The 52,269-nt window shown below is 33.8% G+C and overlaps 11 protein-coding genes and 1 long non-coding RNA gene across 22 annotated transcripts; 7 read left to right on the top strand and 5 right to left on the bottom strand.

Moving 5' to 3' along the window:
• Positions 1-1,773: 1,773 nt before the first annotated feature.
• Positions 1,774-3,083, top strand: LOC110613092 (pyridoxal 5'-phosphate synthase-like subunit PDX1.2). The gene has a single exon (XM_021754030.2). The coding sequence runs from the start codon at positions 1,993-1,995 to the stop codon at positions 2,902-2,904; it is 912 nt and encodes a 303-aa protein (XP_021609722.1). The 5' UTR covers positions 1,774-1,992; the 3' UTR covers positions 2,905-3,083.
• A 1,777-nt stretch (positions 3,084-4,860) lies between these two features.
• Positions 4,861-7,951, bottom strand: LOC110612722 (mitochondrial arginine transporter BAC2). Its single transcript, XM_021753493.2, has 2 exons — positions 6,674-7,951; positions 4,861-5,905 (listed from the first exon to the last, which is right to left on the bottom strand). Exons 1-2 carry the CDS (start codon positions 6,908-6,910, stop codon positions 5,213-5,215), a joined length of 930 nt encoding a protein of 309 aa, XP_021609185.1. The 5' UTR covers positions 6,911-7,951; the 3' UTR covers positions 4,861-5,212.
• Positions 7,952-11,877: 3,926 nt separating this feature from the next.
• Positions 11,878-12,521, bottom strand: LOC110614129 (SKP1-like protein 1A). The gene has a single exon (XM_021755614.2). It carries the CDS (start codon positions 12,463-12,465, stop codon positions 11,962-11,964), a length of 504 nt encoding a protein of 167 aa, XP_021611306.1. The 5' UTR covers positions 12,466-12,521; the 3' UTR covers positions 11,878-11,961.
• An 8,053-nt stretch (positions 12,522-20,574) lies between these two features.
• Positions 20,575-23,603, top strand: LOC110613241. Its single transcript, XM_021754278.2, has 6 exons — positions 20,575-21,103; positions 21,217-21,349; positions 21,762-21,865; positions 21,965-22,109; positions 22,209-22,343; positions 22,428-23,603. The coding sequence occupies exons 1-6, from the start codon at positions 21,063-21,065 to the stop codon at positions 23,448-23,450; spliced, it is 1,581 nt and encodes a 526-aa protein (XP_021609970.1). The 5' UTR covers positions 20,575-21,062; the 3' UTR covers positions 23,451-23,603.
• Positions 23,604-23,998: 395 nt separating this feature from the next.
• On the top strand, positions 23,999-24,987 carry LOC122721239 (probable glutathione S-transferase). 2 transcript variants are annotated; one of them, XR_006350559.1, is made up of 3 exons: positions 23,999-24,353; positions 24,430-24,850; positions 24,884-24,987. XR_006350559.1 is itself a non-coding variant. In XM_043956308.1 (2 exons), the coding sequence occupies exons 1-2, from the start codon at positions 24,033-24,035 to the stop codon at positions 24,772-24,774; spliced, it is 666 nt and encodes a 221-aa protein (XP_043812243.1). In that variant the 5' UTR covers positions 23,999-24,032; the 3' UTR covers positions 24,775-24,987. The 2 variants fall into 2 exon arrangements, 1 of the variants encoding a protein (XP_043812243.1); XM_043956308.1 differs by having other exon boundaries at positions 24,430-24,987.
• A 746-nt stretch (positions 24,988-25,733) lies between these two features.
• Positions 25,734-26,782, top strand: LOC110612677 (probable glutathione S-transferase). The gene is made up of 2 exons (XM_043956309.1): positions 25,734-26,121; positions 26,216-26,782. Exons 1-2 carry the CDS (start codon positions 25,807-25,809, stop codon positions 26,555-26,557), a joined length of 657 nt encoding a protein of 218 aa, XP_043812244.1. The 5' UTR covers positions 25,734-25,806; the 3' UTR covers positions 26,558-26,782.
• A 14-nt stretch (positions 26,783-26,796) lies between these two features.
• LOC110613522 (ras-related protein RHN1) lies at positions 26,797-32,299 on the bottom strand. Of its 7 annotated transcripts, XR_006350562.1 has the most exons (9): positions 31,781-32,299; positions 31,604-31,681; positions 31,357-31,524; positions 31,102-31,150; positions 30,246-30,319; positions 29,922-30,015; positions 29,525-29,752; positions 27,330-27,519; positions 26,797-27,253 (listed from the first exon to the last, which is right to left on the bottom strand). XR_006350562.1 is itself a non-coding variant. In XM_043956311.1 (7 exons), exons 2-7 carry the CDS (start codon positions 31,664-31,666, stop codon positions 29,652-29,654), a joined length of 549 nt encoding a protein of 182 aa, XP_043812246.1. In that variant the 5' UTR covers positions 31,667-31,681; positions 31,777-32,299; the 3' UTR covers positions 29,487-29,651. The 7 variants fall into 7 exon arrangements, 2 of the variants coding, with proteins under 2 accessions (XP_043812246.1, XP_021610386.1); XR_006350560.1 differs by having other exon boundaries at positions 26,797-27,519; XR_006350561.1 differs by having other exon boundaries at positions 26,797-27,519; positions 29,539-29,752.
• Positions 27,946-29,331, top strand: LOC110613521 (probable glutathione S-transferase parA). The gene is made up of 2 exons (XM_021754693.2): positions 27,946-28,402; positions 28,841-29,331. Exons 1-2 carry the CDS (start codon positions 28,085-28,087, stop codon positions 29,183-29,185), a joined length of 663 nt encoding a protein of 220 aa, XP_021610385.1. The 5' UTR covers positions 27,946-28,084; the 3' UTR covers positions 29,186-29,331.
• Positions 32,300-32,449: 150 nt separating the features above from the next.
• On the bottom strand, positions 32,450-35,495 carry LOC110613520 (trihelix transcription factor ASIL2). Of its 3 annotated transcripts, XM_021754691.2 has the most exons (4): positions 35,154-35,478; positions 34,387-34,478; positions 34,150-34,285; positions 32,450-34,046 (listed from the first exon to the last, which is right to left on the bottom strand). In XM_021754691.2, exon 4 carries the CDS (start codon positions 33,811-33,813, stop codon positions 32,617-32,619), a length of 1,197 nt encoding a protein of 398 aa, XP_021610383.1. In that variant the 5' UTR covers positions 33,814-34,046; positions 34,150-34,285; positions 34,387-34,478; positions 35,154-35,478; the 3' UTR covers positions 32,450-32,616. The 3 variants fall into 3 exon arrangements, with proteins under 3 accessions (XP_021610383.1, XP_021610384.1, XP_021610381.1); XM_021754692.2 differs by having other exon boundaries at positions 32,450-34,042; positions 34,387-35,495; XM_021754689.2 differs by having other exon boundaries at positions 34,387-35,493.
• A 1,793-nt stretch (positions 35,496-37,288) lies between these two features.
• LOC110614120 lies at positions 37,289-41,347 on the top strand. Of its 2 annotated transcripts, none has more exons than XR_002487737.2 (10): positions 37,289-37,533; positions 37,651-37,870; positions 37,996-38,081; positions 38,172-38,393; positions 38,526-38,717; positions 38,843-38,951; positions 39,070-39,219; positions 39,304-39,434; positions 40,266-40,466; positions 41,045-41,347. It is a non-coding gene; the product is annotated as an uncharacterized LOC110614120 (long non-coding RNA). The 2 variants fall into 2 exon arrangements; XR_002487736.2 differs by having other exon boundaries at positions 40,195-40,466.
• A 1,554-nt stretch (positions 41,348-42,901) lies between these two features.
• Positions 42,902-43,531, top strand: LOC110612676. Its single transcript, XM_021753454.1, has one exon. It carries the CDS (start codon positions 42,902-42,904, stop codon positions 43,529-43,531), a length of 630 nt encoding a protein of 209 aa, XP_021609146.1.
• A 5,148-nt stretch (positions 43,532-48,679) lies between these two features.
• Positions 48,680-50,191, bottom strand: LOC110614119. The gene is made up of 2 exons (XM_021755602.2): positions 49,927-50,191; positions 48,680-49,593 (listed from the first exon to the last, which is right to left on the bottom strand). Exons 1-2 carry the CDS (start codon positions 50,126-50,128, stop codon positions 48,983-48,985), a joined length of 813 nt encoding a protein of 270 aa, XP_021611294.1. The 5' UTR covers positions 50,129-50,191; the 3' UTR covers positions 48,680-48,982.
• Between the last annotated feature and the right edge of the window lie 2,078 nt (positions 50,192-52,269).

Genomic DNA, 52,269 nt, shown 5'->3' with positions numbered 1-52,269 from the left:
TGGGCCGAGAGTTGGGCTGGACGCTGGGCCTGAGAGGGGTCTGCTGGTCAGGGATCAGGCTGGACTGAGCGAGGAAGCTTGGTCGAGCCCGGCCCGAAAGCTGGGATGAGCCAGGCTTGTTGGGGGTATCAAGTACGTGGGCCTCTGTGTCATGGGCCTTTGGCTGTGGTCAAGCCCCTGTTCTGGGGTGAAGAAATCCAGCGGTCATCAAATTATAATATGTGAACTTTCAAATTATAGTATAAAAGTACTTTATCATATTAATTTTTTATATTAAAGACAAATAACTATAAGAAAAGACTCGTATTAATTTATTTAACATATTAATTTATTTATCATATTATCCACTTAAGAGATAATAGGCTTTTATCATATTAATTTATTGCCGTTAAAATAATGGATGATTTCACTTTTAGTCCAACACATATTATCTGCACATGATTACATGATTTAGATGATTTCATATTATTTATTTTTAATGATCTGATATCAAAAAAATAGGATTTTATAAAAGTTTTGTAAACTTAACCAAAAGGCTCCTGAGAAGAGATGATCTGCCCCATGCGTAACGGTTTCTGATTCTCCCGGACACACATACGGATGGACTCACAAGACAGATGGGTTGATCCCCTTTCTGATTCTGAGCTAGGCCTGGAGATTGAATTAAAGTTGAATTCAGATAGGATCTGTTTTATGGGTCCGTAAGGACTGGGTCGGTCTAGTTGAGAAAGCTAACTGGTGTTCGATCTTAAAGTTGAAAGGACCGAATCTGGTTCATTCAGAAGACTTGAAGACCTCCAAATAATGGGCTGGTACTATGGATCTGGCCCCAGATCGGGGTAAAAAAATTCTGCGGTCATCAATTTTCATCGTCAATTATTATTTTTATTTGTATGTAATTAATGAGTTATAAAAAGAAATGAAATTATTAGAATAACAGGAAATCAAGAGAGAAGTAATGAAATATGATAAATAACAAATTTAGTACTTTTACAGAATCATATAAGTGCAGTGATAAATACATTAAAAAATATTAAAATTATATTTATTTAATTGGTATTTTTTATTGATTTATTGGAAGTATTTTTTAGTGAAAATAAATGATTTATTTAATTTTATTTAATTTAATTGTTTGCTGAAAAATAAATTTTCAAGAAAAGTAAGTGACTTAAACGAAACAAGAGTTTAGATTAGGTTGTGGTCATTCCATTTGCAAATCCACCGCTCGGCAGCTACGCATCATAATGAAAGGGATCTTCCTAGTAGTTTGTGCTTTCTATCACTCACAGTCTCTTTTTGCTTTTGCAGATTTGGAAGTTGGATCCACCAATTTATTTCAGGTAATTTAGTGAAAATTACATATCAGTATTCATATTTTTAAAATCTAAATATTTAATTTTTGTGATTTAAAAATTAACAAATTATTATAAAAAAATTAAATATCTACTGTTGTATTATAGCTTAAGAACTAATTTATTGTGTGCAATATTTAAACTAAACAGAATAAATCATTGAAATGTATAAGATGGTGATTAAATTGAAAATGGAATGAATTAATTTTACTGTAGACTAAGTTTGTGCGATCGATCGGTTCGAAATCGAATTGAAACATGTTCTTTAATAGAGTGATTAAATTTTGGTAATTTAAAATTACAATGATTAAAATTGTTTACTTCTAAAATATAGATTATGCAAGATGTAAATAAGTTTTCTAATACCAATTGGAAAAATCTGAAAGAATATGGCCATTCCAAAAAATCTTTTGTAAAGAACGGAACCGAAGCTTTTACATTTTCCAATTTCCACCGACTCCACCTACCTTCCCGTACCTTCTCGAAAGCACCCCCTCCTCTCTGTCTATGGGGTCTCTTTAATCTGCATTATTGTAATAGAGAATACAATAAAGGCAGACCTCCGAAGTCAAGCTGTTCAGCGCCAATTTCATTCCATCTCTAGTCTCTGTTTCCTTGCACCTTTCAGGCATTTTCACAAATGGATGAAGATGGTGCTGTCACTGTCTACAATAGCAACGCCATTACCGATGCCAAGAAGAAGAACCCATTTTCCATCAAGATAGGTTTAGCTCAGATGCTTCGCGGTGGGGCGATTCTCCAAGTCACTAATCTACGAGCAGCCAAGATAGCTGAAGAGGCTGGTGCTTGTGCTGTGATTGTAGCTGAACCAACGCGTCAAGGAATTAGGCGAATGCCTGACCCGTCTCTTATTAAGGAGATAAAACGCGCAGTCTCCATCCCTGTAATGGCTCAATCGCGTGTTGGCCATTTTGTTGAGGCCCAGATATTGGAAACTGTTGGGGTTGATTATATAGATGAGAGTGAGATTCTAGCTACAGCGGATGAAGACAACTTCATTAACAAGCATAATTTCAGGTGCCCATTCATTTGCGGGTGTCAAAATCTAGGGGAAGCGTTGAGAAGAGTGAGGGAAGGTGCAGCTATGATAAGGATTCAAGGGGAAATATTAGGCCATGGAAACATTGCTGAGACAGTGAAGAATGTGAGGAATGTGATGAAAGAGATAAGGGTTTTGAACAACATGGATGAAGATGAGGTGTTTGCATTTGCTAAAAAGATAGCTGCACCTTATGACCTTGTAGCACAGACTAAGCAAATGGGAAGGCTGCCTGTGGTGCAGTTTGCTGCTGGAGGGATTGTGACCCCTGCAGATGCAGCTCTGATGATGCAATTGGGTTGTGATGGAATTTTTGTGGGGCATGAAGTTTTTGATTGTGCTGATCCACATAAGCGAGTGAGGGCCATAGTGCAAGCTGTTAGGCATTATAATGATCCTCATGTGCTGGTTGAGACTAGTTGCGGATTGGAGGATGCAATGAGAGAACTTAATCTCAGTGAAGACAGGATCCAACAGTTTGGTGTTGACTAGGGAAGTAGTTCTAGTTTCCAAATAAAAGATATGCAGTTGTCGATTATAGAGATTAGAGAGTACGTCTTTTTAGTTGGTGTGTTTTTTCACTACTAGTGTCTATGTTGTATGCTGCATTTTCATTGTCTGGAAAGACAGATCAGGAATACAATAAATTGTTTGTTCCTATTAATGTTGAACCTTTTGTTTTAGTAGATATAGAAGATTGCCCACAAAGGATCCTAATTATACATTCACACGATAACCTTTAGCATGCTTAGCAAAAAATTCAATAATTTTTCAGTTTTAAAGAATTATAAAGTTATTTGAAATGTTTTTATGTTGGTTAACTATTTATTGCTTGATTGACATTAGATTTATTTATGTCCCTTAACAGACTCATTCAACATGTAGTACAATTGACTATGAATAAAAGTGCATATGATGTGATTGTTCATCGTTGCATTTCGTGTGGATGTGCCCTGTTATGTTCCCAATAGGGAAATACTGTAGCAATTTTGGGAATTTCTCATTTTAGAGGACAAGATTTCCTGAAAATTTACCCCCCCCAGAGAACTACTTTATTGTGTTTTATGCAGAACACAGGAAGAGTGCCATATATGATTCTTAATTTAAAACAGAAAAAACTTTCTATGCCTGTCTTCCTAAACTTCTGAAACTAACCAAAGCTACATTCCTATCTCCTCCCTTTTCTTCTACCCTTAATTTAACATATAGAGGAGACATTTTTACAATTTTGATTGGTAATAAGCTGGATCCACCTTGGACCTCATCTAATGTCTGCTAAAACCATTTAACGGCTCCTATTTGCTTCCTATATCCATTCTCTTCTCAGAGATTACATGTTCTTGATCTCAGTGGCTTATAAACGACCAAGTTGAACATGCAAACTCATTTTTATGTCTTCCTTGTGCTTGTGGGGTTCACAAAGCATCAGGTTGGGATAGTGATAGCAAAGGGAACCGCCTATCCATCAATTTGAGACTGGCCAAAATGCTTTGAAGTCACCAATACAGAACAAGAAAAAATAGCAGAGAAAGCCAAAGCTTTCTGTATTGTTATTTACCATTGTAAATTTCACATGCTTGATCCATCTCATGCTTGTCAAATCAAGCAGGGAGTCTCAATTCTGGTGACGGCAAGAGTCTGTAGGGGGCATTTTGTTGACGCCCGGATCCTGGAAGCAAATGAAGTGGACCACAGCCAACTCCTTGGCAATGTTGGCAATGAAAATCAGAAACATTATTAAGCATAATTCTCTAGAACCATTTGCTTGTCGGTGCAGGAATTTCAAAGTAATATCGACAAGGATGACAGAAGGTGCAGTCACATTCTGTTGGATGATGAGGTAACCATGTGGAACTTGGCCGGGTTTTGTGACATTGCTGAGATGGCTAGTAATGGCTGGTCAATGATGAAAGAGGTAAGAAACTTAACACCAATGAAGATGATGTTTTCTAATTTACACAGAAGATGGAGGCATCCTATTGGTCTTGCAGCAGAAAACTAAGTGAATGGGTAAAATTTCCAGTTATGCAAATTGCAGCCTGGAGATATTAAGACGTCTGCTGATGAGCCCTCATGATGCAGTCGGGATGTGATGGTGGGCTTGTTAGATTGAAAATTTTTGGATCAGGAGCATATATCACTGTATAGATCAGTTGTTTTCTGTGGTTCAAATCAATATTAAGTGAATTCCTGCTATTTTTGGGCGTTAAGCACGACAATAATCCCCGACTCTTGGCAGATTAAATGACACCATGGTGGACGATGATATCATTTAAGATTGATCTGATAATGTAATGTGTCCCTCTGGTCTTTTTCTTTGCCTTTCAGTTCATTACTTTGCTGGTAAAAGAATTCTCAATATGTCCTATTGATCATCAATTGTAATGGATTCTTCTTTCCAATTGTATATATATATAACAAGTTTATTTCATGTTACTGGTAGCCTGATGATCATATTTTACATAATCTTGTCTAAAGTCTAAACCAACACACAGAAAGAGATGTAAGCCGCACGTAGGAACAAAATCGTTCTTTATGTTTTTGTCCCCATACTTGGATATGAGCTACTATACAAAATTGATGACTGCATTTTCACTTTCTCACGGGTGGATTTAGTCACAAGGTCGAAGAATCCTTACTGCATTAGTGCAGGAGGAGGAGAATTTTCCTTTCCATTTCATTCAGCTGCTCCTATACCTAGAGATAAGTAAGAGCAGTTTGAAAGAAACTTTTATTGTTCTTTCAAATTATAAAAGGCAGATAAATGGTGATTTCCATCCTAATTAGGAGAGATAAACTTCTATATTGCATTCTCTGTTTGAATGCTTCCGTTGTTGAATAAACATCTCAATGTGATCTCATAAGCAGAAAATATTGCTCCATTCACAACATAAGCTCTTGTAACAGCAGTCCCCAATCCGCGCAAGAGCACGCGGTAGCCTTCCTCTTTAACACTTCTGCTAAAACAATCCAGAATGCCATCATACTTCTGTGGGGAAGATGATGTCTGAGCTTGCAGTCTTGTTTTTATAACATCTAATGGATAGCAGCAAACCCAACTCGCAACTCCTGCTAGTCCTCCAGCTACCAGCATCGTTTGTAAGCTTTCTTGGCCTTTTTTTCTGCAGCCAGGATGAAGCTGCTCTCTTATGTACTCGTATGTCCAGAAGTAGAAGCCATGAGAAGGTGCATCTCTAAGAACTGTGATTGAAAATCCTCGATATATTCCTCTTAAACCTTCAGTCCTGATTATGCTCTTGGCAACACTTACAGGACCTCTGTGACAATCTGGCTGATGGAGTTCTGCATGACTTTTGTCCTGCAACTGAATGCGGATCTTTACCAGTTCAACAGGAGAAAGCATAAGACTCTGTAGAGCTCCTGTGCAGAGTCCTCCTAGAGCCACACCTTTGTAGGAAGGAGGGTCAGTAACCGAAATCGACGAGCCAAATGCTCGAGAAAGGATAGCATAGATCTGGAAAACCATCGCATTCTGCAACGAGCAAAACTGTTATCAACTTGAGCTCATATATAGAAAAGAAACTGCTGAGACAATGCTGCCATTGCAAGATGAAAGTGCATTCAGTCAATTTTTGATTACTTGTAACATATTTACTGAAATCAGCTAGTTTATATCAGCTTTTTCCTTGCTGCTTCCATTCACGCACAACATTAACCAAAATGTAATGATTCTTGGAGTGTACAGTAACTTTTCATCTACACCAATCCAATATAATTAAAATAGTAGTGTTAACAATCAGAAGTTAAATAGCAGTACAGTCCAGTGAATAAATCCCTAGTATCAAAACATTGGATACCCACTTACTGGAAAGCAAAAGCACAAAGGATATACAATTGGTGGACTACAGGCTCAAGGTGGCTAAGGCTCCATATTAGCATAGTAACTTAACTGCATTTTATCAGATAAGCAGGTGGTGCATCACCAGCCAAATTTCAGGATAATGACATTCTTAAAAATTTAAAACTAGTCACCATCCATTCACCGAAAAGCAACATAATCAATCATAAACAATACTATATTTTAGTCCCCACAAGTTCAATCCTTTACAGATTTTTCAACTATTGCACCTTTCATCAAATTAGATATCCAGATTCAAAAAAAAAAGGGAACCAAAATCAAAACAAAGCTCTACATGATCATGATAAGGTTTTAATAATTTTCCATGGACATTCCAAGTAATTAATCTTTTTCCATATTAAAAAAAAAAGGTAATCAAAATTGGAAGGGAAGAGCCATTACCTGAAAGGTGACTGATGCCAGGGGTGCAGCCATCCCTCTGTAGAGAGCACCAGGCCCTTCGGCGGCGATAATGCGGCGAAGGATGCTCGAGGCAGAGCCAGAGTTAGAGTTTTGTTGCTGCCGGATACGCAGAGTATCAAGTGGATAACCAGAAACGATACCTGCAATTCCACCAAAACCACCGGCAACAAATTCTCTGCCCCAACTGCTAGCAAGAAACTCCGGCCAGAAATCCATTATGTCCTCAATCTCATTCTCTGAAACAATTAAAAATTTCGAATCTTTTCTTTGTTTGGACAAACCCGATTCTTCTTCTCCTTCTTCTTTACTACATTCACACAACCTATAAGCTATAACAAAACAATCAATAAATACGTATAATCTTCTTAGCTTGCATGTGCTTGCAGCTTTGAAACTCTTCTCTTCTTTGCTCACCGTCCGCTTTGTCTTTTTATGCACTCTTTCTTGAAATCTCGAAAATGCAATCTAGCTATCATAATAAAAATCTTTTCATTTTGAATGCTTTCTCAAATCCATCCACCTTGTTTCTCGCAAATGATTAAAAAAAAAAGGGAGGAAAACGAAATCTTTTAGAAACAGTAGAATTTGAAGAGCTTAATCTTGAACAGAAGAAAGGAAGAAAAATAAAAATAAAAATAAAAATGAAGAGCAACCCATCCAAAGAACCTGGAAAGCACAGAGACCACGTTTTCGGTAGCTCTATTTCTTTCTTGCAGGAATGGACCGAAATAAAAGCCACCCGTCGCTATTTTGTTGGGAGCGAGCTGAAAGAGGAAACGGCCAACGTCCACTTTCCATGTAAACAAGACAAATGGCATTACGTACGATGATGTAAGAATTTTGGGTGCTATGAGCCTAGTGTTTTAATACCTTTTGATTGCCTAATTAAAAGGGTAATCGGTGGTGGGTGGCTCAGGCAAGTGATTTATGACATTAGTAGATGCATGGATGCTTGCATGGTCCTGTAAATTTATACAAGAGAAAGTATATTTATAGAAGCAGCATGTGCCTAAAATCTTTGAATTAAATTTCTTCTTGGACTCGTATATGAGATGAGTGATGAATCCTCAAGTGATCATAATCTTATTATGCAGTATTAAATTATTCAAGTACCCAAATAAACTCCTAATTTTGTTCCTCCATTACTAATTAAAATTTAGATTGGGGGGCTCTATGCAAATATAAATAATATTTTGGATTAGGTATAAAAAATGCAATTTTTTTGAATAAGTAGGTTTGTTTTTATTGGGAAGGTGACATCAGCTACCATTGCCATTTGCCAATGCCTGAGGAGAGTTCATGATTGGGTATGGTGGCATGATTTTTTTTATCTGCCATTCGGAAATCCTTTTAAAGTGGACCTCGTCGGAGTAATCATTTCCAAATGCTCAAATCCAACTATTATAATTCCTTGCTTTAAGAAAGGAGCTCAAAATTTGATGTTGAAGTTCATGAAGACAGCCTATCGAAAATTGATCCGGGTTCAAGCACACCTGTTCTTCTATCGGCTGAAATTATAGAGCGTATAAACTTATATGAGAATATGAGTAAATTTATCACCGTTAAAATGAATATTTATATAGAGATATTTATGCATTTGTTATATATATTTTAAATAATTATATATGAATTTTGATATAAAATCTTTAATTTATAGTGATGAAACTCATTCTCATATATAAGATCGTGCTACTCTCCGTAACCTCAATTTCTATCTTTTGACAGCACATCCGGAAGAATCGAAATGCTATGCAATTTAAAGGGACCCAACAAGAAGCTAGGGAGACCTGTTAATAGAAAGAACGTTAGGGCCTCAGTCCAGGCACAGAGGGGGCAAACCAGTAGAATGGATTTGCAAAAATTTTCAGGCTGAAGTAAATCCACGTGTTGGAATGTCTTGCAACGCTTACAGAAAAAGCATTCTGCTTGCAATTAACAAAGCGTTCAGTGAAGTTATTGTAGAAAGAGATTACTTGATGATGATCTAAGCAATTCATGGTTGCGAACACCCCGAAAATCTAAAGGGGGGTCATGAATATTTAGGGAGTTATAAAAAATTGTACTTCAATATCTATTACTCGTGTACAACGTGTTAGCAACCGTGTCTTATAACTTCAAAGGCTTTTCATGATGCAAATTTTCTTGGTAATTAAAGAAAAAACTTAGTCTCGACTTGTCATGATCCGGATCCACCATGAACTCAGGACATCCACCATAAACACCCAAGACAAATCCAAGTGGATGCCTCCATTTTACATCCTGAACAAATGCAAGGATGTACCAAAACTAGATTCATTTCTAAATAAAATTCCTGGTACCGTTTAGTTTCACACAATCACTGAGATGCCACAGGAGAAGATAACAGGAAAATATACAAGCAAATGCAACCATGGAAAAGGGAAATATCACAAAAGCATAACCTTTTATTTAGTTTCACACGATTACTGACATTTGACTCGAGGTTGAGTGGCATTTAACATAAAAGTACACCATTGCGTTAAGCTAAGGATGTCTTAAACCAACACTAAAGAAAAGATGTCATCACAATATAATCTGCAGTCACACGCCATGAATCGATATATTCTATTCCATGGGTTTGCAAACCCTCATTTCTTCCCGCTCTTCTTGAGCCCAGAACCTCCGAAAGTTCCTTTCTGAGTTGCCTTGGCCCTAAGCTCCTTGAGTGCCTGTTCCAGAGGTGAATCAGATCAAATTAATTATTTTCCATGATTCAAACCTATGAAAAGAATTGGCATGAAGCTAAACAATAATATATTCTTGCCTTTTCCTCTTCCTTTTTCTTCTGAATGTTGGCCATATCAGTCTGCAGAACCAGAATAAACTCATAATACTAATAATAATAACACCAACAAATAGATTATATAACCTTAACACAAAACTTCATAAAAAAAAAGGCAGAGAACAACTGTGCTCTCGAGGTATAACAAGTTATAGAATTGTTAACTCGCTTGACAAAAATGTAACCCACATGACAAAATATAAGTGAGAATCTTTATTATTTACATAAATGTGAAAACAGTGTGATGAACAGTGATAGAAATTATCTTGCAGCAGTCTTGAAACAATAACAGATTAAGCATTATACCACCTGCAAAGCATAAGGAAGTTTCATCTCAAGCAAATAGCACCAGTCCCACAGCCATAGTTCAAACATAAACTGATGAAAATCTAATCAAGGCATCTCAACTTCCATAAGAGAAACCCCTTAATCCACAGGCACAAAAGAAGGTAGAAAAGATAAACACACAAACATAAGGGGGGAAAACTCCTACAGATACAGTTCATATGATTTGTTTCGATAGATTAATTTGGGGAGAGACCAAACCCATTTCTCTTGTTTGAAATTTGAGAGTACGGCATTCAACCCAAAGTAAAATATTCGTAAGAAATTAACCAAATAGCTGGCCTCAGGTAAGAAGCCCATTTGCAATTGCCAGCACCAACTCCAGCATGTCAAGCTGGATTTTTTAAAACAAGGATTAAATGCCATATATCACCTAAAGAATTCTCGGCTTTTAATCTGAGTGTGGTTCTGGCAAAATCTAGATCGACAAAATTCGTACAATTTCTGACGCGATTTCCTAAAACTCTTGGGGAATCGATTGCAACAAAAAAGCAATCTGCATCCCATGATTTTCACTAAAAAAAGCTCACAAATTTCTTAGCGATAGTAAGGAAGCTGGCAAAATAACTTCAACGCACTTCAAAATTTCCATTAATAAAGTATCTAATAATTCCAAATCTTAGATTTGTGAATCAATTCAAATAAGCAACCCAAAAAAAGCCCAAGCCGAGAAATTCTAGGTAGGATATCCTCAGGGGAACGTAATAATTCCAAAGTTTAGATTTGTGAATTAATTCAAATAAGCAAACCGAAAAAACCAAAGCCGAGAAATTCTAGGTAGGATATCCTCAGGAACGTAAACCAATCCAACAGCAAGCTCAACAATGCACAACGTAATCAAAGAAGACAGCAACCTATCAAAACTGAAGAAAAAATTGTTTTAAATTAATACCTCATCATATTCCTTCTTATCAGCCTTGGGTTGTTTCAAAGGCTTTGCTTTTCCACCTGAAAGAAAAAAAAAAAAAAAACCTCAAAACCCCAAATCTAAAATACCAGGGTCTTGCCCTAAAAAAGAGAACAAATCAAGTGTCACAAAATTGAAATGTATACGATAAGTACCTTGCTTGGAAGACATGGCTGGTAGCTAGGGTTAGGATCTGATTTGAAGAAACGAAAGAGAAATTGGGAGAAAGACGAAGAGAGTCCTAACCCTAATTCACTGAATTATTGCAGGTACTTCGTTAAATTGGACACGAGAGATTGGTATCCTCCTAATATAGAGCAAACACGTTACACGTGTACAATTGATGATCAATCCTGGCCGTAGGTTTTGCACACAAATAGGTCTTGTGATATTACTCATACACCCTCCAGCCATTACTTGTTTTCTGAAGAAGGGATGGGTACTTTTGGAATGTAAAAGTACCTACATGCCATTTTTATTATTTTATTATGCTAATCCACTATTAATAGATATTTAAATTTTATTAGGTTAGAAGGAAAAAGAAATATACATAGAAAAATAAATAGTGTTATTAAATAAAATTTTATATGTAATTATTAATTTTATATGTATTTTAGTAATAAAATTATATAATATATGCCATTATTCATATTCTTCAATGCAGGGAAACCCAAAAGATACAAGCTCAGTGGGCTGATGAATGAGTCTACGCCAAGCAATGCCTTGCATCGCTCGAATAGGAAGGAAAACGTAGGGAATTGGCTCTCTTGGATTGGATTGGGATCAAATCAGAAAAGGCAACAAACTGAAAATGCCGATTTATGATCTAAATTTGGATGAGAAGCAAGTCTAAATATAAACACGCTATTAATGGATAACAAATTGTACTATTGCTGTGTTGTGGGAAGAAGGCGGCCTAATTAAGAGGCGTGAAGGATTAGGCTTACTGCTGATTATGCAGAAGCTATCCGTATGCAAAACACAAAAGAATTCCTAATGAATAAAACTTCCTATCTGTTGTTAGATCCTTGCCATGAACAGACATCCGCAGGGCCAATTTTCCTCAGCTTTTAAAGTATCCCAAAGTTGGATCAGTTTATATGAACTAATCCTGCATATACTGTTACCAAAAAGGAAGCCATTGCATATAATACTAATAATAAACCCTAAAATATAAGTTATCTAAATAAAATCTACGATGGGTAAGTCACTACACTACTCAAAAGCCCACTGATTCTCTTTACGAACTTCTTCTTCTTCCTCTGGTGTGAAGTCATTCTTGATGTGAAAAATCTCTCGAATCTCCTCCGGACTTTTTCCCCTCATCATATCAGCCACGCTTTTGCACAATAAATCCATTAGGTTCTTCATGTCCAGATAGTTTGCAGCCATTATCAAGCCAAAGAGAACGGCTTGGTCTTGCTTAACTTCTTTCACAAACTTAATATCCCAGTCCTTGAGTGCTTGATGCCCATCTATGGGGAAAATCTCATCCTTATCTTCAGCCACCTCCAGATGCCTCTTGCAGTACTCTATGACCTTCACCATTATTCTTCCGGTCACATTCGGCAATGGGATGATTGAGTTGGCACAGCCATCATCTATCATGTGCTTGATGGTTTGGCACTCCAATAAGACTTCTTCATCTACTTCAAATATCTCATCATCGGAGGATCTGAGGGTGATCTTCTTCGATGGAGAAGAAGTTGGGAGTGACATGATTGGCGGGGGTTGGCTTGGTGTTGATGATGGAAGAGAAGATGAAGAAAAACTCTGAAACGTAAAGATGCAAAGAAGAAGAGGTATTTATATGGTGGTGTTGTTGGCTATCTGATTCCGTTTGTATCATGGGAAGGATTTTAGATTTCCCAAATCCTATAGGATTAGGAATTGTCTTGATGCCTGTGTAGTGCAGGAGAAATAAAATTCTAAATCAGTCAAATTCAACTAATTTAAATGCATTAATTATATTTCTATTAATGAAACAAATATTTTATTATTAAAATATTCTTAAACCAATTACAAATACTAACTCTTTAAGTTAAAACAACATGTGATTTTAAAAAATTATTATTTAAATATTGTAGATTTTATGTATTAATATGAAATTTAATTTTTAATTAAATTAAATATACAAATCAATTTATATATTCAAATGCGTGCAAGAATTTTACTTTATTAAATATTTAGATACCGTGAGAGTTCCACGTTGATATTATCAAAGACAAAATCTACCAAATACCGAATGTATATATTTATACCATATAATTGAAATACGTAATTTAAAATTAAAAAAATTATTTAAAATATAATAAAATTTATATATTAATATGAAATTTTGATTTTTTATTAATTCAATGTAAAAATTAATTTGTATATTAAATATGGTAAAATTTTCCATATTATCTAAATGGTGTGAATTCGTTGTCTTTGCAACTAGTTTGTCCGATTTGTAATGCAACATATTTCTCTATCAGTGCAGCAAGCTAATAAGCAGGGTGAGCACTGTTCGGTTAGAATTAAAATAACCAATCGAATCGATTTAATTTAATAATTTAATTTAATTTTAAAATAAAATTGATTCGATTCGATTTTAATTTTTAAAAATTTCGGATTGATCGATTCAGTTCGATTTTGAAGATAAAATAATTTTGTCCAACCGAACCGACCACGCTGCGTTTTATGATAGGGTTATATCACTTCATTTCGTCACTTTTCCAAGTTTCCATCCCTCTCCTGCATACAGCCATCTACCTACCTCTCTCTCTCACAGTTGAAGCAGGCTGACGGCCGCAAGAGTCTCCTCACCGTTCTCGTCCCTTCACCGTTCTCATCCCTTCTTCGTTCTCGTCCTTCAGTTCAGTCCTGCAGCCATGGCCACCCACCCACTCAGTCGCCAGTCCCACAACCACCCACCCATGGATCCACCCACTCGCGAAAGCCAGCCAGAGTCTCTTCTCTCCATCCTTCGCGTCTTCAGTCCTGCAGCCACGGCCATCCACCCACCCAGTGGGACATTCCCTTTTGCACGGCAGATTTTCAGAAGATGAACAAGCGCTTTACTTTGTCATTGACTGTCTTTTTATCTTTGATTCTGTTATTTGGAGAGGCGAAAACTATTGATCCTTACAAGGTAAATTCAATTGATTCAATTCTTTTGCTTTTCTAATGGTTTTAAAGAAAATTTTTGCCCCGAATTGCATTTGGGTGTGGATTCTCATTGTTCACCATTATCCTTTTGATGTATGTTTGGATCAATTTCTGCGCCTCCTACAATTCTCTCTATATTTGGGGGAAATTTTGAACTTTATATTTTCTGAGTAAAATTATTGGCTTTTGATGTTCAGTTAAAGCTGATTGAATCTCATCTCGGCTTTTACTCTGAAATTTGAAGCCTGTATATGGATCAGATAATCTGTTAGTTTCAAATTTATGAATAAAAGAATTTGCTTTGAAATTAAGCCTGGGATAATTTAACTATTATATTTGATTAAGTATATTAGGTTAGAAGTTGTTGATTAATTTAGATTTTATGATTAATTGATTGGATTTTATGGTTAATTAAATATATTAGGTTCAAATCAATTCTTATTAGGCATAGATTATAGTATAATTCAATGAAATTAGAGAAAAGATCAAAAATCGATTTTGAATCGAACTGAACCGAATCAAACCGAACTAATTTCGATTTAATTTTCTATCTTATTTGATTTGATTCAATTTACAATTTAAAAAAATTCGATTAAATTGGTTTTGGTCGATTCGATTCGATACCAAACCGAACCGACCGATGCACACCCCTGCCAATAAGCGTAACAATATGATAATATTCCAGGTTGGCAATTAGTCAAAGTTCATTCTTAAATTCAGCTAATCCTTGCCCGAAAATTCTTCAAAGTGTTTTAACCGCTACTTGCTGGAAAATTCTACAACCGAGTATATACACTTAATTAATTAAAATATTATATATATAAAATAAAAGTTGAATTAATTGATATTTTTTAAAAATATATTTTCAGATTTATCTTGTGAATCTCTTTATTATTATTACTATTGTTGTTTCCACGCATATTAACTCTTGTTTGTAAGATGAAAATAAAAATTTTTTATTTGGCATTATGTGAATCTTAAAAAAGAAAAGACCTTATATGACTTCTTAGAATAATTTTATAATTTTTTTATTTTTAAAAATCGGATGATAATATTTCCACTCCAAATCCCTTCACTTATTCATTCTAAAATTCTACAACCGAGTATCACTAACATAATTAGTAACTAATATCATAAAACATTCGATCAAATATTATTTCGAAAACTTTCTACCATGATCTCGTAATTCCAATATATACCAACTTTAAAATTTTCAAAATATTTTTAAATTAATTTAAAGAGAGTTATTTTTTTATTTTAAAAATATAGATAGAGTTTTTATTTTAAAATTTATATATTATATATAATTATTATTAATAAATTTAGGATCGGTGATATGAGAGAATGGGAACACGTGAACGAATGATTGATTTAATATGACTGAAGTTTCTGATTCGTGGTGGTTAGATTTTGTGGAAAAGTCCAGAGTTTTTGGATCGTAGATGGTTAAAAATCTGACAGTAAAAGTGAGTGGTTCATCCTGAAGTATTTTTGACAGATATTTTTTTGAATTGACAATAACATACTGTGTTATGTGTATCTAGGGATATAAACGGATAGGGTAGTCGTAAAAATTGAATTACTCAAATCCGAATTCAATTTATATTAGTAATATTCGAATCCATTTTAAATTCGATTAAAAGTTAATTTAAACTATTCAAATCCGTTCCAACCAAATTGAGGTCTTCTCCTACTCGTATCGAATTATCCGAATAAAATCCGAATCAGTTTAATCTTATATATTTTAATTAATAATTTATATAAAAAATATTTTTCATTAATAATTTTCATTTAAAAAATTTAATATTTCTAAAGAATATTTAAATTTAAATTTTTAAATAAAAATATATAAAAAAATTTATAAATATTATTGTAAAATATATTTTTTATATTAAATTAATTATTTATATAAATGGGTTCGGATAGTGGGTACCCTATATAGAAGACTCGAATTCGATCTGAACCCGCAATGGGTATTATTTTTAAAACCCGAACCAATCCCAAATCCGATTATAACTATTTAAATCCGTTCTATTAGGGTTCGGTCGGATCTGGTACAAAAAATACTCGATCCGTTGCCATCCCTATGTGTGTCGGACAGCTCATTAATTGTGAGCAATCAGCTAATAAATATTGAATCGCTTAGCTTATACTTCGTCTATCACGCGCGTCATTTCTGTCAGTCTTACCACATATACATTTATGTCCTAGCGAAATTTAGAACACTTTAAAAAAGTCGACCTACTTATTTGAAACGTGGGTAAGGTGGACTTACTTATTTCATAAATATGTAAAATTAGAGGTATGAGAGGTTTGATCTGTGCATTATGCCTCCTACTATCTAATCAGATAAGATAATATAATAGGTGAAATTTTTCCTTTTTTTTTATTTATAGATAAGATCTCAACAAAAATTATTATTATTATATTATCAATTATTATTAAAATATTATCGATTATTATTAAATTATTAATTGTCAATGGTGTACTTAGGCAGTAATTTGAACTACGGTTTATCAAATCAATATAAACACTATTTTAAAATAAATTATAGAACAAGACTTCTTCTTCTTTATACATTTTTGTTCATAATTAGATGGAAACATCCAACCAGCTAATAGCTTTCATAACCAAACCACTCTTAGGCTCTGGCAACAATAATTAATATAAAAATCGTACTTATTTTTTTAATAATTAAGTTTAGACTTGACAGACCCTTTTATTTTTATTTTTCAAATCTTTGGCTTAGTTTATCTTCAAAGTGCGACTCACTTTTACATCAATACATTGACTAAGTAGCTAATGAACAGTGTTTGGCAAGAAAGAAATTTCAAACCCTGTCAAACCAAAGAAAATAATATGACCCTTCCTTAAATTTTCTAAATTCTTATTTAGTTTAATGCTTAATTCCATTTCACAACACACGCCAGACTTAGCATCGTTTCCCACGAAAGTTGCTCATATACAACGGTAAAGTTAAAAAAAATTGATTTTATTGATATTTTACTTTAAAATGTTTCATTTAATTTTCATTTTATGGTTTATTATTCACTTTGCGATAAAATAATACATTATGATATTGACTGATAGACAGTGTTATGAATTGTTGACGTGGAAATAAATATTTAATTTTTATTTAATTTTTTAATTAAGAAAAATTTAAAAATAAATTAAAAAATTTTTAAAAGAAAAATTAAGCCCAATTTAATGCTTTACATCCTAAAAAGTTTATTAATCTAGAAAGTTATGGGATTGCATAAAGTTTAAAGACAAGAAACACTAGAAGATTTGCTCTAGATCATTGATATCTTGAAGTCCTCGTACGGATTCTGATAATTGCCGGATCTTATTTATCTTGAGTAAGTTTGGACCCATGAAAATAACATTGACTCAAAATTTATGTAACACTCTTATAGTTGACCGATCCAGCATCTCAGGCCTTAACTCAGACAAAGAATTTCAGCCCGGTAATGTGACATGAGAAATAACAATAGACCCAGTCACTTCGCAGCTCTGTCCGCATGCGCGCCAAAAGAATTAAATAGCCGCCTGGCATGGAGAGAGACTCTGATACGTCTGTACGTACGGGTCTGAGTGACAGAGATAGGTGGCACTGTAGCAGAGAGACCATTAGACATTACTAGCGGACAAAAGGAAAATGAATAAAAAAGGAGGAATGTCTTTCTCTCCATCTAAATTTACACTCATGCTGTAAACCCTATTCTCTGAATCTTAGAATATCAATGATGACTGCCGGATCTCATCTACCCTGGACAAGGCCGGACTCATGAAAATAATGCTGGCCCAAAGCCCATGAAGTCCCTTTTAGGTGATCAATCCAGCATCTCAGGCTTTGATCCAGACACGCAGGGCAGGCCGGGTTGACCGCGAGCTCAGGTCCAGCAAAAAGAAATCCAGTCCGGTGATGTGATGTGAGGAAGAACAGCAGGTGCATTCACTTCGCAGTCCTACCTGCATACGCGCCCGAAAAATTAAATGGCCGCCTGACATGGAGAGGAGCTTTGATACGTCTGTACGTACAAAACTGAATGACATAGATAAGTGGCACTGTAGCTATAGCAGAGAGTTCCATTAGACGTCAATAGCGGACAAAAGGAAAATGAATAAAAGAGAAGAAACTTCTTTCTCTCCATCTAACTTTACACTTATACTGTAAACTCTATTTTCTAGATCTCATAATATCAAATTTCATAATCTTTTCACTATTATGAAACTCTCCCTAACTTTCTCCTTAACCATGCAGGGAGTAAGCCATTAAAACCTCGACAACTTGGCTGGAGATGACTGTAATTCTTCACAGTTCTTTCTCCCATTTGTTTTAACATATTAGTTTGCTTTCTTAACCTTCTTATCGCAAAGAATGATCATGTTAAAGGGCGATTCACATATAGATTCCAAATGGGTACTCAACTACAGCAAAGAATAGTCAATGGATAAACTTCTGGTTGATGAAACTAATGTTTCTGTTTTCCCCTTGTCCAGATCGTCCGCTTCTTCGTCATCATTGTTGTCTAAGCCTTCATTGTTAAGTAGTCCGCTATAAGCCAAAGAAATACTGGTGCAGAATCTTAATGTTCTTCTTTCTAATATGTCGTCTTCTTCTTTTTAATACTTTGAATTCCTAAAAAAAAAATTAAATATTTTTTACCACGTCAATTTATGACGCCGTTTACTAATCGTTATTCCTAATCGATTCGGTTTTTAATTTTAAAAATTTCAATTATTTCGATTTGGTTCGGTTCGGTTTTAATAAAAAAAATAAAAAAATCGAATCGAACTTATTAGTGATAATAATATATTATTTTTAATAATATAAAGATATTAAATTATATTAAAATTAAAATATTTTAATTAAATTTTAAAAATTAAAAATAAAGTGTAAAAAATAAAAAATTTATTAAAAATTGAAACCGATCAAATCGAATCGAATCAAATTGATTTGATTCGATTTTTGACTAAAATCGATTCGGTTTGATTTTTATAAATACTAAAATTTTGATTTTCAGTTTATTCGGTTCGATTTAATTTTAAATCAAACCGATCAAATACGTAGCCCTACTATAAAATATTATTTTATCACAACGTAAAATATAAATTTTAAAATAAAAATACGTAAAATTAGATCATATGTTTGTATATTTTTTTCTAACATTTATCATTTAATTCATATTAAAATAATAAATTGTAATATTAAACCGAAATGCTTATTTTAAAATTATATTACTATATACTATTTTAATATAAATTAAATTATATATGATGAAATAAAAAATTAATAAAATTATATGATATTTTTTATATATATATATTTTAAAAAATATTAAAAAAATATTAATTAATAATTATATTTTATTTATTATGTTAACATGTTTTTGATACGTACAACAAATTATACCATTTCCACACGAAATTTTTCAACTTTTGACTTTTAGTCCACATCGGTGCATTAATTTAATTATTATTATTATTATTATATTGACCCTTGATTACTTGATATATCCCATATAATCAAAATCTAGAAGCGAAAAATTAAAAACAAAAATTTAATAACTTTTTATAAGAGACGGAGAACTAAAGTGTTAAATTTAAAATTTAAATTCAACCAGCGCCGTATTCGGTTCAAATTGAAAAAATTGACTGAATTGAACCAATTTAAAATTTTAGTTTGGTTTTTTATATATTTCAGTTCGATTTTCAATTTAAAAAATTTCAGTTATTTTAGTTCGATTCAATTTTGATCAGAAAAAAATTGAAAAAACCGAACCAAACCGATTAGTAATAATAATATGTTTTTTCAATAATATATAGAAATTAAATCATATTAAGATTAAAATATTTTAATTAAATTTTAAAATATTAAAAATAAAGTGTAAAAAATAAAAAAATTATTAAAAATCGAAAACGATCAAACCGAACCGAATCGAACCGAATCAGACCGGTTCGGTTCGATTCGGTTTCTGACCAAAATCGGTTCTGTTCGGTTTTCATAAACACTCAAATTTCAGTTTTCGGTTTATTCGGTTCGGTTCGGTTCAAAACCGAACCGACCGAATGCTCACCCCTATCAGAACTAAGTGCGTGCTAAACAATTTTCAACCTTTGGCTTTACATTATTTGCATCAAAACAAATAAGTAGGCTTTTTTTTAAAAGAAAAAAAAAAAGAAGAAGGGCATTATTGTCATAATAATAAAGTTTCATGCAGGCCCGTTAAGCAAGGCCAGCCTTAAATTTTACAGACAAAAACTATATTTCTCAAGGACTGGATTATTTTGCATGCTTCAATTTTAGCGGCATATAATTTCATTTCCAAAAATTAATATTTAATTTTATATTTATTCACTAATAATAAATTCCATTTTAAAAATTTTATGCACTGTTTATATTTATTAAATGCTTAAAAAAGTGGATTCTTTATGCTTGGTTTTCAGGAGCGAAGCCAAGAGTTTATCGATCGTTTTCGTTTCCGGCGGTTTTTGCTGAGCAACAGAGATAAAACTCAAATAAGCGTCTACGTCCACGCTGCTTGCATATTTTACCCAAAATGCCCTCATTTATTGGTCAATATCTCTGACAACAATGGGGACCTTATAGTAAATTCGCTAACAAATAAACTGTACGACTGTCACTGCATTGTGATTAATTTAATAACAGCACGGCGCGCAAAAGCTTTACACTTTACAGTAATAAAAAGGCAAAGGATTCTACATGGCGAAATTCTCTGAACCTGAAATGGCTCTCTCTCTCTTGTTCTTTCTAAAACTACAGCTTCTTCAATTTCTCTCTTTTCAGCTTCCTTTTTCTCTGCCAACTGGAGATTCTTGATTCCCAATTCACCTTCTTTCTCTCTCTTTCTCTCTTTATTCTCCTATATATAGAGAGATAAATCTCCTCCTTTTGGAGTTTCTTCGCTTAAGAACTTATTATCTCTACATATCTTCTGTTTCTGTTTCTGTTTCTTTGCTTCGTGGATTTGTTTATGCAGATTCTTGAGGTTCCTTGATCCTTGTTTTTTATAATATTCTTGTTATTCTTTACCTTCCCATGCATTAAAAAGTAACCCCAGAAACAGAGGCCAATAAAATTTAAAATTCTCTCTGTCTTTCTTTAGAGTTTGTGGTTTACTTGAAAGATTGAATAGATCAAAATGTTGGATGGATTATTGAAGTCGAAATTCTATACAAAATGGTATTTTATTATTATTATTATTATTGTTTTATATTTCACGGTTCTCAGTTTTTCTTGTTGATTCTGTTGATTACTATTAATCTGCCTCCATTAATTTTGTTTTTTAAATATAGCAAGTCGCTGTTGAAGATGTCAAAGGCTCGACTCGAGTTGCTAAACAAGAAGAAGAGCTCTGTAGCGAAGTTCTTAAAGAATGATATGGCTGATCTTCTCAAGAATGGCCTTGATTATAATGCTTATTGCAGGGTTAGTTTTTCAATTTTTTGCTTGCTTCATAATTAAAATCGTGAAGATCTTAAGGTTCGACGTGTTCTTTTGGGGTCATCCTTTAGGAAATGAAGTTGGTATTTTTTCAATTCTGTCTTCGTCTTCATGTCCCTTTATATAATTGCATGTTGCACCAGCAAATAACTGGCCCGATTTTTCTCTTTTCCTACATAGCTTCCCATGTGCCTCTCCTTTATGGGCATGTTACTTTGTCTTCCTATGCATGTGTCTTGCCTTCTTAAAGTTCTCTGTTTAAACTTAGAAACCAGATGCTTTGTCTCTGCTTTTTGTTTTCTGATACAATTGTGGTCGTGAAAATGTAAATTTTCTGCCATAGAAAAATGATCAGGCTGATAGGTGACTCCTGTTTAATGAGATGGTGATGATGCAGGCTGATGGGCTTCTGGTTGAGCAAAAGATGATAGCTAGCTACAATTTCATTGAGCAGTTCTGTGGATGTATTTCCACCAATCTTTCTGCCATGAGTAAACACAAGTGTGTGCAGCTCTAACCATTTTTGCACTCAAATTTTATATATATTGAGTTCATTTTCGCTTACACTTCCATTTTCTCCCCATTCTTTTTCTGATTCAGGGAATGCCCGGAGGATTGCAGAGAAGCTGTACAATCTCTCATATATGCTGCAGCAAGAATTGCTGAATTCCCAGAATTGAGAGACTTTCGTACTCTGTTCACCGAAAGATATGGGCATCCCAATGAATCTCTTGTTAATAAAGAGGTAAAATTGACAAATCCAGCCCCAATAAAGATACTCCCATGTTTTTGTGATTCTCTTAGTAGCATGTCTTGATCTTGTAATTAAATTGATGATGTGTAGTTTGTTGAGACATTGAGGCCTAAACATATTCCGAAGGAGACGAAGCTTCAGTTATTGCATGATATTGCAGAAGAATTCAATATAGAATGGAATTCAAAGTCTCTGGAACAGAAGCTCTTCAAGCCGCCGCAAGAGGTGACCTCCTGCCTATTCACAGCTTCCCCGCAATGTTCACTCTGCCACACATAATCATAACGTGTATGATATTTATTTTTGCAGGACCAGAATAGGCATTGTCCCAAAAGCAAGGATGATGTAATCTCCAAAGGAGACTGCAAGGGCGATGATGAAGATGGAAACAAATTGAAGAAACACAAGGATGATCATGTCACAGAAAGAACAAGCCCTGAAGCTGGGAACAAAGTGAATGAGAAGGGGGATGATACTTTGCACAAAAAAGAAAAAACTGAATCAGCATCTTCTGGAAGGAAGAATGCAATTTATGAGGGATATAATCTGCCTTGCAGCAGTGAAGATGAAGTGATTTCTCTCCACAGGAGAAGTAGCAGTGACCTTGACAGGCAGCAAGCTACTTCAAGTTCAGTTGGAAGTGTTTCGGAGGACGAAGCAGATAGGAAGAAGCCCTTTTACTACAGATTCATTCCACCACCTTACTTGAAACCAAAAGTTGTAAAGGAAGAAGTCAAGATTGAAGAACCCCCGAAACCAACTGGCAATGTTCTTGCTGATGATTCTGTTAGTGAGGCTAAACCAAAACCAAGATCGGTCCGTAGGATACCATCGAAGCCACCTCCGGGTGATGCATCTTTTGGCAGTGATGCAAGACCATTGAAGCCGCCTCCAGGTCGTGAAACTATTGGCAGTGTTGAACTCCCGCTGAAACCACCACCAGGCCGTGAAAAAGTTGTACGTTTTGAAAATGGTGGCTCTGATAAGTCTAATTCAGTTGCAGCGAAAGAAGCAGATGATGTTGATGAAGGGGATGAAGAGAAGAAAACGACTGATGGGCATTTGATGCATTACAGCAAAGACAGAGGGAAACCAAATCAAAAACCTTCTCCATCATGGAGAAGTAGTGATGATACTAAACTGAGACACACAAAATCTGGTGAGCTGCCTCCTCCGCCTGGTAGAGAAGCAGGAGAATCAGGTCTAAAGAAGGGAGCTACAAGGCATATTCGAGCAGTTTCGTTGCAGTCAGAAATTGAACATGTGCATCCTAAGCTGCCTGATTACGAAGATTTGGCAGCTCGGTTTGCAGCTCTTAAAGGAGTTAGATGAAATGGAAATGAGCTTTCCATGTTTAGTGTTCTTTATTATTTTTTTAAAAAAGAAAAAGATAACAGCAAAAGAAAAAAAAAACACAGGTTCTGCATAGAGGATAAACTTTATCTGGCATACTCTATTATTCTCTCTACAAAGGAAAATTCCATATTGTAACCTAAATTTCTTATTTAATTAGTTATTTATATAATTAAATTTAAATAGCTAACATTTAATTTATTAATATTTTATTTGATAATATTAACTATTATAAAATAGTTGTTAATCAAATATTATAAAAATTTACTTTTTCAATCATTAATTAATATATTTTATCTAAATTAAAATATTAAATATTACTTTTAACACTTGATACGACAATATCAACCCTCAACTTCTTAATGTGATGAAAAATGAAATAATTCCATATTAAATAACGCAAGGAAAAAAAATTCTACAAGCAAGAGTAATATTCAACGCTGATGCAAGCAGTGACAACATCTGAAAGCAGCCACTAGTGTAAACGACTGCAGGGACTAAAGATATTCACCGCATAAAAGCTTGACTTGAGTGCCTTTGAGGCTTGTATCATCAGCAGCCATGGCCGAATCTGAGCAGCTACTTCTACTGGATTTGCTTGCTAGTCCTTTCTCAGCAAGAGTGAAGATAGCCTTGGCTGAAAAGGGCTTAAACTATGAGTCCAGAATAGAAGACTTGGCGAATAAGAGCCCCCTTCTTCTTGAGATGAACCCTGTCCACAAGCAAATACCTGTCTTCATCCATAATGGCAGACCCATATGCGAATCTACGGTAATAGTTCAGTATATTGATGAGGTCTGGAACCACAACTCTCCATTGTTGCCTTCTGATCCTCACCAACGAGCACACGCCAGGTTCTGGGCTGACTATGTCGACAAGAAGGTCAGTTAATTAGGCCCTCTAGCTAAATTGTTGTTCCGTTTCTATAAATTCTTGAGCTTGGAGTGCGTACCTGCAGATTTATTCTATTGCAAGCGTGCTGTTCACATCAGAAGGGGAAGCCAAAGAAGCGTCAAGAAAGGACCTGATTGAATGCTTTAAAATTTTGGAGTGTGAAATTGGAGAAAAGCCATACTTTGGAGGTGAAAGCTTCGGTTTTGTTGATTTAATACTCATTCCATTTTATAGCTTCTTCTATGCATTTGAGACGTTTGGAAACTTGAGCATGGTAGAGGATTTCCCTAAGATCATGGACTGGGCTCAAAGATGCTTGCAGAAGGAGAGTGTGTCCAAGACTTTAGTTGACCAGCAAAAGCTTTATGAAATTGTTTTGGAGTTAAGGAAGAAGTGGGGGGTTGAATAGAATTTTTCCAAGAGCACAGGGCTTTTACACACTTGTATTTTCTGTTTCAGTCACTTCCTAATTATCCGAGAAAATAAAGTCTTGAATTGCCATTAGTTATAATTCTGTGATTTGCTTGTGTTTGATTAGTCAGTGAGAAAAACAAATTTTACCATTTATTTGTAGCCCATTTGAGATATTAATTCTGTTATTTATAGTGTTGTTTATTGGTCATATTCAAGAGAAAGCATTAGATATTACAGGTATTTTATCTCATTATATTGAAATTATAATTTTTTAATAATAATAATATTAATTTGGTGAATGATTTTCATTTTCTAATAATAATACGAATTTAATAAATAATTTTTATTTTTATTATATATTTTAATATTATTAATTTAATATAATGAATTGGTATACCTAAAATTACCATAACCTCTGTTTCAATTATCTAATAAAAAAAAAGTGTTAACTGGCTTTTTTAGCCCATCCAGACGCAGTTTTTAAGACATTGCTGATATGATCATCGAATCTTTAAACGACACGCATTTTCAGAGAACCCTCATTTCTGTCTCGTTCATTGTTTTTTTCTTTAAAGGAACTTCATAATTTAATTTTATAATATAATAAAACTCATTAATTAATTTTTTATTTTAAAAAGTATATTAAAATATTTTAATATTTTAAAAAATTTATAATTAATTTTATTATTAATTTTAACTATAAATATTATAAAATAATTTAAAATAATTTTAATATAAAGTAATTAACTAATAAAATTTTTAAAATTATAAAAATTAAATAGTAAAATATTTAATAATTAAAATTATAAAATAATTAATTAATTAAATTTTTTAAAATATTAAAATATTTTAATATATTTTTTAAACTATAAAACTAATTAATCACTTTTATCATATCATTTTTCCGTAGAAAAAATTATTGAATAAGATTTATATATGGAATTTCCCTATAAAAACAGACTTGCCTTTACTCAAGCCTTCAAGGTTAAAGAAAAGTAGAAACAATCTCGGTTGGAAATTTCCAGTAATGGCAGACGAAGTGATTCTTCTGGAAACCCAATTCAGTCCTTTTGCTGCCAGGGTTAGAATCGCCTTGGCTGAGAAGGGAATTCAATACGAGGCAAGAGAAGAAGATGTCACCAACAAGAGCTCTCTTCTTTTACAGATGAACCCAGTTAATAAACAAATCCCTGTCTTGATCCATAATGGCAGACCCATTTGCGAGTCAATGATTATCGTCCAATATATTGACGAAGTCTGGAACCACAAATCTCTCTTCTTCCCTTCTGATCCTTACCAACGAGCTCATGCCAGGTTCTGGGCTGATTATGTTGACAAGAAAGTAAGTTACGCTCTAAAGTTTCAATCTTTCTCTTTCTATTTTCGAATTCATGCAAATCAATTTGATCATCTTCATGGAATTATGCGAATTTCAGATTTACCCAATTGGGAGGATGCTTTGGTCCTCTGTAGGCGAAGCCAAAGAAGCATCGAAGAAGGACTTGATCGAGTGCTTTAAAATTTTGGAAGGAGAGCTTGGAGAGAAGCCATATTTTGGAGGTGATGGCTTCGGTTTCATAGATGTGGCATTGATTCCTTTCTATAGCTTGTTTTACACATTTGAGATACTGGGAAACTTTAGCATGGCTGTTGAGTGCCCTAAGCTTCTTGAATGGGCTAAGAGATGCTTGCAGAAAGAAAGTGTGTCCCTGAGTTTGTACGATGAACACAAAAGCTACGAAACGGCTTTGTTCATGAAAAAGAAATTGGGGTTTTGAGTAAATTCAAGAGAAATTAGTCTCTTTGCTGTTATAATTAGCAGGTAATTTTACAGTTCATGATGGATGTCTTCGTTATTATGGTTTTGTGTCAGTAAAATCCAACCACATAATCCTACTCCTCAATCTCTTACTGGATTTGCTTTGTCACCTAACTCTGGAAAAGCCAAGTCTCAATAGATTTGTTATGAGGTTTTTGAGTAATATATTTGTGTCTTAAATTTATACACCTGTTATATCAAGAAAGCCAAGTAATTAGCATAGATGGTTCACTTCCATTATAGCATTTGCTGAAATAGACTTTTACAGTGTCATTCTAATCTGGATACTGCATTTGTGAAATCCCATATGGTGGGTTTTCCATAGCAAGCTCAAACCACTAAATAATTTAACAATTAAAAAATTATTTAGATCAAGCCGAATTATCGCAACATTTACAAGAGAACAACAAAAATCCATCCTAGTTCCTGAAAGTTGAAATTCGCCAGAGCAACTCCCAAACCTGTGTAGGGGAATCTCAACAGGTAATTCACTTTCCCTTCTCACCATTTTGCAGTTTCTTCTCCAGACATTAGTTGTTGATTGGAAATTAGGATTCCTCTGCCTTGTAGCAGACTTACTACGGCCAAAATCTAGTCCAGGTTCCTCGTACGCCAGGTTGCTTCCTGGATCCTCAAGTAAGGACAACTCTGAATTCTGCAAGTAAAGTGATGGAACAGTCATTGCACCTCTACTTCTTAGCTTCTTGGAAGATGAAGATGGTGATCCTTACCGGAAGATAATGAGCAATCAAACAAAGTTGACAGTGTTGATGACGATGATGATGGCGAGTACGACGATGATGTTCTGTTCTTGCATAGTATCCTCAATACATTAAGGAATTGAGTATCGAGAGAGGGATCAGGCTCATCGGTCCCACTGAAGTTGTATAGACGAAGAATTTGCAGTGGATCATTACAATGCTGCGACAAACAAGAAGCAAGACGAGTTAACAGTTGGATTCACTCAGATTCTAAGTTATACATGTTAGGAACGCCAATAACAACACCATGTTGACCAATATACACAGATATACTGAGGTCAATTAAGTTCTCAAATCCTGTAGTTAATGCAAAGAAATAAAACTTAAAAGCCACAAAAATGCAGAGACATTGTTGGACTTGTCGAGGAAGTATGGAAAATAATTTAAATTAATCATTTTATATCATTCTTAAAAAATAAAGTAGAGCCGCATGAGAACTAGCGAATAAGAAGTAAGATTTTCTGTTACCGTTATGATATACAGGTTCAAACAGACAAACAAATTCAACATTGCCCTTCTATCTCTTGTACAAATTAAAATTCCCTTTTTGCCCTACTATATAATTTCATAATAATATTAATAATTTCATATGGATCACATCACTTGTTACCGGGTACAGGAAAGTTTTCTGGTTAAATACGTGGGTGTTGTCCCAATTTCACCAACACTCCACAATTGCTAACCTTATCCATCGGATTTGTGGCTGTTGAAGCTTTAACTGGGTAATGGCTGAAGAGCTGATTCTGCTATCTTCTGAGTATAGCCTTTTTGCAGAAAGGGTGAAGATAGCCTTAGCAGAGAAGGGCATTACAAATTACCAACTCAGAAACGAAGACTTTAGCAATAAGAGCCCTCTTCTTCTCCAAATGAACCCAGTTCATAAGCAAGTTCCTGTACTAATCCACAATGGCAAACCCATTTGCGAGTCTCTGAACATAGTCCATTATATTGACGATTTCTGGAATCACAACTCTCCACTGTTGCCTTCTGATCCATATCAACGAGCTCATGCCAGATTCTGGGTTGATTACATTGATAAAAAGGTGAGCCCTACCCCAATTTCAATATTCATTAATCTTTGATTGATTAAATTGTAACAAATTTATTCAGTAGTTTTTACTAGGTATAATATAAACTCATAATATTCTACTTTTGATGTCGAAGTAACTCGGTAAATTTTCACATTCTCTCTTAATCAATTTTGCAACATCAGAACTAAATTTAGACTTTTAAATATTTAAAATCGCTAATAATTATGATAATAATTATATCAGTTAATTGGCTAGTAGCTATGACAATAATTATAACAATTCGATTCAAATAAACACTTTTAAACTCATTCTTCCCTTTACTCAAAATTGTTAACATGAATTATCTAGTAATTTTTGCTGGCTATTATATAAAGTCATAATATCTTATTTCATTGTTGACGTGGGATCATAAACACACACTCGGTGGATTTCCACATAAATAAAATGCAGATTTACCCAAATGGGAGAATGCTGTGGAGTTCTAAAGGTGAGACAATGGAAGCAGCAAGGAAAGAACTGATTGAAAGCTTGAAGACATTGTACAGAGAGCTTGGTGAGAAGGCGTATTTCAATGGAGAGAGTTTTGGTTATATAGATTTGGCATTGATTCCATTCTCCAACGTATTCTACACATTTGAAAGCTTGGGAAACATGAGCATGGAAGTGGAATGCCCCAAGCTAGTCGAGTGGGCTGAGAGATGCTCACAGAAGGAGACTGTGTCCAAGTCTATGTGGGATAAGCACAAGTTCTATGAAATGGCTTTGCGGTTCAAAAGCAAGTGGGTGGTCGACTAAATTAAACCAAACTACATTGTCAGTGTTATTGGGTTTAAACTAAACGCTTTTTACCTCTTTGAAATGGGCTCTAGGTATTTTGATTGGTAACTTTGTAAAAGTAAAATCCATGAATCAAAATAAGGTTACTTGAGCCAAAAATAAAATTAGAGTATCTCATCAAATGTTCTTCCATTTCTTGTAAGCAATTCATTAACAAAAGTTCATGCTTAACCCGATATGAAAAGGTAAGTTGATGTGGAATTCAAGAGTCGACCAATCTGTGACGAGTATATTCTATCTCACTCCTAATAAACAATGTGAATGGAAATGAGAATTATAATTATTGAAAAATATTACCAATTTGAACGCACCATAAGTAAGCAATGATCACCTGTTTCAAAAACAATTGAACATTTTTTTTTTTTGCATAAATGCAAAAGGGCTTGTGATTATGTTTAAACTGGGATTCCTGATATGGGGCTAATCACTCGGCGCAACAAAGTAGTTTTCTTGTTCTACTTTGTGTCTCATTGTTTAGATTCACACCAGTAGGTTTTGGAGAGTGAGTTCTTGCCAATCTCTTTCCTGCAAATTGCAAAAATGGGTAAACACCATCAAAGGAATGCAACACCAAGTTCTTATACAAACAAACCACCTAATTTGTAGATGGCCTTCACTGATCAAATATCAGATAGGAAATGTGATCGACAGAACTTTGTTGCTGGATTAATTGACAAACTGATATAAAGCTTACCTATTTCATAGAAAAGCTCATTAATGTTGTACGCATTTTTTGCAGATGTTTCTATGAAGAACATTCCATTCTCTTGAGCAGACTGCTCTCCCTCCTGAAACATATTAGAAAATGAAAAAAGAAACAAGCAAGAATTTAAGAATCATCATCAGCAAAAGCCTACATACCATATGACATGTATAAATTTTATGAACACGTATTTGGTGGGTAAAAAATACAAACATATGTTGAATCTCATATTGGTTTGGGACATAGATAGTGTGACATAATTCAGCATATGCACCCAAAAACTAATGATATGCACTTGATGCCAGAAAAAGTTACCTCGTTCTGCACCTCTCTCTTAGAGTCTAGATCGGATTTGTTTGCCACCAATGCTATAACCAAATTAGGATTTCCTAGAACAGTAATATAGGAGATAATATTAAGAGTCACAAATCAACTACGGATAAAAAATTATTATAAACAAAAATCACACTTGAAAGTAGAAAATAAGCATATGACAGAAGGTCCTGCCATCTATTTATGTAGAACAAAAATAAGAAAAAAGTTTCAGATTCATTAGAAAAGACTCATAATTGACAGGATGAATAAGAGTCCACTGTGCTCACTTGATTTAAAGGGACTAGGATAAAAACATTACAGATTTTGGTGACAGCACAATTAGTGCAATTGAAGAGCAGGAAAATACAGCTTTAACTCAAGAGAAGGGAATCTTAATGACAGTATTGTGCAGGCAATCCAGGCTATCTTGGTTGGTCATCCTAAAGGTATAAGAAATGGAGGACTTCTCGAGTTCGAGCCTCACTGTCGACTTATTCGGTTACATTCAAAAAAAGGAGAAGACTACTTCCCATTATATAGTTTATCAATTATACTCGGCCTTTGTACCTCAGGCAGTGTTGTGCATCAGGCATATTCATCTATTTGATGTTGTTGAAGTCATGGACTAAAACAAGCTACATTCTGATTAGATGTTTACATCATCACAGACCTATTAGGATCTGATTGCTATCATGGATCCATAAGAATTGGAAATGTGAATATGAAACAATTAAAGATTGCTGGAAACAAAGATTTATTGCATTTGTAAATGCATTTTACAATCATCAATACAAAAAAAAAAAAAAAAAAGCATGCAGTCATTCTATTCAAGAAGGCGTAGATGACAAGAGCTCACCTTGTCTTTGCAGTTCTTGAACCCATTTTTTGGCTCTAATGAATGTATCCTGCAGCAGAAGCCCAACATACATCATAACAGATATTTTTTACACAAGAAGCAGCAATTCAACAGAGACAGGATCAAGTTGATTTGTCCAGAAGAACTTGCAACAATAATTTATTTATAAAATTGCCCACAATATGACAATGAAATTGCTTAATTCATTGACAGAAAATTGCTGAGCATAGCCACAAGAAGTAAAAAGATGCTTACCATGCTTGAGATATCATACATAACAATTGCTGCTGCTGCGCCGCGATAATACATAGGAGCCAAGCTATGATATCTTTCTTGTCCGGCAGTGTCCCATATATCAAATTTAACCGTTGCTTCGGCTAAAGATAATATTTGTGTGAAAAAGGCTGCACCTATTGTTGGTTCCTACATATATACAAAAATTTCCTTAATTAAGAAAACAAGAAAGGGGATCACATTGAACAGGAAAGAGGTGTATGTGAACCTGTTGATCGAAGAACTGGCCCTTGATGAATCTTAAGACCAAACTGGTTTTCCCAGTTCCCATGTCCCCCAAAAGCACCTGGAAACAAGAAATTAAACATGTGAGAACTCATTTCACTCAATTAAAAGCAAAAAGAACCATTTGGTGGGGTAAAATATAAAGGAAAGACATACCCACCAGCTTGGCTTGTATGATCCTGTTGCCAGGCCTTGTCATATTGCAAATTGACTTGGAATTATCAGTGTAAAGAGAAAGTGTCAGAATGAGAGATTGTGTTGGACATCTACCGCATAAGTTTCACATAGAAAAGTAAAAGCGGAAAAGATTTCTGGTTTCACAAGGAAAGTCAGGGACACGGCAGGAGGAACTCTGAGCAGGAATGGTAGATGAATTCACTCCTTTGCTTTGACTGGTAGTTTTCTGGTTGCTGCTTGCTACTGCAGATAGTCATCTCTGCTATCTGTGGGCCAATTGGATTCTGTGGAACCCACTACACCAAATGCCTTGCATTTCCAATAATGTACTATTTATTTGCAAAAATGGACAATCCAGCTAATTCAATTGGGCCTGCTTCTTTTATTATGAGCCAAACCACTCATCTGCTATGAATTTGATTACAACTGTTGTTTTCCCATTGGATTTCAAGCTTATAGTAGCCAATTATATATATACATCTCTGAAAGGAATTACTCTGAAATTTATAATCATGGCAAAAACACTCGCAGATCTCCCATCAAAAGCTGCAGCCCAGTTGCCAGCAATTGCATTCATTAAGAAAACAAATCACAGCCAAAATCGAGCGGGATACATCCACCTAGGAGCAAAGACATCCACCTAGGAGCAAAGTTGATAGAATAACTAAAGCATTCTGTTATTTCTTATGGCGTAGCTAATACAAATATTGTCAACAATTCAATTTCCTTAAAAAGAGTATAAGCAGGCCCCAACATTATACAACAACAACTAGCAAATATGCTAATTAATGCTATAGACACAAATCAGATATAGAAGCATTATCCACTGGCATTATCAGCAGAGATATCATTATTGTCATCATCACCCAGCCTAATTTTAGCTATTTCAGCATGTGCTCTCTCAATGATTTGCCTTTTCTGCATTTCTAAATCCCTATGGAAATCCATCCTCATCTTCTCTAGTTCCAGCATCTGCTGCCGTTTATTATTCTCAATTTTCTCATATATCTCACTAAATTTCTGAAAAGAATCTGCAAGCACTCTAAATGAGGATCTTTCATTGCGGTCCCTTCCAGACTTTCTCTTCTTGGGTGGAAGTCCATCTGAATCATCCTCAGCCTCGTCAGCTGAATCTGAATTGCCTGGACTATCCCTCATCTCATCCAATCCATTTGCACGGTTTAGATATACTTTAGGGTTCATGAAAACATACTCTCCCGAGTCCACCCCACATGAAAGCCCGCCTTGCTGTGCAGATGTCGACATTAGCATATCCATCTTCTTGAAATAAACCCATTTGCTACTATTGCCGCCCATGTCTACTTGATTAATCTTCTCTTTTTTATACTTCTTTTTTAATGTATCCAAACGATTCCTACATTGCGTGTCTGTCCTCTCAATTTTTGATACTTCTGATACCTTCTCGGCAACTTCTTGCCATTCCTCAGAACGAAGACTCTTCCTCCCACATTGCAAAAATTTATCGCCCCAAGCATCAAGCAAAACAAAAGTTTCATGCTCAGTCCAATCAGTGAGTGGGTTACGCCCAGCAAATGAAGGTTTTGGAGCTGATGAGGCAGTAACAGGAGGTGCTGGGACGCGAGGTGCAAATTCATAGCTTGAAGCAATGCTCTTTAGCTTTCGCTTCTTAGGATGCCTTTCCAAATCATCATTGATCCTCCCACTATAATTGTTTTGATTATCCGCATCATCATCTTCTTCATCAGCATTTGTGTCCTCATCATCCTCATCATAGTCATCATCATCCACTTCTTTTCCCACATACTGAATACCATTATTTTGATTATTCTCCCCATCATCATCTCCCAACTCCTCTTCATCTTCTTCTTCATTATCATATTCCTCGTCATCATCAACATACTGGTTACCAATTGTCCTGGAATATGGAGCATTCTTCACAGAAAGTTTTTGTTGACTTGAAGAACCATAACCTTGCTGGTGATTAACACCATATGGGTTTGGCGGATACCTTGCATCATCCTCAGTGTCATCCATTTTTAAGGACAGTTCAGCTTCAAGAACAAGAAAATCACTCCAAATGCACCAACTTTAACTAACCAATTTCTTCTTCACTTAAAAATCCAACTCCCCGAACACCAACTATAATTCTTTTCACCCCTAAAGTATATCAATTTTCACTCCTAATTTCAACTTGCCTATTCTTCATCTAATCAGTTTTTGGAAGTCAACAGGCCCCAAAAGCTTATGCCGCCATTTCAAGAATCTTGCTAACAAATCCAAGAAAAATAGCACGAAACCAAAAAAATTAAAGATTTAGAAACATAAAGAATAAATTATATGATTCATCATCCACCAAAAATAAAAACTTACTATTTCAAGATCACCAGACTCCCCTATTCCATCAAATTCAATCAAGGAGAAACAAAGCCCTCAAATTTTCTTTTTCAGAAGGCTGAAATTTTGAGCTGAAACTTGCCATTTTGTGTCTTCTCACGTGATCAAAACCCTATAAAACAGAATCCATGATTCAAATTAACAAAAACAACCCCTAAAACCCATTTTTAAGCTAAAATCAAAATAAAAGGAGAAGAAAGTCGAGATTCTTACCTCAAAGAAAAATCACTTTGAATACTCAAAATAAGTCAAAATCGCAGACTTCCTCTGATATTAAACAATAGTTGAAGCTTGTAAAAAACACCCTGAGTTAAAGAATTGAAACAAGTTTTGAATAAAATCAAAGATGAAAGGCACAGGAAATGTGAAAATGGAGAGAGTGTGTGTTAAATTGGGGATTCAAGAAGGGTCACTGCTTTGCATTTTTTACCCAGATAACCCATACCAGAGACCCTTCTATAAAATGTTTTATTGAATGATTAAGAGGATCAAATGCATTACTTGCGCTATTAAACACAAAGATTTAGATTTCCACAAAGAAAACACCAAAATCAAGCATGCACAAAAAGTAAACGGTTCAAAGTATGATAGGTACCGGGTAGGGTACCCACGAAATTTCAGACAACCAAACCCGTTTATAAATATAATAAACAAACCCGTTTAAGAATCAAGTTTCACTACCCGTATCTCTACCCAACCCGTTTATCAATATCCACACACTAACCGAAATCAGCCGAACCCGATTACTTGTTGCTGATCTTTTATTGAAAAATTAATCAATCAATTTCAACAAACCCATTCAGATCCCAAATATCACAAATACATTCATATGTCACTCGTTATATCAACACAACGCAACCCAGATTGCATAAATATCTACAGATTTTGAAAGAAATTTTGCATAAATATCACAAATATCAACTCATGCACAAAAGCTACTAGCAATAAATCTTGAAATGAAAGTGATTATACATAAATACCAATGGATCTTAAAGAGAGATTGTGGACAAATATAACAAACAACAGAAGCAGCGTCATGCGGCAGTTGTTGAGTGCAGCGTGCGGCTGTCTTTTGAGCCGTGGAAGCAGCGTCGTCTCTGGCCTAGAAGCAGCATGGTGTAAATGTGGCTGGTTGCGGCGTGCGGCTTGCGGCGTGCAGCTTCGTTGTGCTGCAATTGGAACTGACTGAGTGCTGAGGCGTGCGACTGTCCATGGGTGCTGCGTGCGGCTATCCTTGGATGCTAATGTTGCTGCAAATTGTCCAGGGAAGGAGAAGTCGAAGAAGTTTGGGTCGGCAGATTCTTCGGAGGAGAAAAAAATATGTTTGGTGAAAGTCTCTTAGGGTTTGCTTTTATATTATTTTAATATTTTTATTAAAAAATACTTTATAATTAATATTAAATTAGGTGTCTGAATTATTTAACTAATTATTTTTCTAAAACATACTTATAATCATTAAGTAATTTGTTTAATCAGCTATTTTTAATTTAGTTAATAAAATTAATAATCAAATAGGTTTTAAATAAAATTAATAATTAGACAGTTTCTTGGTAATCCTTTGTTTTGGATTGAATAAGTTTCAAACGCGTTTTGTGTGAAGTAAAGTCGTTTTGTGTTGACTATTCAAGTTTTTTTAATGGGTTTGTGATTTTGGGTTGAGATTAATTTTGGTAAAAGATTGTTCTAATTATCATATTTGTTCTGTGTGCATTTTCACTTTTTTGTTAATTTATATCTTAATTTATATTGTTTATTTATTTTTACTTATTTTGCATTTGGTGTAGATTGAAATTTGATTATAACTCTTTTCTTTAAAAAACGGGTTTGATATTTATTTATTTTTTAAATAAAGATTGAAATTGAAATATTAGAGTTATTTATTCAAATATATTTATCACTTAGATCGAGTGCATTTCTGATCTCATTATTTTTTATTTTTTTTTATATTTCATGTATAATATCAAATAATAGTATATAGAGGACACATCATTAAACATGATAAATATTGATAAATTAAAATTATTGAGCAAAAATATTAATTTACAAATTAAAGAAAAGAGAGAATAAGAGAAATATAGTATAAAATAATAGAATATTGAGAGACACATCATTTAACATTATAAATATTTATAATTTAAAATTAATTAACAAAAATATTAGTTTACAACCTAAATAAGAAAATAGATATTGATAGAGAGTTCGTTTACAACTTAAATAAGAAAATATATAATTTGCACCTCGCGTCTCAGCACCTCCTACTGCCTCATTAGCTCAAAAACCTTCATTTGTTGGGCATAACCCACCCACTGATTGGACTGAGCATGAAATGTTTGATAAATTTTTGTAACGTGGGAGGAAGAGTCTTCATTCTGAGGAAAGGCAAGAAGTTGCTGAGAAGGTATCAAAAGTATCAAGAATTAAGAGGACAGACACGCAATGTAGGAAGTGTTTGGATACATTGGAAAACAAGTATAAAAAGGAGAAGATTAATCAAGCAAACATAGGTGGCAGTAGTAGCAAATTGGCTCATTTAGAAGAAGATGGATATGCTAATGTTGACATCTGCACAGCAAGGCGGGCTCTCATGTGGGGTGGAATTGGAAGAGTATGTTTTCATGAACCTTAGAGTATATCTAAACCATGCAAATGGATTGGATGAGACTGAGGATGATGCAGATGGACTTCCACCCAAGAAGAGAAAGTCTGGAAGGGCCGATGAACCAGTATGTTAGGTTCCCAAATCTACCTATATTTTATTCAAAATGACAATAGTGAAAAATGAAAATGTGGTGTTTGCTAGCACTTGAGTTGGGAATAAAAGCCCCACCTAGCATCATGCTTCGTCGAGCAATTTTTCAAATTATACATAAAAATAAAAATAATTTTAAAATTATACAGAATTTAAAAATATTTTTGAACAATTACCTAACAGACTTGTTCCACATACAATCTAATTCTACTTTATTAAGTTTGTTCGACACTATAAGTACCGAACAATCTGATTTATGTCACGAAAATAGTTTAATCTATATAGAATCCGAAAATATTTTGAGATCCTAAATGATTTTAAAATTATTTTTTCTTTTATTCATTATTTGAAAAATTGCTCTAGTTTCTCATGATAGATTTCCACACTAATATTAAACCCACAAGGGCCACCATCTCTCTGCCATAGTCCTCCGTTATCCCTCTTCCCCTTCTTATTCTTCTTCCATTGCGAAGCAGTAGCCATCTTTCGATTCCGCGGCCAACAGGTGTAAGAAGGTAGATTTCTAATCCCATGCCCTCTGCTCCGCCATGCATGGACCAACCTCAAAGTCTGTCTCCACGGTGAAATTTGGGATATTGCGAAATTGTTAGGTATTATAGGTCCATATTTGCTCGAAGAACCAAAGTTGGAGCATAGCAATGTTTCTTTCTCTATTTGTGCATTTTTTTAGCATGATTTGTTTTATGAATTTGTGGTTTTATTTATAGGTCCACGAGAGCTTTCCATTTTCTGTTGCTTTATCATGGAAAGGTGATGCTCCAGATTCTCAAAATGGAGCAGCTGATAATCAGCAAAGCACTGTTGTCTTCCCCACGGGCAATCTAGTATGAAGGCTTGGACATTCTACAGGTCGGGGACATTCACCGTTGACATATAGTATGCTGATGTGAGCGAGTTGCAGGTGTCCGCTAAAATTAGTACTATATGGTAAGGAGTTAGTTTACACCAGTCAGTAATTTGTGATCTTTGTTTACATGATCATGGCGGTGATTTTCACCCAAGTTTCAATAACTTATATTGTGGCTGCTTTTTTTCTTTCCATTCTATTCCAGATTGGTTCTTTCCAGTGTTCGACAAGTGAGAGAGCAAAAGTGAAGGTGAAAGTTCGCCTAAATCTGCATCTGTCGAGTCGGCAACAGTGAGTCTTTTCGAGCTTTGGTGGATTCTAGTTACATTCTTTTAATCTTAGATTGAACGCCACCATTCATTTCTTTGGTTCTTGTGTCAGCTTTTGGAGCAAGAAGAGGTTGAAGTCCTTGTCACAAAAGAGCCAGCAGAGGAAGCTACAAACATGGACACTGATGAAGCTCCTAGTGATGCTGCTCCTCCCAGTTCTAGTGAGGCTGATGTCAATATGTGAGATGCTAAAGGAACTGCTGATGCTTCTGGGGTTGAGAATGGTGTTTCTGAATCCAGGGACAAGCCCACACAAATGGAAACTGAAACCAAGGTAAGTAGCCTAAATATGTATAACTGGATTTTATGTGAAATTTATCATGGTTCTTCAATTATGTAGTAATGCTACTCTCACCTTGGAAATGTGCTCTGTACTTAATGCTGGTTAGTTATATGTGGTTGTTAGGTTGAGGCTCCAAAGAAGGTAAAGAAGACAGATATACCTATTCCAGAGCTAGTTTATGGTGGAATGCTCCTAGCAGATGTGCAGAAAGCAGTAGAAAAGGAGTGTGAAATGGCGTTGCAAGATTAAGCGATGGAAGAAACCAAAGACTGGAAAAATGCTGTTGAAGCTTATGTCTATGATATGAGAAACAAGGTGGATTTCTCTTGCTACTTTTTGCATGGCTTCGATTGATAGCCTTGGGTTCACAGTGTATATATGTAATCTATTAATTCTGTTATTCTTCGGCTTAGTAACAAATATATTTGTCACCGATCCAGAGAGGGAAGAATTCACAACCAAGTTGCTGGATTTAGAAGATTGGTAGTCTGAAGATGGTGAGGGTGAAACCAAAGGCGTTACATTGCCAAGCTTGAAGGACTCAAAAAGGTGTGTTTCCATAATTTTTTCCTTTGCTAGTTGCGATGGCTATTTATTGTTTCTTTCTTTTTTTATATCTTTTAGCTGTTAATTGTTCTTGTTTGCATTTTGTGTTTGATAATTGCAGCAAGGTGATCCAATTGAAAAGCGCTACAAGGTGTACACGCAGAGGGGATCTGTAATTGATCAACTTTCTTATTGTATTAATAGTTATAGAGAGGCAGCATTGTCCAGTGATCCTAAATTTGATCACATTGATGTGACTGAGAAGCAAAAGGTAGGCTTGTCTGATCTCTCTTTACCTGGTCTCACTTCTTTTCCTCGTTTGACGTTCTTTAAGCATTACTTGTATATGTTGTAGGTATTGAATGAATGTGTAGAAGCAGAAGCCTGGTTAAGGGAGAAAAAGCAACAGCACGACTCACTACCTAAATATGCCACTCCAGTTCTCTTGTCAGCTGATGAGAGAAAGAAGGCAGAAGCACTTAACAGGTATTGTTGTTGTCTCATAGCCGATCCATAATAGTTACCTTTCTTTTTATCATGATTAGATGGGTCGTTTCTTCCTGTTGATCAAGGTTCACTATGGAACTATTGGGATTGTTTCCATGGGGAAAAAGGGTTTAGTATTGGTGTAATGTTTTGTAAGAATTCTTTGAATCAGTTGCTGTTGTTCTTCCTTGTGGAGTAGTGCTGAAAGATACTATGAATCAGTTACAGCAGTGCATGACATAAGCATGGGTGGGGTTATAAAAAGGAACAAGAGGAATAGAGAGGGCATTGAGTGACTTATCTTGTAATTGGAAGTTGGTGTATATCCTGCTTGGGAGAATTGTCTCCTAAATTTTTCTTCTCTACTGAACTTCAATACAGAACATCAGTTCTGCTCATTATCTCTATTTCTTTCTTATGTGTACTTGGATTTGTATGTTAAATTCTGATATCTTAATCAATATCATCTGAGTCTCTAGAATCCGATTTCTAAAGGGTTTTGAAGAGAAAAGTGAAAGGTCGTCTTTTACAGTACTGCCTGAGTTCTAGCGTTATGGGTGGATATTTCACTTTTTCAAGGATTCGAGTTTCACTACTTTTTTTTTTTTTTCAAATGTGTAGGATATGCCTATACTTACACAAGTCATTTTGAGTCTTGATTTTTTTTTTTTGGCTGCTTCATTTATAAATTGAAAGTCATTTGTTTTCTTTTGCTGGAGGAAGATTGGTTCCTATTTAAGCTTTGCTCTTGTTCTTACAGCCGCACGAGGAAGTTGCAGCTGTCCAATATTTTTCTTCAAAAGATAAAAACACTAGATAAACTTTCAGCAGGCAAGGAGAAGATGGCAAAGTTGCAAAAGTGAGATGGAGAGTGTTCCTAATATAGCCTCTGATCGAGATATTGTGAGGATGACCTTTCAGAGCTTAAACGAACAAAAGAGTCTCCTTCCAAGCAAAGACATGCGATTATCTTAGCGCCAAGCAAATTTGAAGGAGCACAGGACGTCCTTTTTGTTTCCCTACTAAGAAGTGGTAAAGTTTTAGGCTTCAATCTGCCCTTAACTAATATGCGTGATTAATAATTTTTTTTTATAATACAGGGAGTAAATTTTTTTTTTTTCCTTCCATGAAACAAACTGTACAACAGCTAGGAAGTTCCCTTCACATTTTCCACACAAAAACAAAACACATTGAAGAGCAATAAACCAAAAAAGTCCTCTCCTCCACTTCCCCTTACCTTGCCTCCAGAAGCTCACACTCCCTCCATCTCTCTTCCTCTCTCTCCCACCCATGGCTGCTTCCAAAGTTGAACAGCAACTTCCTTACTACTACGCTCCTATTCAATGTCAACACCATCAAAACTGCAACGTCTTACCCTCCTACCACCTCCACATCCGCCATTATCTTTGGCGAATAGTCATCACTACCTTCATGTTTCTCCTCTTGGCTTCTATCATCTACCCCTTCCGGTCCTCCTATCCCTCCATAAAGATCGTTTAGTTACGGCTAAACAAATTACGCGTCCACACCTTGCCCATAATCAGCATTGACGTATAACTGCACCTCACTGTAAAAGTAATTAATGTGGATTTTTACTCCATGGATTTTAGGCACATCGATGTTGCTCTCAATTATAGAGGGAAGAGGCTGGGGAAGGTGAGATCAGGGAAAGGGCACGTGAGGGCCGTAGCCACGTCCTACGTAGATGTTGAGACTTGGGATAGAGTTTAATGGGTCAAGATTCTCTGATGTGATTTCCTTGCTTGAGGATTTGGCCAGGGGCAGGCTGCCCTTGGATAACTGCTACGGTGTTCACTGGTAAGCTTGGTTTTCAATTCTTCGAGTTCCCTTGGAAGGTAATGTATATCAAAGCTCTTATTCATCTCTTTAAAGATTTGATGGGCAAATTCATAATTTTTTTTACCTAAATGGATGAATATATATATATATATATATATACACTGATCGGATAATTTTTATTTAAATCTGATTAATTTAATTAGATCGAATCGAATAAACTAAAAAATTAAAATTTTAATTATTATTAAAATCGAATCAAACTATCTATAATATAAAACTATTTAAAATTGAATCAAAATAAAATAAATTAATTCAATTTGGTTTGAAATTCAGTTCTGCAGTTCTTCTCAATCTCTCTCTAACTCTCTCTTTTTCCTCTTTTATCCCAATTAAAAGTCATTTATCACTCAAATAATTCAAATATCAAATTTATATTCACTACAAACTCAATCTCAATCATTCAAATTTATAATATACAAAGGGAATGTTTACAATTGAAGAAAAAAATTAACACTAAAATTATAAATAAATAAAAAATTAATCTGGGTCTTAAATTAGATGCAAAATAATCTGGGAGATGAAGGTGCAAGTCTGGCGTCGTGGTGCTGCGGCGTCGGAGTTGGTGAGTCGTTGCTGCAGATGTGGTGCTGCAATACTGACTCGCTGCAATTATTATTGGAAGTATTTTACCACTGGGCCACATTGAGATGCCACACACATTCGAACAATCTTTACAGTATATTTCTTCAAAATCAATTTTTATTTTTCTTCTAAAATCCAACCCAACTAATTAAATTACAAATTTTAAAAATTAAAATTGAACTACATTAATTTTTTTAAAAAACTAAATTAAATATTAAAATTAATTCGATTTACTTAACTCTCAAGTATTATAAAAAAAGTTAAAATTATAGAAAGTTAATTAATAGATTTTTTATAAAATAAAAAATCTGATTAATAAATTTTTTAAAATTATAGGAATTAAATAATAAAATAATTAACTGTATGAATTAATTAAAATGTGAGAAATATTTTAATATATTTTTTAAAATAAAAAAATTAATTAATAAAATTTTCATATGATAAAAGATTAATTTTATTATTATAATGTGATATTTCATGAATGTTTAATAAATGATATGGTATATGTAATTTTAAAATATACCTTGGTTTCTAGCCCCCGTTTTAAAGACGATATAATACTATTGAGCTAAGCCTTCTTGATACATAACTTAGAAAATATATTTATACAAAAACACTATGAACTTAGCATTTCTTTTTTTCTTTTTTTCTTTTTTACTTTGAATGTATTTTATTGTGCTTTAAAAGATTTTAAAAAAATCCCTTTTTTATAGATTAGAAAAATGAAAAACAAAATTAATAATTAATAGGTGAAGATACTAAAATAACCTAATTACAACCACTTTAACTATAATTTGTAACTACCACATTCCAAAATCCCCATAAAAAGAAAGCAAAGAAGAAATTCAAAAGAATGAATTTACCACCTTTCATGCCTAACCGTAATCTCATGCATAAACGGAAACTCGCTATTTGTCTGAAACTATTTTTGTTTATAAATAAAAACTCTCTCTGACTTCTCCACAAAGATTCCTCTTTTCGTCTTCATTTCTTCATCATCTCATCATAAACACAATATTACAAAAATGGAGTCCATGCCGACCTTTGCTCTGCTTTTGCTTTCTTCTATTCTCTCATTCTCTAGTGTTCATTCCTCTGAGATGTCCCCATCGGCAACGCCTGCCCAACAACAGCCGTCGAAAGCGTCATCTTTATTTGCCTCTCAGCTCTCAAACGCCCCAGTGCCGCCTGTCGATCCTTCCCTTGAAAAAATATGCGGGGTTACTGAAGACCCTCGCAAATGTATCTCCTTTATGGCTCCATACACACCTGGTTCTACAGATGCCGTTTCGGTCGTCGCCATGATCATGGAAGCAATATATAAACAAGTAGATAGAGCCATCGTCATTTCCAAGAAAGCTGCCAAGAATCCGTCGCAGTCGCCGGTGATTTCAAGCTGCCTTAATAAATGTGTAGAATCTTACAATAAGGTCATTGATGATCTTGGAAATGCTATGGCTGCTTCTACTGCTCATGATATGAAATCAGTCGATGATTTGCTTGCTGCTGCCAGTTCCAATTTCGGTTTCTGTGATGAAACTTTTCATAAGAATGGCATACAAGAGTCGCCAATGGAGGAGATTGATGAGACATTGATACTGTTGGCTGGATTTGGGGTTGCTATTTCTAGAAAACTAATTATCAAGTCCAATTAATTACCGTTTTACAAATAACAAGAATTTTTTTTTTCAATGTATTAATTAATTCTTTCAATTTTTGTATGGAAAGATTTGTGCATTATTATTACTTCTAAGGGAAATTTTTTCAATTTTGTTAAGTGAAATTCTTGCTTAAATCCGGTTGTAAATCTGTAGTGCAAAATAAAAATGAAAATCATCTGTATAAATTTATATAAATTTGATTTAAGTAAGTTTTAATAGTAATTAGTTATACATTATGGGTAATTATATTTCATAATTTATAACTTAATTATTTTATATAATATTTTTAATAATTTAAAATATTAAGTACTATTTTAAAAAATCGATATCATCACAGTCACAATAATTATATATAAAAGACAATTTTCCCAAAAATAATAATAGGTAATTTAAGTTTCAATTTCCAAAAATTTAATTTTGTGTTATACTTTGTTTGGTTGACTTGCTATTTCTCGTCCAATGTTGAAATTATTGAGTTTTAAACGAAAATGTGTGAATTAATTTGATGGGAAAACTCTTTTTGGAAAAAAAATAAAAAAGCCAATTAGACCATAGGTCAATCTTTACTTACTTTTATACTTTAATTCAAATATTTTAATTTTATATTTATTATCTCAATTTTTTTAATTGAATGCAATTTTAATCAAATTGTGAAAATCAATATCTAAAGTTTAACTTTGTAATATATGGAAGGTAATATGAATTACTTTCTCTGTTTTATAATTTTTTTCTATTTTATTTTTTATTAATTTTTTAATTATTTTTTTAATATATTAAATTTTATTAAATATTAATAAATATTTTGAGAAATTTTTAAAATTAAATAAAATTATAATAATTAATTTATATATTATTATAGTTTGAAAGAAGGTAAGTGAACAAAAATTTTAAGATAATTTTTTTAAAAAAATAGGATATAAAAAATAAATTTGAAATATTAATTTTGAAATTTAGCTAAAATTACAAAAATATTGAGGAAAAACTAAAACTGCAAAATATTGATATTATCCAACGAAAGAGACCCAATGAAACTAGAAATCAATATCAGCTGTTGAAAGCTCACATCTATAAATTGGCAGTCAACTCAGCCATGAAACATTCAAAATGTTCTAACAAAGTCCAACTAAACTACATCCTTTACTTAATTTCAGGATTAAAATCCTGGCCATGTCATAAATATACCCAACTAAAAAGACAACTTTACCCCTCCATTATTCCATGTGATCATGTCTCAAAACTAATCAACTTGTATATCTGCAACTTTGACGTTGAGACCACCTTCACATTACTCTATATAACGTCCACAGAGCTAGCTGCACCTGCTTCCTCTTAACAAAAAAAAAAAATATTGAACTTCCAAGATCTGTCAAGCTAGCCACCATGGAACTTGGGACCTGGTGCAATTCTGATGCCTACGTGAAAGGTCGATATGACAGAATGGCGTCGTCGTTTAACGTGTTGGAGAGCAGTTCTGCAGGTAAGAGGCCAAGGTGGAGATTGTTGTGGAGGAAAATAATGAGGGAAAAGAAGAAAATCTTTGATTGCTCTTCTGCCAGTAATCGGATGCATTTCTCTTATGATCCTTACACTTATTCTCAGAATTTCGATCAAGGTTTAATGTGGTCTGATCCTGAGAATATGTCTCGTTCTTTCTCTGCCAGGTTTGCTGTCCCTTCCAGGATCTTTGAAAAGGCACATTCTTGGGTATAGAGTATGGGAAATGTAATGGAGTTTTGAGATTTCTTTCATCTCTCTGTTATAGTTTCTTGATGTTCAAAATGTAATTTTTTTTTCTTTTGTATTTTTTAGGTGTATTAGAATTATTTTCACTTTCTTCTTGTGTTTTCTTCTTCTGCTTCTCCTTATTGTCACTTAGATAAGAAGTAACTGAAGATGCTTTTGGATTTATATGTTCTTGGCCCATCCATTCTTGCCTTATCTTTTTCTTTCTTTCATAGTAAAATTAAAGCAACCTACCATAATCTAGACAATGATTATTGACTAATCAAAGATAACACTTAACTAATTATGTAGAACATCTTTATGCAACTTCAAGAAATGCTTTAGTTATTAAAAAAAGAAAAGTAAAAAAAAAAGATATTTTCTCAATTTTTCACTTTCTTATCAAACCGTGATTTAATTTCATATTAAATAGTATATCGTGGTATCATACTATTAACAAATAAAAATAATTTTTAAATTTTATATTAACGTAATAATTTTTAAATTTTATATTAACGTAAAATTTATATTATTGGATATTATTTTGATTAATAAAATTAAATTACAGAATTCTGAAATATACCATAAAAAAATACTTTTCCCATAAAAAAATTATAGGGCCCATTTGAAAATGAATTTTGTTTATGGATTTCTAAATGTTGAAAGCCAGTGATAAGTGATTTATTATTTTAGTATTAGATATATAATTAATGGGATGGTGCAGCTTGGTTTGAGCTACTAATTAGTCAATTATAATAATCATTTTGCTTTAGTGGTCCACACTGCACAAGTGTGGGGGCACTGTACCAGCTGACTATCTATATAAGCAGAATGATACATGGATGCATGTGACCCATTCATAATGGGATCTTTCAACCAACATTTATAATGGTAGAAGCTGATTGCTGGCTCAATAAATTAATGAAATAGGTTTTGACATTTTCATTTTATATGCATGTGCCTGGAAATTTTCAGGGAAAATTAAGTTTTCCATAAATGGCTCTAATGATTAAAAAAAATTATGAATATGATAAAAAAAAACTCAAGGTGAAACTTCAAGGAAAAATAAATATACTATTCACTCTAAAATGGGGTGAAAATCAAGGTCATTATCAAGCAAGACTGATTATGTTTTCCTCCTCTTCCTCTTGTGAAGGAAAAAGCTTATTTGTCTAAAATGGGATTCTTGAGGATATGCAGTGAGTTCATAGCATATGTTGAGGTCAGGCCATGTGCACCAGTTTTGTCACACAGGGGCCCAGCTGTCTCATTAGGACTGTATGCTGATTTCAGTTCAAACAAGTAAAAAAGTTGTATATTCCTATAATGGTAGAGGATGTCCTGTTTACCTCGTAATGGAATCAAAAGTTCCCATATCAAAAGAGTTACTAAGCCTCAACTCCATTGTTGATTTCTCTGCCTTTCCCTTTCCCCTTGTGATCCTCTAACCTAGCTAACTCTGCCACAACACAGCTTATGGACACAGAACACTTCATCATTGAGCTCATAATCTAATGATCAGGTGCTTATCTCATTAGTCCTACATTTCAAATGAGCAAGAGCAAGCAACTCACATGTGGGTTACCACCAAAAGACAAAGTGGGCAACAATCAATCTAATCTCAAGTTGAAAAGAAAAAGCCACCAAAACTAAATTAGAGAATCTCAGATATTAGGCTCCTTTACCTTTAGCACTTTCCCAAGATTATAAAGGAGGGGATAGCATTAGCAAGTAGCTATGTCGAATTTTGGTGATGCAATTTTAAGCATCCCAAAGCAGTTTCCTTTAGTGGGTCCAATGCAGAATCTCTTTTAAGGTGCTGCATTCATGTGATATACTTCATGAGGAGCCCTACAGACCGAAAGTGGGGGGGATTTGTTATTCTGAATACTTAAAACCAGCCAACAAACAAAGAAGCTTTACTGTTATATGCTGCTTCTGTAAGTTAAATTATTGCATTGAAACCAAGTCTTGATTGCACCAACTGCTGGATTTATGGTGTCTCTGCTACTGGTTTTATAACAGAGCAAACGACAACTTGAATATCAATTTCACCTACTAAGGTTGGCAACAAACTTATTTATTGTTCAAGATAGAAGTTGGTAAAAACAATAAGCACAACAACAAACTAGAAGAATTTTACTCTTTGCTCTGACAAGAAATTAATTGACTAATATCAAACTATATGGGGAAATCCAGAAAATGCATCTCATTTAAATTGGATTAGTGAATCATTCCTAAGATAGATATTGTTTCACCTGTTATATTTTATTTTCCTTTTTTTCTGTGTTTTGCCCCAACTTAACTATTGAGTAAACACCACTATCACAAATAAAGGGCTTGTTGGTTTAGAATCTTTGTTAAGTTTAACATTTGAATCAGCATTAAATTTAACAACTGGCAATATTCAAAATTATAATATTATAATTAAAATATTGAAGTCTGAGATTTTAGCTAGTCGTTATTGTTTGAACATTTAACCTCTGGCCGCTAATTGTCGACAAGCCTTTGTATGTTGCAGTTGATTTTCTTGTAAACAACAGTGTCCTGTTTCTTCTTCTTCTCTCTCTCTCTTTTTTATCTTGTTTAACCATATGGAAACATAAACATTCATTTTCAAGCAATAATTCCATTATAATGAGAACCAAGGCGACACATATGTAAGGCTAAGTACTAAAGGAAAGAAAAATTCATTATCCTTTAATCATTTTTTGGCTCCACTTCAACTGATTGCTATGGGAAAGACTTGACAACTAAACCATGGATGACCTTACATACAAATGGTCAAAATTTTATGAGTAAAAATGGTCCCCAAATTCATTGAATGTATTTGAAGAAACCTCACCTAGTCACCAACAAGATGATCCTTACCAGCTGTGGAGCTTTAATAATTTAGGAGCTTATCTACCCCACCCTTCTAAGCCATTCATCAGTCTCACCTACTACTCTTTTTGCATTATTCTTCATGTCTGTGTTTTACATATTAGTGAAATTAACAATGGCAATTAACTTTTATTGCTCCATGTATAATTGGTTAAAAAAAAAAAAAAAAGAAGAAAAAACACATAGGCCTTTGTGTAAGTTGTCTAGAATTGCTGCTGTTCATTTCTCTCAATCTCAAAGCCTTGGTCTGGTCATGACCTGAAGACACAATCATGTCCCAGTATATCCACTACCTAACAGCAGCCCAACAATTAATACCATTTCAACAATTATCATTATAGTTGTAAATGAATTGGATAAAGTAATAATTAATCCCTTATCCCCAAAAAAGTACCACATGTTATTAGGTTTCAATTAGTGAGCTATTCAAATCTTTTGGGCAGCCAACATAAAAGCACTTTATGGATATTCTTGGATCATAAATGAAAAAACTTAAAACATAAGCTCCAATAATTGGCCCCATAGAACAAAAATATTAAAAGATCATTAAACGGAAAGACACCAGTATTTACTTCAATATTTGAACTTACAACCTCTAAAGTTATGACTTGCAACACAGCCATATTACTTTACCTGCAAACCAAGATAAGCAAATGCTAATTGCTTATGAATTAGATTATCTTATTTGCAATGCAAAATAGACAGAGATTAGGGAAAGCTATCACCAAAGAAAATGTAATATTCTTCAAAAGCGAGAAAATATATAAATGAAAAGAGGTAAGTCAACAAAAGTTATTTTCTGGCTGCAGTGCCTAGAAAACTATTTATTTGTAGACAAAGCTACACTAGAGAGAGGCCACAGATGACCACAACCACATAAATACTGCAATCAATGAAGAAGCCACGAATGGCCTGGTACAGGACCAAACCTCTCTCCAAGAGATTGACCGCTCCAGCCAAGTTATCTTCGTCCTCCTGAGCTGCATTTATTTCTTTCTCAACCTCATCACAGTCTCTTGCATTTTCCAGAAACAATTGAGAAAGCACAATGGTTACATCAGTTAGCAGAATTATATAGAAAGGCCTGGCAATGAAGCTCTCTGAACTCACGATGTCAAATCCAAACAGTTGATAATCAATGTAAGATATAATCACTAAAGAAGCTATAATAAGAGAACAAGTAACTCGCGTTCTCTCAGAAGCTATAATGCAGGTATTAATCTGTTTGGAAGAGAAAAAATTGGAATGAGTCGATGCCTTTTGAACTGATGATGTGATCTCCGAATCCTGCTCCTGCAATTTGGTCAGGGGGTCGGGATTTGTCAAAAATTTCACCGAGCGAGGTTTCGCTTCGTTCCCTTTATGGAAGTTTCTGGCCCCTGGATACTTATTCATGGTGCTGACCTTCGTGAACATGGAATCAGAATCATCATCTTTTTCCTCAGGACCAGCTGCAAACATGCACCCATTCATGAATACACCTACTAATTTTCACCATTCAGCAATAGGATCAAATGCTAAATCTTAATTTATCAGAATGATTGTGATTAAAAAAAAGAGGAAGAGGTCTTAGGGATTCTTTCAGTTTTAAATAAGATCAAGAAAATTTAACAATTTTTCTTCGGACGGTTTCATTAAGATTAACTCAATAATTCAAATATAAATTATTTATATAAGAAATAATGGCAAATCTAATCATTAGAGCACAACCAGTATCAACAATAATGAATCAATCAGGGAAATTGTAGTATTATACTAATAAACAGATTTGAGAAAATGGGCACCATTGATTTGAGCATTATCAACAGTAGCGAAGACAATTGATGGGGAAGATCCTGTGTGTGCATGACGTTGACGTTGAGTAGCTGGAGATGGTGACGACGGCGATCTACTGAGAGTTTGGACCTGGCCGGTGATGAGAGCCAAGCGATCACCCCCTCTTTCCACGATTTTCCTCCTTCGTTCTTGTCTCACATTGCTATCCATTTCTCTCTCTCTATTTCGCCAAGCTCCGAATTCTGCCTCTCAAAATCGTTTCATTCAGTTAGTTATTTCTGTTATCAAAGAAACGGTGTCGTAGTAGCAAATAGCATTTCTAATATATGTCATTTTTTCTACTATTCTTATTTTAATTCTTTTTTAAAACTTCCCATTTACATAAAAAAATCTAAAATTTTTCACTATTTTTCAATTTAATTCAAAATTTTAAAAATTAATAAAATTATTTAAAATTATAAAATTTATTATAATTATATTCAAATTTAAAATTTGAGTCGAAAGAGTGTATTTTAATGATTTTATAACATGGCTTATATTATTTTATTATATTCAAATAGCATGTAAATAAATATTATTAATATAAAAATTTTAAAAAATATTTTTTTAGTATGTTAATTAAAGAGAAGTACAATAATGTAAAATTAAATTTCATAAATCATAAAAATACTAAAATGATGAAATAGTTTATTTCAAACCATTTTAGCATTTAAAATTGTTGTTTTTTACATGAAAAAAATAATAATTTTAATTTTCAAACCTTAAAAGACGTCTTCTTCTCCTTTATTATTATTTTTATCAATCTGGATTCTTTTTTGCATGAAATGATAAAAAAGATCTTGTGAATTTTTTTTGGTATTTTTGATTGAATATTTAATATGTCTATTTTATAATTTATAGAAAACTAATCTTTTGGAATTTATAACTGTTTCTTCTAATAATATTATATTTTGAATTTAAATTTTTAGAAATTATTTTATAACTGTTTCCTCTAATAATATTATATTCCGTTATTGGTTTAAAATTTTTATTTTGAAAGTGTCATATGCATTTTTTATTTTATAGAAATTAAATAGTAAATATTTAATAGTTAAAATTAATAGAAAATTAATTAATAATTTTTTAAAATTTTATAAATATTTAATATAATTTTTAAAATTAAAAAATTAATTAATAAATTTTTTTCGTATTATATAGACTATATAGTAATTTTTTTTATATAAATTTATAAATTCTGTAAAACATATTTATTTTCAAAACTTTTCACACTTTAATTAATTCAATTAAACTTTTCATCAGTTATATTTATAACAAATAACTCCTTTCAAGAATTAGTAATTGTTGATTTGTAAAATAAAGGATAATTTAATCCATAACACATTTTAAATATTTTAATTTTAAACTGAGGTTAATATAATTACAGTCAATACTTAAAATTAATTAAAAAAATTAAATTTTGTCTATTAAACTTACATAATAAGAAAACATCCTAAATTTTAAATTATTTACTAAAAATATAAAATCTCATTAAGACGAGAATTGTAAAATTAAGGAATTTGATTACCTTAACTACAAGTTTTATTTGGCAATATTTAAAATTTTTAAACTTTTACAAATGAAATATTTAAGTAAATTATCTTAAACTTTAGCTTTTTTCTTCTAATTGTCCATGCAAAATTATGCATTACTACCACTAAATGAGGTTGATTAATTGGCAAGTAAACCCTTGCTCCATATAACTTTTTTTTTTTTTTTTTCCGTTGGTATTTAGAGAGGATGACGCGGAACCCTATGGCACAAGCCTCAAACCCACACGCACAAGTAGATACGGAATCCAAAGATTTGATAAACCCACCTCCTATGGCACCCCAAACTTAGAGAAGCTGAAACACCAATGATCGAAGAATTTAGATGAGAATCTGACAAACGCCACAACGAATAGTTGATAAGTAAGCCAAGATTCCTGGTACAATTGATGAAAGCAAATCCTCACTCTCACTCAAAGCAATACACGCCAAAGGCATGAAAATAATTCTGAAATTTTGATTAAAAGCTGCTTCTTACAATTGTTTCTTATCCTTATATAGTAAGAAGAAAAAACAAATAAAACCCTAAGACACTCTTCTTAGACCTGACTTAAACACATAAGGCCCAAGCCCAATCACACACTAACATAACACATAAGTATTAAAACATAAGCCCATAACATGGCCCAACACTCTAAAACTTAAAAGATAAATTATGGCCAGAATACAAGCCCAAACAAAGCTAAAATAAAACAAGTGTTAAATGATAAAAATATAGCAAGCCCATCATAACAAAGCTGAATCTTCACAAAAGCCTTACTTGAT

This window comes from Manihot esculenta, chromosome 4 (genome assembly GCF_001659605.2).
Source record: "Manihot esculenta cultivar AM560-2 chromosome 4, M.esculenta_v8, whole genome shotgun sequence".
Taxonomy (NCBI): Eukaryota; Viridiplantae; Streptophyta; class Magnoliopsida; order Malpighiales; family Euphorbiaceae; genus Manihot; species Manihot esculenta.
The sequence above is the reverse complement of the archived record's forward strand: the minus strand, read 5'-3'. Positions and strand labels throughout refer to the sequence as shown.

Bases quoted from the DNA above. Each gene is read 5' to 3' on its own strand.
- LOC110613092 (XM_021754030.2), top strand. From the start codon at position 1,993: ATGGATGAAGATGGTGCTGTCACTGTCTACAATAGCAACGCCATTACC.
- LOC110612722 (XM_021753493.2), bottom strand. From the start codon at position 6,910: ATGGATTTCTGGCCGGAGTTTCTTGCTAGCAGTTGGGGCAGAGAATTT. The intron at 5,906-6,673 runs GTAATGGCTCTT...TGCTCGTTGCAG, and splicing joins TGGCATCAGTCACCTTTCAG to AATGCGATGGTTTTCCAGAT.
- LOC110614129 (XM_021755614.2), bottom strand. From the start codon at position 12,465: ATGTCACTCCCAACTTCTTCTCCATCGAAGAAGATCACCCTCAGATCC.
- LOC110613241 (XM_021754278.2), top strand. From the start codon at position 21,063: ATGTTGGATGGATTATTGAAGTCGAAATTCTATACAAAATG. The intron at 22,110-22,208 runs GTAAAATTGACA...GATGATGTGTAG, and splicing joins AATCTCTTGTTAATAAAGAG to TTTGTTGAGACATTGAGGCC. The intron at 22,344-22,427 runs GTGACCTCCTGC...TTATTTTTGCAG, and splicing joins TCTTCAAGCCGCCGCAAGAG to GACCAGAATAGGCATTGTCC.
- LOC122721239 (XM_043956308.1), top strand. From the start codon at position 24,033: ATGGCCGAATCTGAGCAGCTACTTCTACTGGATTTGCTTGCTAGTCCT. The intron at 24,354-24,429 runs GTCAGTTAATTA...GCGTACCTGCAG, and splicing joins CTGACTATGTCGACAAGAAG to ATTTATTCTATTGCAAGCGT.
- LOC110612677 (XM_043956309.1), top strand. From the start codon at position 25,807: ATGGCAGACGAAGTGATTCTTCTGGAAACCCAATTCAGTCCTTTTGCT. The intron at 26,122-26,215 runs GTAAGTTACGCT...TGCGAATTTCAG, and splicing joins CTGATTATGTTGACAAGAAA to ATTTACCCAATTGGGAGGAT.
- LOC110613521 (XM_021754693.2), top strand. From the start codon at position 28,085: ATGGCTGAAGAGCTGATTCTGCTATCTTCTGAGTATAGCCTTTTTGCA. The intron at 28,403-28,840 runs GTGAGCCCTACC...AATAAAATGCAG, and splicing joins TTGATTACATTGATAAAAAG to ATTTACCCAAATGGGAGAAT.
- LOC110613522 (XM_021754694.2), bottom strand. From the start codon at position 31,819: ATGACAAGGCCTGGCAACAGGATCATACAAGCCAAGCTG. The intron at 31,525-31,603 runs GTTCACATACAC...GTATATATGTAG, and splicing joins GCCAGTTCTTCGATCAACAG to GAACCAACAATAGGTGCAGC. The intron at 31,151-31,356 runs GTAAGCATCTTT...CTTCTGCTGCAG, and splicing joins TGTATGATATCTCAAGCATG to GATACATTCATTAGAGCCAA.
- LOC110613520 (XM_021754692.2), bottom strand. From the start codon at position 33,813: ATGGATGACACTGAGGATGATGCAAGGTATCCGCCAAACCCATATGGT.
- LOC110612676 (XM_021753454.1), top strand. From the start codon at position 42,902: ATGGAGTCCATGCCGACCTTTGCTCTGCTTTTGCTTTCTTCTATTCTC.
- LOC110614119 (XM_021755602.2), bottom strand. From the start codon at position 50,128: ATGGATAGCAATGTGAGACAAGAACGAAGGAGGAAAATCGTGGAAAGA. The intron at 49,594-49,926 runs GTGCCCATTTTC...GCATGTTTGCAG, and splicing joins TGATAATGCTCAAATCAATG to CTGGTCCTGAGGAAAAAGAT.